Consider the following 68,669-nt stretch of genomic DNA (forward strand, 5'->3'; position numbering starts at 1 on the left):
GCCTCTACAATCTCAGGACCGGCCCTGAATTGTACGAGTAGCTTATTTTCTCTAGATGATAGGTTTCTTTGTCATATTAAGTCCGAGTTAATGAAGTGTTCTCATAATCTCGTTTATCCTATAAAAAAATTAAAATTTAGAGTATATATTTTCAAGACAATCGAAGTTTCTATTAATACTTTCTGCATTTCAGTGATTTCACCTCATAACTAATGGAACGATATCCAACTTATACGTATGGACGTTTTAGTGTTTTACCAATTTTAAGTAAGATTCGATATTTTCATAAATATGAATTACCTGTATACGGTACCTAGGGTCCTACGAGTGCTAATACATGAAACCTTTGCAGTTCAAGATTGAGTCCCTGAAGATATCCCATATCTGAATTTGTCCGAAGTGCCCTTATTTTGCAGGACAAGAAAAAGATAGGCTATCCTTGCATGGGGCCTTGGGGGGGTATATTGCAATTTAATAGCTGTCCAATTCACAGCCTCAGAGTCACCGACCCCCTTCCCAATCAGAAGAGTAATGTCATGTCATGTGCAATTGTAACCTTCCCTTTAAACAAAGCTCTCATCTGAGCTACAACCAACACGACCACCATACTTCGAGCACGAGGGGGCCATCATTATCATAATTCGAATTGAATTTTCAATTCTTCACGAAGTAAATGCAGAGGATGAAGAAGAAGATGCCGCAAACCCAAAATCTAGCATATTTTACACGGTAGATAGGAAACGTATAAGAGACTCTTGAGTCAACATCCAGCATGAACCTTGTGAGCCTTTTTGATCAAACGAGTCTTTCAGGTCATCTCATTGAATCCTTAAATGCGTAATACACTTTAAATCTTTAAATGTGTAAAACACTTTAAATTAATGAACTGATTACCAATTATTGTGGAGTTTCAATGCTCAAAAATACTATGTGACACTTTGCTGTCAAGTTACCTTAGCGGTAAAATTGTGATTCTTACCAGACTACATTTTCGACTGTGTCGTATGACTTCACCTTATAATGGATCCCACCGTCTTCGATATTTTTTGAGCAGGAAACCTGAGAAATTCAAGATTCCTCTGCAGAGACTGAGTCTTATATATCAAAGAGCATTGAAAACATTCAGACTCTTCACACTGTGTCCCTTAAATAATAGACACTCCACATTGTGCTCATTAATTCTCAAATCTCATCTTCTTCTTCTTCCACATTGTGCTCATCAGTCTCATTGTTCCATTTTCAAAGCCACTATATTAAACAAGCCATGAAAGCTTGCATTTTCTGCAACTCCAAACCAAACCCATGTCTAAAGTTCCAGTCTTTCCTCCTACTTCTCACTCTCACTCTCACTTCCACTCTCTGTTCCTCTCAGAGCCCCTCACTTATTTTGCCCCTCAAAACCCAGGAAATTCCCTCTGGGTCCTTCCCGAAGTCCCCAAACAAGCTCCCATTTCACCACAATGTGACCCTCACCGTCTCCGTCACCGTGGGCACGCCTCCCCAGAACGTCTCCATGGTCATCGACACCGGAAGCGAGCTCTCCTGGCTTAACTGCAACAGAACCCGAAACTTCACGTTCGACCCGACCCGGTCCAGTTCCTACAAGCCCATCCCGTGCTCCTCGCCCACCTGCACGACCCGGACCCGGGACCTATCCATACCCGCCTCCTGCGACTCCAACAAGCTCTGCCACGCCACGCTTACCTACGCCGACTTCTCGTCGTCGGAGGGATGCCTCGCCGCCGACGCGTTCTCCATCGGTAGCTCCGGAACTTCGGGTCTGGTCTTCGGGTGCATGGACTCGATCTTCGACCCGAACTCCGACGAAGACTCCAAGAACACCGGGTTAATGGGCATGAACCGCGGCTCGCTCTCTTTCGTTTCCCAAATGGCCTTTACCAAATTCTCGTACTGCATCTCGGGCTCCGATTTCTCGGGAGTCTTGCTTCTCGGGGACGCCAATTTCTCGTGGGTCGCGCCGTTGAACTACACCCCGTTGATCCAAATCTCGACGCCGTTGCCGTACTTCGACCGCGTAGCCTACACCGTCCAGCTCGAAGGCATTAAGGTCGCGAACAAGCTCCTCCCGATTCCGAAATCCGACTTCGAACCGGACCATACCGGGGCGGGTCAGACCATGGTCGACTCGGGCACCCAGTTCACTTTCCTTCTCGGGCCGGTTTACACCGCACTCCGAACCGAGTTCTTGAACCAAACCGCCCACATTCTTCGGGTTTATGAGGATCCGAACTTCGTTTTCCAAGGAGCTATGGATTTGTGTTACCGGGTCGGGTTGAACCAATCCAAACTGCCACAGTTACCTTCCGTGACGCTAATGTTTCGGGGCGCCGAGATGAAAGTGTCGGGTAATCAGTTACTGTATCGGGTACGGGGCGAGGTCAGAGGGAGTGATTCGCTGTGCTGCTTCACATTTGGAAACTCCGACCTTTTGGGTGTTGAGGCGTTTGTGATTGGTCACCATCACCAGCAGAACGTGTGGATGGAATTTGACCTCCATAACTCTCGGATCGGATTGGCTGAGGTGCAGTGTGATTTGGCGGGTCAGAAATTTGGGCTCAATGTATAGTTCCTCCCGGACCCGGTCCAGTGTGGTTATTGTGATTGTGTGTAGGTAAGGACCTTGGTAGTTACAGTGGTCCTCGACTGTATCATCGTCATCATTATGTGGGCCTATCATCTAGGGTTGGTATGATGTGTGGACGGTTTTGATTGCTGCATGGTAGACTACTAAGAGTCGATTAGATTAGATGAAGTAGAAGGAGAATAAGAGTTGCAAAAATTTATTTTGCCAATTTATGTGTAGTGAGAGTTGAGTTTCGTGAAGTATGTATACTAAAGAATTATTTAAATAAACAGTTAAGTGAATTAACGGTTTATTTACATAATTCTTCTGTATACTTAGGTGTGTGAATCTGTGATTATAGTTGCAAAGTAATAATTTGTAGATGGAGATTTTCTATTTTTCTTTATCAGAATGGAGATTTTCTATCATTACCCAAATATGCCAAAACGAAAAAAATACGTCATGAAGTTTTTGACTATGGTTGAATCGGTAGACGAGCGGAGACAATGCCCTTCTCTTGCTCTCATTTGTATATGCCAATATGCATTATATTTACTTTTGACCAAATATATTTGTCAATCAACGTTATTAATTTTCTTTACAATGATGCTTATGAATCAAGGTTTAGCATCTCGTTTCCAAACAACTTTAATGACATACACTCACTCTTGCATTATTTTTGATCTTAGAGTATAACTTAATCCACGATAAATGGATAAGACATTGACATTAGGAAGAATGACGAAATATGAGTTGCACGCGATAGTAGGGGCATTCAGCAAGCACATCGCTCGGTAGTATCATGCTAACCTTAATACCAAAGATTTGAAGTGCATTATCTGACTTGTGGTTGTGGTTGTTTATGACTTTGTTCTGTCAACTTATTTTGTTAAATCTTTTGGTATTGCTTAGAGAAGTTGAGATACTATTTTGAGGAACAATCAATTTCAGCAGAAATTTTGGTTGGCATTCAATAGGAAATGACTAGTGAGCAACCAACATGATCAATGGCTGGCATCGTAAAAGTGCTTCATTATTAGAAAAGGTACATGACCGGTTTCAACTTGCTATGTTTTTCCGACCACCGATGGTCCATCACCACCTAAATATGTAAGGTCTTGCAGCCACTGTCATTTTCAATGATGATCGTATCTTAAGGTGAAGAACAATACCAACCTCTAACAACATTATACCAGAAGCTAGTACAGTAGTAAGGAAGGACGAGTTGAATCCAATGTCATTTTCTATTTACCTTCTGATAAAAGATGTTAAACAACAATAGGTATTGAGTTTAACTCAAAAGACCTTGATACAATTAGGAATAAGTCACTCACTCAAAAGATATGTCTATCAAGAAGTAATTTACTAGTGAGTATAACAACTTAATTATTTCTGGTGACTTGGGTCAAACACCCAAAAAAAAAAAAAATTAGAGGAAAATAGTATGTGTCTAAGTCTAAACCTCAACCAAATTATCAAACAAAGGGTTTGGTCATTTTAAGTAAAAAAGTCCAGCAGGCTAAAACCAAAGTGGCAAGAGGTAAGACCGTCAGATGAAGCTATAGACTAATAATTCTGTTTGAATCGAAACTTTTTTCAATCACTAAAACCTTCACATCACAAAATTTAGAATATTTAATCACGTGATTAGTTATTGTGAGATGAACGTTGTATACGTCTGTTAAATTAAAAAATTTCTCACTGTATCTAATCCCTGCTATCAATAGTTGTATGGCATCCTTTTCAATTATCTTTAGTTTCATTGAAAAAAAAAATTTATCAAACTGGATATTGATTGATCTCCTACGTAGGGTTGTTGTTTTTCAAATAATATTGGCAAATAAGACAATGTCGATTTCCATTAACATCGAAGCTGTTAAAATTGAACAAATGACAGCTAACAAGATATGGTGTAACACCTTCCTTCATTTTCCTTGATTTACAAGTATAAACGGTAGGAGGTTGAAGGCTACCAGGCAATCATGGACTTAAGGAAAATAGTACATGTCAAAACCTTAACTAAATCATAAAACAAGATCCGCTCACCTTTTACTTAACCAAAGTGGCAAGAGGCCGGATGAAACTGTAGACAAGCCATTCTGCTTGTATGAAAAACCTTTTCAATCACTTAAACTTTCAAATTATGAAATTCAGAAGATTTAATCACGTGATTAGTTATTGTGAGACAAACGTTGGATGCGTCTATTGAATTAAAAATTTGTCATGATATCTAACACTTTTAATATAGTTGTACGGCATCCTTTTCAATCTTTAGTTTCATGGGAAAAAAAAAAATCCCAAACTGGATGTTGATTGATCTGCTATATAGAGTTGTTAATTGCATTTCAAATGATGTTGGTAAATCAAACATTGTCGATTTTTAGAAAGGGTAGAATTAGATCAATTTCCATTAACATCAAAGCTGTTATACTATAGAGTACAAATGACAGCTAAAAAGATGGTGTAACACCTTCATTTTCCTTATTTAGCAAGTATAAACGGTAGGAGGTTGATGCTTCATATTTCTTCATTTCTTATTCATCTAATTCTCACTTCATTTGACATAAATGCCCGTGTAAACTGCAAAAAGCTGTTGATGTTTCAAATTTCTGCAAGTGGCAGTTCAGGAATTTCAAGTCATACCTTTTGAGAAACAATTAATTAATTTAATCTGGCTTGATCAGCACTCTAAAGTAAAGCCTGACCAGCAGCTCTCGTCTGGTTTGAAACATGTAATTGGTTGCTGAAGGCATAGGTTTACCCATACCAATCACCTAATTAACACATGCATACTAAGCCTATAAAATGCTTCATCAATCTGCTCTTTGCTCATCCAACGCAACTCCAATTCAGCAGTCTAGCTAGCTAATTGAGATCAGAGAAAGAAAAAATGGGTTCTAGTCTTCCTGCATCACCAGCATTGTCAATGGCTATGATCGTCTTTGCGATTTGCACGTTCTTTTGTGTACTACCGGAGCTAGCAGTGGCAAAGCATGCACGGGTTACCAGGCACTACAAGTTTAATGTATGTGTTCCATTTCATTTACGATATGGTGAAATATAATTAAGGGCCGGTTAACGTTTTTAGCTTATTGTTTTGCGCAGATCAAGTCTCAAAGTGTGACGAGACTTTGTAAAACGAAGAGCATTATAACCGTGAATGGGCAGTTTCCGGGGCCTAGAATCATAGCAAGGGAAGGTGACAGGCTAGTGATCAAGGTGGTCAATCATGTTCAAAACAATGTCACCCTTCACTGGTACGTGTTCACTTGATATGCATTGTTCGCTCATTCCTCAAAGTTTAAGTTTTTATTGTATGGTTTGTTGTCTTTGATCAAATGCTCAGTATCAGTTGACATTTTAATGACAGGCATGGAATTAGGCAATTAAGGAGTGGATGGGCAGATGGACCTTCATATATAACGCAGTGCCCAATTCAGACAGGGCAGACTTATGTGTATAACTTCACCATCATTGGCCAGAGAGGCACATTGTGGTGGCATGCACACATCTCTTGGCTTAGGGCAACCCTCTATGGACCTATTGTCATTCTCCCTAAAAAGCATGTGCCTTACCCATTCCCCCAACCCTTCAAAGAAGTCCCCATCATATTTGGTAAGTAGTTCAAGATCACAATCTTAATTTGATCGAAAACCCAACTAACTAAGAGTGTAAGATTAGCAACTAATCGATAATGGAATTTGTTTTGAACTTACAGGAGAATGGTGGAAAGCAGACACAGAAACAGTGATCAACCAAGGTTTACAAACAGGGTCAGGACCAAATGTCTCTGATGCCTACACCATTAATGGTCTTCCAGGACCATTGTCTAACTGCTCAGCCAAAGGTATTGATCGATTTGTCATCACTTCACAAATCGAAACGTGTAATATATATGGGGATCATATTTTCTTCATCACATTATACCTCATCATATCACTTGTTTTAACATAGTTCAATTTGAAATTAGAGCAATTTGCAGATTATTCATGTACAATTTTTCATTTCACAGATACATACAAGCTCAAGGTGAAGCCGGGGAAGACCTATCTGCTTCGTTTGATCAACGCTGCACTAAACAATGAGCTGTTCTTCAGCATTGCTAATCACACTTTCACTGTGGTCGAAGCGGATGCAGTGTATGTGAAACCTTTTAATACCAAAGTTGTTCTCATCACACCAGGACAGACCACCAATGTCATTTTGAGGACCAAATCCAAGTCCCCAAATGCCACATTTGTCATGGCAGCTAGGCCTTATGTCTCCGGCCCAGCTGCCTTTGACAACTCTACCACCACAGGTCTACTCGAATACGAAACTTCTGTCTCAAGCAAACACAACAAGAACAAGAACAAGAACAAGAAAAAGCTGCCTCTTCTCACACCAGTGCTTCCAAAGTTCAATGACACATCGTTTTCAATGAACTACAACAAGAAAATCCGCAGCTTGGCCAATCCCAAATTCCCATCTGCAAATGTCCCGAAAACCGTGGACAAAAACTTCTTCTTCACAGTTGGTCTGGGACTAACTTCATGCTCAAAGAACCAAAACTGCCCAGGCCCAAACAACACCAAGGTCGCCGCGGCAATCAACAATGTGTCATTTGTGCAACCTAATACTGCCCTTCTCCAAGCCCATTTCTTCAACAAATCAAAGGGTGTGTACACCACAGATTTCCCAGCCAACCCATTAATCAAATTCAACTACACAGGTACTCCACCAAGCAACATTGCTTTGAGCAGTGGGACTAAGGTTGTGGTGCTGCCATTCAATACTAGAGTGGAGCTTGTTCTGCAAGACACTAGCATTATTGGGGCTGAGAGCCACCCACTTCACCTCCATGGATTCAATTTCTTTGTGGTGGGTTTCGGATTTGGAAATTTCGATCCTAAAAACGACCCTAAAAAGTACAACCTTGTTGATCCTGCTGAGAGGAACACAGTTGGTGTGCCCTCTGGTGGGTGGGTTGCCCTACGCTTCCTCGCCGATAATCCAGGTAATTACTTATATGCCAAGTAACTAATTATGTTCTATACGGCATATTATGTTGTTAGATGTTAGTCCAGATTTTCTCGAACATTATATATTAGCTTATACATGCAATCTGATTTTGTATCTTTCTTTCTCTTTGGTGATGCAATAGGCGTTTGGTTTATGCACTGCCACCTAGAAGTGCACACCAGCTGGGGATTGAAGATGGCGTGGGTTGTCACTGACGGAAAGCGGCGCAACCAAAAGCTGCCTCCCCCTCCATCAGATCTTCCCAAATGTTAAGATCAGAATTTGCTCATAGGTTTTGTTACCATTTCATATTGTTTTGTCTTGTTGCTCCTCAAAAAAGAGTTTGTGACTAGAAAGGTTTCCAAGGCTTTTTAGGCCAAGATAGGAAAATAGTTTTCCTATCCTGTGAAAGAACTGGATATGGGAGTTTTGACTTGTAATGCCAGTGATTCTTGTACTGAATGCAATATATAGAATATCTGTTTCCTTCCAAGTACTATTTGTCTCTATTACAATACTTTACAACTCCAACTTAAATGTCATTTATGCTCACATCCATAATATCTCTCTCATCTTTTTTCTCTCAAAGTCTTAAGATAAGAAGGAAAAAATGATTATATCAAAATAATTTTTTTTGTTTTTTATTTTATAAGTTTACTATACACTCATTGAAATTCATGAATTTTAGTTTTTTACAATGTACGTCTAAAACTGTAAGAATTTTTTTTTTTTTATACTATGCTAAGGAAAAAAAAAAAAAAACTACATGAATTTCAAAAGTACTTCTCAAACCTTTTTTGAACTATTTGCAACCATAATGATTCTCTAACAACCGGTAGGATTTGGCTTAGTTTTGTATGACAACAACAACAATCGAAGAATAAGCTTCATTTTTTTATTGGTCATAAGGCAATTAAGTCCACTCTTGATAATAGAATCAATCAATTTTCCCCCTATGAAAGACTGTCAACTTCCTTGTTATTTGTGTTCCTCTACTGTTGAAAGTCATTAGTACCTCTTATGTGAAGATTAAGGATATCGTGAGTGTTTGAAGTGCCCAATGTTTTTCTTTGTTTTGGTACATAACTTTTTAATATCAAAAAGTAAATCGTACACATTCCCTAAGGACACAAAAAAATCAAACACTACATGTTTTGGTGAAAACTAATCTATCAAAAAGAACATATCAAATACAAAAACAATCATATATATATAATCTATCGACAATCATATTCGACGAGAACATTCCTTGGATGAGACTCCATCAGTCATTTTCCATTGCTTGTGTAGCTGCCATTAGGCCAGCAATCAACCTCTTTCTGTTGCTTGGGTTAGTTCGTTGGTGTGTCCCTTTAGAGTTTGTTTCTTCCATGAACGTACATTTTACCCAAGAAAGAAAGAAAAACAATAACCTACTAAAAGGTCCTACTTGTAGTAACAGAACTTCTCAAGGGTAATCCCGTAAATTAAAACCTCAACAGGCACAGTCTAGACTCTAGATTAACAAACTTCGTCACCAACCTCCAGAACTCTCTCCGCATTTTTTTCCAGCTAAAAAAAACGACACCCCCCCCACCACCGGGAGACGCCGTCGTTTTGGCGCCGGTGCCTCCGCCTCCGACGAAATTTCCCTCCTTTCTCACAAAAATGGCGCGAAGCGTCGGGTTCTCTCTGCCGGTGACCGTCGTCGTTGTCGCCATCGGCTACATCTACTTCTCCACCGTCTTCATTTTCGTAGACCGGTGGTTCGGTCTGTGGTCGTCGCCGGGGTTAATGAACGCCGCCATTTTCACCGCCGTGGCCGCCATGTGCGTCTACAACTACTCCGTCTCCGTGTTCCGGGATCCGGGTCGGGTCCCCTCCACGTACATGCCCGATGTCGAGGATTCCGAAAACCCTATCCACGAGATCAAGCGCAAGGTATCGAAATTCACATTCTTGAATTCTATATAATTTGAGTTCATTTCTTTTTCTGTTGATTTTATGTGGTTGAATTTGCTGATGGCAATTTTTTGTGTATGAAATGCTGATCAAATAAAGCTATGTTATGTTTTGGTGAATCGTATTTGGCTCGAGAAAAAATCAGTGGTGTTTGGTTTTGGATTGAATTGTTAGATGTTGTAAATTGTGGTGACAATGAGTTATGAGTTGTTTATACTTTAGCTGAGCTGATTCGGAGTGAGGGGAATCAGCAGAACAACATTTTCGAGTGTGTGTTAGTAGCGGATTTGCTTGAAAGTTATACACTTGAGGTCTTGGTGACAAATCATGATTACATAGAAAAGAATCATAACCATTAATATGGATTTAAAAGGAAGAAAATAATTTTGATAGGCGGTGAAGTGAGCATTTGTTCTTCAAACCGTATAAATCTTTGAACTATTTTAAGTTATGGAAAAGCTGCCAAATATGCCAAGGAATATGTAGTCGATGAGGAAGTAGATAAGTGGGATGCTAAGCTCTGGGGGACATGTGATTCCTAGTTCCAAAGCTTGTCGTCGCCCGAGTCTTTAAATAGCATTGTCTTGTGTCAGCTTTTATGTTCGATGGAAAGATGATATACATGATTATGATTATTTTGTCGTGATCTTTGATCTCCCACATGAAATGTTAAATTGTGTTGGAATCAAAACCGGTCGAATAGGGTTTGCTCACCCTTCTTCTCTCTCTATCACTTCCTCATGGATATGCATGTTCAGTTGTTTTGACAACAGTGCAATGACGTTGTGTTAAATTAGCGGGGCCAATGCACGTGTGCGTCAGTATGCTTCAAAGCTGATATGCGCAGGCTAGATCATAACATTTGAGTGTGTGTAGATCAAAGATCACGACAATAATCTTAATCATGTATCTCATCTTTCCATCAAAAATAGAAGCTGATACAAGACAATGCTATTTAAAGACCCAGAAACGACAAGTTCTGGAACTAGGAATCACATGTCGTGCAGAGCTTAGCAGAGGTTTGATCCCACTTATCTACTTGCTCATCCACTACATACTCCTTGGCATATTTGGCAGCTTTTCCATAACATACAAAGGTTCAAAGATTTGTACTGTTTGACACACAAATGCTTACTTCGCTCTCAAGATATTAATGGTTATGATTCTTTTCTATGTAAGCATGATTTGTTACCAAGACCTAAAGTGTATAACTTTCAAGTGAATCCACTACTAACCCACCTGAAATGTGAAACTGTGTTGGATTCAAAACCAGTCGAATAGGGTTTTCTCTTCCTTCTTCTCTGTATCACTTCCTCTTGGATTTGCATGTTCAGTAGTTCTGAGTTCTGACAACAGTGCAATGCCATTGTGTTAATGAGTGGGGTTGCAGTGAAGTGAACATTTGTTCCTCAAACAGTAAAACTCTTTGAACTTTTGTAAGTTATGGCAAAGCTGGCAAATATGCCATGAAATGTGTAGTCGATGAGCAAGTAAATAAGTGGGATCAAACCTCTGCTTTAATGTTTGCTAAGCTATGGGGGACATGTGATTCCTAGTTCCAACACTCGTCATTTCCAGGTCTTTAAATAGCATTGTCTTGTGTCAGCTTCTATTTTCGATGAAAGGATGAGATACATGAGTAAGATTATTGTCGTGATCTTTGATCTCCCACATGAATGTGAAACTGCTATGTTGGAATCAAAACCAGTCGAATAGGGTTTGCTCACCCTTCTTCTCTCTATCACTTCCTCTTGGATATGCATGTTCAGTTGTTCTGACAACAGTGCAATGACGTTGTGTTAAATCAGTGGGGCCAATGCACGTGTGTGTCAGTATGTTTCAATGCTGATATGCGCAGGCTAGATCATATAGATGCACAAAACTAAACTGAAAAGTTATATATGGAAAACTAACCAAATCTATCCTATTATATTCACTTTTACTTTTCAGCTTTGATATTCGGTTATTCAGACTTGGCTGCATCTGTTCAGTCAGTTTTCTGCAGAAAATACCAACTTTTTATAGTACATATCTTTCAGTATGCTCCAAGTATGATATTCTCAGGGTATGATCTTCATAGAGAGGCACAGAAATCAATGGCAAATATACATCTGGAAACTAACCAACTTTATGTGTTGTGTCCATTGTTGGGATGGATTACAGTCATTACACTAACCGTAAAGATCACAACAACATAAAGAACACACTAAAATTGGATTTATTGGGCTACTACGTCTACTTAGAAGCTCTGAGGTATTTTTACTTTGTAAAAAGAGAAGATACAAGTTATAAGAGTCTGGCTCAGGAAGTTAGCCATCAACTGGAGGTAAGCGTGACCTCCTTCTATAGGAACCAAGGACCCCTTACATTTTGTACAATAGCCATGCTGGCTGGTAAATGAGCGTGGCACAACAATACATGATAGATGGGCTAGGGGTAACACACTTAATACAAAAATATGGGTGAGGGCTGATCATACACTGTAGCAATTATCAACTACTGACATTTAACCTCTCTGATTTTATCATTAGTTCATCTAGTCATTCTAATTTGCATAAAGTGCCAACTTCTCTTAGGGTAGCATTAATGAACTTTGAGATGTTTGATGCTGTCCACCATTTGGGTGTGGATACACAGAAACTTAAAATTTTATTCTTCTGGATAGTATGCAGTTATCAAGCTAGACTGCGCTTATGTTGCCACATGTACTTCTGCTTGACTGTTCTTTCATGATAACCAAGCTATCGCTCAATATGGTGCCTCATTATTTTTATTAACAATTTATTCTTGTGTCAGTCTTATTATTATTATTATTATTTTTTAATTATGTTCTGTAGGTACACGTGGAAATAAACAGATTATGTTTTTAAATCAAATTGCCTTCTTTCAATTGATAAGAGGTTTCACCTGAAGTGGCTGTCCAGCATGTTTGTTAATATTCACAAAAAAAAATAATAATAATAAAGAGAGAGTGATACAGTTTGGAACTATTCTTAGGAACATGTAATCTTGCGATGGGATAGGTTGTAGCAAATTGTGAATCTTTTCCTGTAGCAATCTTTCAATGCGATGGATTGTAGCAAAGTGTGAGTCTTTTCTAGTAGATGATTGTTGGGTGGAATGACTTTGCAGGGAGGGGATTTGAGATATTGCCAAAAGTGTTCTCACTATAAGCCAGCTCGTGCACATCATTGTCGTGTATGCAAGAGATGCATTTTACGAATGGTAGGCTTATCTGTGTAGTTAATTTTCTTGGATGTCCTGGATAATCTATTAAAGTATAAGTACTGCCTCTTGGTTGCCAGGACCATCATTGCATATGGATTAATAATTGCGTCGGCCATGCAAACTATAAGGTCTTCTTTGTGTTCGTTGTGTATGCTGTTATAGCATGCCTATATTCCCTGGTAAATTACTTATTTTCCTTGACTTGGTCATTTTACTCTTTTTTCTTACTATGCGGTAATTCAATTTTTTTTTTTTGGTGTGTGTGTGTGGGGTGGTGTTTGGTCAACATTAAAGACATGTACTGCCAGATAATTTCTTTTCCTATATTAAAAGTGGAAACTATGCGTTTTGAGCTTATATTAATGAGATGCGGCTTCCTTTTTAGTGAAAACATGATAAATTTAAGATGATTTTTGTATTTTATTGTCATTATTTTCAATATTGGTTCTGGGCTTACAATTTTTCAGGTGTTGCTATTGGGTAGTCTAGCTAATGATTTTGAAAAGGATGAGGAGCAAAGTGCAGACTCTTTTACAACTGTATATGTAAGGTTACCCTTTGGCATTATGTTTTAGCCATGCATTCACTACCGTTTGCTTATGTTTATTCTTTTTATATTTGTTTTCAGATCATTTCTGGGCTATTGCTATTTCCCTTGTGTGTAGCACTGAGTGTTCTATTAGGTTGGCATATCTACCTCATTTTGCAAAACAAGACCACAATTGAGGTTATTAGGAATTACTAAATTGTCTATCATTCTATTATGATCAATTGAAAATTTATTCCAAGATTAATTGCAATTTATCTTGGAATAAATTTTTTAATGGTTCAGCTGTTTGGTTGCAACCTGATTTAGAAATCTGCACCACTAATTCATTGGCACTTATATCTATTTTTCTAACAGTACCATGAAGGGGTAAGAGCTATGTGGCTTGCAGAGAAAGGAGGACAAATCTATTCACATCCATATGATCTTGGTACCTATCAAAATTTGTCAATGGTATTTCCCTTACTCTTTCCTTTTGCTCATCAAAGTATCTGTGCTCTGTTGTTAAATGGGTGAAGGGACTGCTTCTTTTGCTTACTTTACTTGATATAAGTTCTTATTTTTGTAATTTCTGCACTGTCGCCCCCCTCCTACACCCAAAAAAAAAAAAAAACACCACCACACACACACAAACAAACTTGCTGTGCATCTAAAATGCACGAAAGCTCCAGCAAATGTCTTTGCACATTCTTAAAGGCATTAGCTTTCAGTACATTCTATTCATTCTGTATTTATATATTTCTTGTGTCTCTTTGGGGTGGAATGTTATCTCTTATGAATCAGGGATTTATCTTTTGTGTTGGGCATCCATTACATTCTAGTCATGTCTAAACTGCTGTAGGTACTGGGTCCAAATATCTTTAGTTGGTTACTCCCCACATCAGGACATATTGGATCAGGACTTCGCTTTCGTACAGCCTACGATTACCCTTCCAGTGGTTCAACGTCAAAATGAAATTTTCTTGGTCCATCATCTTGGTGTGCATTGGTAGGACAAGGCTTACCTAGTGTGATGGATTATATAGGGTTTGATGTCGCGCGGTGATGTCTGGCAGTCCTTTTCAAATGTCCTCCTTGGAGTCACTCCAAAACAAGAAAAGGGCTTTTCTTTGTCTCCTACTAATGCAAATCACAGTCTTGGAGATCCTGAAACTGTTTCCTTTTCAAGTAACACGATTTTATGGAGGCAATGGAGTATAGGGTCCTTGACTCCTTGTCCATAGCCAAACCTAGTCAGTCTTTGAGAAACTAGACAAAAGATATTTCTCCTTTTGTTCGGGTAGTTACTCCAAAATTATAGTTTACACTTCACAAAATGGTCTCAGCTGATAGGTTTGTACAGAGAGGGTATCAGCATTCCAGCTTAACATTATGTAGAGGAGACAGGGGGCTGTTTGTGTAACTTAGAAGAGTTGTAATCCTTTGTAACATGAAACAATAATGGAAACGATGGTTCACTTATTGGTTTTCAGAATCGTCGTGTTCAATTGACGCTATAAAGTTTGAGGATCAAATCCAAATTGTCATCTCTCTGTTATATATTTTGGGTTTAAGTTCGTAAGTGATTTTGACACACACTTTCCAACATTTTCTACAAGTTGTACTATTGACAGGTCAGGTACAAGTATGAAACTGGACAACCAAAATCACTTTTGCGTAACTTTTAAGTTATAGTTGCTACAGAGTAATTTTGTGGTCTTCCATCCGGATTCGGCTTCTCTGCTAGAATTCATTTTGCTAGGATCTGCTTGGATAACACTCTCAGCTCGCCACGTGTTACTGGTTCAATCTAAGGGCTATAATGCTTACAACACAGAAAGCCTGGACTCCTCGCATCTCCCTCTCTCTCTTCGCCCAATTTCCTCCTTCCTCTCATCGGACCCCCTTCATCATCTAGTCGTGAACTGAAGCCGAGTCCGATCTCTCGACTCCTCACTTAACTCTCAAGATTTTCCAAATGATGGGGAAGACTCACACTGTGGTGATGAATGATTTGACCTCAGAGTTCAATTTCTTCTTCTTTTTGCCATCTGTGGTGAAGCATATCACAGAATCGTGTAGATATTAGGCTTTGTACAGCTTGCTGTCTTCTTCTGCAGTTTGGGAGTTTCATCAGTTTGTGGAACTGTTTTTTCTGTTCATCAGTTTGTGGAACAAAGATGCTTGTTTGTGGAACTGTTATTTAACTCTCCGCTTTTATAGTTTAAGCATTACCTATTTGATAATGAACTGTACAAGTTTTAGTTTTCTGCAGAAAGTTGCAGAACTTGAGTAATTTGACCATCAGTTTTTAGTTTTCTGCTCAATTTGTTGTGTATGTATGGGAGTTTTGGTTAGCCACTTTTGAGTTTCAAAGTGGAAGGAGGCAATCACTCTGTTGTGTAATTTGGTTAGCCACTTTTCTGCTCAATTTGTTGTGTAATTTGACCATCAGTGGCTTAACAAGGAGGCAATCACTTAAAACTGGAATTTTTGTTCTTCAAACCTGCTTCTTTGGTACACCAATTGACAAAGCTACTTACTTTACTTAAAGAAACTTGAGAACTTTGAATAACATGGATGGTCATTCACCAAGTTAAGATAAAAAATGAAATTCTCATATACTCTGCAGAATTTATTCATACATAGAAACTTTTCATATTAATTCACTCCAAATTGGAGTCCTCCACAACCTTTTCATAAATAGAAACTACAAGATGATGTTATTAATAGACTCCTCACTCCATAACTTACAACCTTTGCTTCATCTCATTAAGTAATGCATAAGCCTTGTTTACATTTTGCTCCCGACAGTACCCATCAATTAAATAGTTATATGTCTGGGTATTAGGTTCAATTCCCATAGCATTCATCTCATTCAAAAGAGATTCTGCCTTCTCCATCTTACCTATTTTACAGATCCCTGCAAAAATCACTTTATATGTGACACCGCACAACTTAACTCCTCGAGCGACCATCTCTTCTTTGATCCTGAGGGCCTTATCCACGTTATTTTCTTTCAAGAATCCATCAATCAAAGCAATGTACAAGGTGCGGTCACGATTCAAACCCATATCATACATCTCGTTCAATCTCATGTCTCACTAACAGCTCTCGGTATCACACCTCAAGTCCTGCCGATTGTTCCCAGGACCCAGGTACTGCCCTCTCGCGCTCCCTCTCTAACTGTGCAGTTTCTGGTTGGTTTTTTCAGTTGGTCTGCCACTCTGCATATGCTGAGATTCCCTCTGAACTGGTTTCGTCCATGTCTCCTCTTGCTCCCAGCATTTGGATTCTCCTCCTTGATAAGTAGTCTCAGAACCCTTGTTCACATCAAGCAATAAACTAATTAGTTTTATACTAATTAATCATCAGTAAATAAGTAATTGGTGGCCTCTGAAGATAACCTTCTTCTTCTTTTTTTTGAAAAGAGAAGATAACCAGTTTATTCAATATATTTGAGAATTTTACTCGTATATTTTCAGATAAAATCCTACTTGCTCCATCTCTTTCAGAAAGTTTTACTGCAGAATGAATAACAGTAAGCATATTATAGGCGACATGACATATCTACCTTGGGCCTATTTGCTTCAGCTGCTTTCTTGGCCTCATATTCTCTCTTCGCCTCTACCTTCTTCCGAGCAGTGAACTCCTCAACTTTCTCACCAGTCACCACAGCGGAGCATCTTTAGCAGCACTCAAAAGGCTTGGACACAATATCCACAGCCTCATGACCAGCATACCCTGCTGCTCTGGCAACTACTCTTGCAGCTGCTTTGGTTCCCTCCACTGGTGCCTCAGTTCCGTCGTGCGCTGCAGTCCAACCTGCCACAACGGCCTTGTCCTTCAAATCCACCGCAACATGACCAACATAATGCAGAGTGGTCTTACCTGCAAACACAGCCATTTCTTTAGTTTTCTCTGCTAATGGCACCGTGTACTCCACCGTTTTCTTCCCTACACTTGATAGAATATCTTTTGCTGCATATAGTACAGAAAAAATGAATGAAGATGTTGACGAACCTGAAAGAAAAGAAACAATTGAAACCAATTCATACTATAATTGTCCTATCCAAATTCGCATAGAAAATGATATCTTTGTTAAATTGCAGGCATAGAAACAATCTCGCATTTATTTTGTTACTTATTACACTAATAAAAATGAATTTTATACCACTCTTTTATATGATGTTTTCACAATCTCAATAGATGTTCCTCTCATTGATTGCCAGTATGATACCCTCAAACTATTTGGGAATTTAAAGCCTGCGTGATGCAGCTTTTACTTGCCCAAAAGTCCAAAACATAATATAAAATGTCAATAAACTCTTTAGGTGCAAAGAAAACACAACAGAAAATAAAAATGGCATTTCAGATTAACTGAACAAATTCTGCAGAACAGCCTCATCCTATTACCCTTCAACAACTCATTCAACAAAGAATTACAGCATTCCAATCTCGGCGAAATCCCAACACTCCTAACACCCAAAAACACATCAGCAGCCTCATAAAACCAACCCCTCCCCCCCCCCCCCCCCCCCCATCGTAAACACATTAATCAAAATCTCAAAAACCACCATATCAGACCCCTCAAACTCTCTAAAACACCTAACAACACAATCCAAAACTTCTAAAGCCGGCTTCCGGGTCCTAACCATTCTCCCCAACACACCATGGGCATGCCCAAAAAGCTTGGAATTACACAAAACAACAGCCATAATCGAAAAAGAATGCAAATTTGGGAGCACACCCAATTGGGCACTAGACCAATCAAAGAAACTTAAAAGTCTTTCTGGGTCACCAACCTGGTGGTGTTGTTGAAGAACGGATCGAACCACACAAGGGTTTAGCTTCTTGGGAAACCCTGATGAGCTCAACACGGACTCCCACTCTCTGCTTCGCTTCGGAATGGTACAGATTTCCCTCACTGTTTCATCATCCTCTTGCTTTTTACTCTCTGATTTATAACTGCAGTAGTAGTGGACCCGAATCAAAAGCCTTGATTTTGGATTACCAATCTGAAATGCAAGGTTTCTCCCATGTGAAGCTAAACCCATTTCTCTTCTCTAAGCCACGGTGTGAGTCTTCCCCATCATCTGGAAAATCTTGAGAGTTAAGTGAGGAGTCGAGAGATCGGACTCGGCTTCAGTTCACGACTAGATGATGAGGGGAAGAGAGAGAGAGGGAGATGCGAGGAGTCCAGGCTTTCTGTGTTGTAAGCATTATAGCCCTTAGATTGAACCAGTAACACGTGGCGAGCTGAGAGTGTTATCCAAGCAGATCCTAGCAAAATGAATTCTAGCAGAGAAGCCGAATCCCATCCGTCCACCCTCATTGTGGGGGGATGAACGCGAGGATTTTAAGAACGTGCTTAATGCGACTATATTAAGGTAAACAAATCGAGAGAATCACACATAAACTAAAAATTCAGTCACCCACGAATCATCTTAATGCTCTGCTTAATTATTTAATTAGAAGACCCGGCATCACTGTAACGGTAAATTACTTCAGTAAATTTCATATTTTTATTTTTCGGCTGAGGAGAAGCATACGTGCTTTACACGTGGTTGAGGACATAGCCTCTCTATCCCACTCAGCATTTTCTTTGGCTATTTTGGCATATTCTCCCATTCAGTCTTACCCACGCGACGTCGAGGGAAACAGAAAAACGCGCCATACTGCACCCATAACGTTCTCTTCGCGTGTCTCATACGCGCCACTCTGAGAGCTGTTGCAAAATCTTAAAAGAGAGCCGAACATCCATGTTTCTGGTCTCTCTTTCTATATATAGCAATCCTTGGAGCACTATTCATCTTCTGTGAGTTGAGCTGAGTTCTTGTCTCTCAGGTTCATGGAGATGGATGCAGAGTATAAACAAAGCCCAACTGAGATTGACAGGTTTTGCTATCTGGGTTTCTCTCTTTTGCTTCTTTTAATGCCTTTTTGACTCATTTCAAAGATCAATCTTTGAATTTTAGTACCAGCTTAATTTGATCCCAATGCGTTAAATTTTGTTTATTTATTCTGTTTCAGCAGCAGGTAACTTAATTTGGAGCTTATTATTCTCATATGGACTGAACTTAATGTGAAATGCTGTTTTGCCCCAAATACAAGTAATCAGTTTTTTGGGTTGGATCTCCAACCCAAAATTGGTCACTGATTTCAAGTACAGTATTGGTCATTGACTCCAGTAGAAACTATTTCTGGCCTCAGTTGGTCACTGATTTAGAAAACAAAATCAAATATTTTCAATTTGAGTGGTCTCATCAGACTCTGTCAATTTTACTGTACTCTTTTTTTTGGGTCAAGTGTCAATTTACTTCACTGCTTGGTGGGTTAGGGGATAAGTTTTTGGATGACCATGAAGTTTAAAGGTTCATGATTTTGTTTCAAGCGCTGAATGAAAGAGAAATGAATTGAGTTTGTTTCTGTTGCAGTCTATGACTTGGCCTTGAGTTTTTTGCTTTTATGCCTTCATGTTCTTGATCTTGATGGTTTCCTTATGCACTAAGTTTTGCTCCTTTCATCAGTTTCTTAAGCTTAATACTTGTCTTTCATATTCCACTTCATTTTGGCTAAATTAGGTTGGGAGAAATTAAGCATGTTGACCTTGGCCCTCTTTTTATTTTTGTTTTAACGCTAGTGAACCTGAACTAGTTGGTAATTCTTGTTTGCCTACATGATTGGTAATTGCTGCCTTTTCTCAACTCCATGTTGACTTCTTTATGCAGCTTCCCTGTCATTGAAGTTGGAAAGACAATCAAGAAAAGAAAATTGCAGGCCGAGCAATTGGGCTTGCCTGCACCCAAGCACAAATGCTGGGACCTGAACTTTCTGTCTGATGAACATGTCTCCATGTTTGATGAAAATCTTGACCAAGTACAGAACATGCAGACACACGTAGTCAAGAGAGAAATAGAGGGAGTATTCCTCAATGACGGGTCTGGTCCCGGATCGGGAAAAGGTAGCAATAGTTTGGCAGGACATTATTGTGATTCTGCAATGTCGGTTTATAGTGAAGCTGAACTAAACGCAGCATATGCAAAGAGCGTATATGATAGGCCTTCCACTTCATCTGTCAATTGCAATGTCAATATTTTTAAAGATACCGACAGCAGTTTGGACACTCTGTCAGCTATGGAAGCAAATTATAGCGAAGCAGAATTAGAACTCATGAATGTAGAAGTGCATCAACCTATTCAGAACCTTGAAGAGCAGCTCCAAGAATTTGGAGGCGAGGCAAATTACATCTGCTCAGAATATGGAGACCACTTCATTGAGGAATGTACAGATAAGGAAGTTGAAGATATTATCTACTCCAATTCTTTGAACCCGCATACATATGTACTTTCATCTGGAAGGTGGAGTGTAAATCAAGGTAATGGAGGTTTTGTATTGAAAGTTGCTGTCTGATTATTTGGTAAAGTTGGTCTATCATACTGAGTGGGTTTTGTATTGAAAGCTACCGTCTGATTATTTGTGTAAAGTTGATCCATCTTACTGAGTAAAGTTTTCTTTGTTGGCTGATTTGCAGAGGCTCAATCAGGCAGCAGCAGGAAGCCAACCATCGATCAAGAATTTGAGCAGTACTTTTCATCGCTTATGCTGTGAAAGTGCTTATTGCTGGGATGTGAGCAGAAAATGTGTACAGTTTTTAATCTCTGTTGTAACTTGTACTTGAATAATGTAACAAACCAATATGTACTAATCGGAAATGAGTTTTTCAAGAGAAAAATGAGGATACTTCACATAGCTCCTCCCTCTCGTCATCTTGGTATGTGTTGTGTGGGCGTGTTGTCAAGAAAAAGAGGCGAGTATTTAACAGTGAACACAGTACCATAATTCAAAGGGTCCTAATTCAAAATGCCAAAAAAAGAAAAAAAAACATTTATATTCAAAATTACCAGGAAATATCTACAAAGAGCAGTTCTTCTCTCTCTCTCTCTCTCTCTGGTAAAAAGAGAAGATCCGTAATTATTTCTCTCATGACTCGAACTAGTTAACAAAGAAAAAGAATATGATTGATCATATTTAGTTATTAAGTTAATATAGGGAAAACTCGGAACACAAGATCACTCAACAAGAAAAAAAGGCCGCCAATCCGGACGCCACGGTCAGTCAAAATCAACACTTTGGAAGATCTGCCGGTGGTGGAGGTAGCTTCTGATTTGGTTGTGGCCCATCCTGAACGATCCAAGCCATCTTCAGTCCCCAGCTTGTATGAATTTCCAAATGGCAGTGCATAAACCACACTCCTGAAAACACATCAACATGTAAATTAAGAGTTTGACCGCGGAACATATTAATATGTCATGTAATTAGCCATACCTGGATTGTCTGCCAAGAAACGAATGGCAACCCAACCACCGGCCGGAACACCTACAGTGTTCCTCTCAACAGGGTCCACCAGATTGAACTTTGCAGGATCTTTGTTCTGATCAAAGTTTCCAAAACCTTGTCCAACAACAAAGAAATTATACCCATGAAGATGAAGTGGGTGGCTCTCCGCACCAATAATGCTTGTGTCTTGCAACATCAGCTCCACAGTTGTGTTGAATGGTAACACCACTGCCCTTGTTGCATTGCTCACATTAGTGTTATTTGGTGCAGTTCCTGTGTAGTTAAATTGCACAACTGGCTTGCTAGGAAAATCAGTTCTGTAAGTCACATTGGACTGTCCAAAGAAATGTGACTGAAGCATGGCAACTGATGGAAGAGCAAATGATACATTGTTAATCGACGCAGCGAACTTTTGGCCATTCGGTCCTTGGCATGTCGTGTTTTTGGGGCATGGGCTTGTTCCAAGTCCTACGGTGAAGAAAAATTTCCTGTCCACTGTTTGGGGGACATTGGCTGGGAATTTCGTACTGGCCAAGCTACGATACTTGCTGGCCAAGTTTTGGACAAACTGGGTTACATTGACAAACTTGGTGGCATTGATGGGTGGAAGGCTTGGTTTGAGGAGGGGAAGAGTTTTGATGGGAGAGGGAGTACTAGTACTACTTAGTGGGTTCTCATATTCAAGGATTCCAGCAGCGGTGGTGTTGTCGAGGGTGCCAGCACCGGTGAAGTAAGGGCTCGTGAGGATGAGGAAAGTGGCATTGGGGAAATTGGGCTTGGTTGTGAGGAGGACATTTGTGGTTTGGCCAGGGGCGATGAGAAGTATGTCAGTGTTGAAAGGTTTGACATAAGAAGCATCGACATCCACCACGGTTAGGGAATGATTGGCTACACTGATGAATAGCTCGTCGTTGAGTGCAGCGTTGATCAATCGGAGGAGGTATGTCTTCCCAGGTTTCACCTTTAGCTTGAATACATCTGCAAAAGCCCACATTAAAACACATTAAAATATTTGTTACGGTTGATCATATGTTATGTTGTTAAATGATGAATTAGAATTACTACTTACTCAAACTCATACATGTCAGATAAAAATATATTACCTAATACTTCGATGGTTATAGGTACTTGTTCTCTTGACCAACTACTTTGGAATGTATTGTTGTTTTCAAAGTACTATAAATTAGGTGAAATCAGAAAGAACTTTCTATCTCTTTTCAACAATATAACATATTAAATATATGATTGTAAAACATTACATCTGTAAATATACTCGTACCTTTAGATGAACAGTTGTACGTGGGGCCTGGAAGCCCATTCAGAGTGTACGCATCCGAAACATTAGGTCCTGCTCCAGTCTGAAGAGCCTGGCTAATCACAGCCTCAGGGTCTGCTTTAAACCACTCTCCTGGAAACCCAAATCATGAAAAATGAAATCAAACAAGTTCAATATTAAAGTTCTCAGATGGGTCCAAATCATTGCTTGTTATAAAGAGCTGCTACTTACCAAGAATAATTGGGATTTGCTTGTAGGGTTTCACAAAAGGGTAAGACTCATTTCTTCTTGGGAGAATGATGATGGGTCCATAAAGGGTAGCTCTCAACCATGAAATGTGAGCATGATACAACAGAGTTCCTCTCTGGCCTGTGATGGTGAAGTTGTAAATGTATGACTGGCCAGATTGGATAGGACACTGCGTAATGTAAGCCGGACCATCTGCCCAACCACTTCTAAGTTGCCTAATTCCATGCCTGTTTTCCCATACAAAACAAACACAAATTTAAATCAGTACTAGTTCAAGTTCTGCTTCTGTTCCTTTAAACAATATGTGGCATCTGCTAATTATATAAATAGATTGGTTAATCATACCAGTGAATGGTAACATTCTCTTTGATCCGGTTCACCACTTTAATGAGAACCTGATCACCTTCCCTTGCCACTAGTCTTGGTCCTGGGAATTTTCCATTCACACTTATGATCCTCCTTGTGCTGCACAACCTTGTGACATTGTGGTACTTAATCTGTACTCCAGTAGCAACATTTCAAGTTAGAAAAGTTGACAAGCTGAGTTACGTCACATTATATATAAAGCAATATTGTTCACACTCTGAAGATCATAGTGAACTTAAAGCGCAGAGTGCGTGACTTTCCATGAGTGTAAACAAATCTACCCAGCTAGCTAATACATAAAAAATGAAATCGGTGAAGCACAAAGAGATCAAAAAAATGTACATTGAAAGTGTAGTGTCTTGTTCTGCCTTCAGCAAACTCTGGCATTAGAGCTACTGCAACACAAAAGCAAAAGAGCAATGCCGCCATTGATGGAAAACGAAGATAACCCATTTCTTTCCCTCTCTCTCTCTCTTAGTTGGAGCTAGATCTTTTTAGTTCGGCAGCTACGCTGTGAGCAATGAGAGAGTTGGAATATTATGCAGAGAGTGCTGGAAGGTGCGCTTAATATAGGCAGTTTTTCATGGAGTTCATTAATGGATATACAATTGGAGATGGTGATGGTCTCCTTGTGTGTTCCGCTTGGCTGTTGGTCGAGCTTAATTTTAGAGTGCCAATTAAGTAAGAGTCCATCTCTGTCTTCATCCTCATTGATTCTAATTACCACAACACAATGACCCATTTTTTACAAGTTCATCTACTGAAGAAATGCAAAATTGTCTTGGTTATGTAGTTAAAAAGTCTATTACTATTATAGTTGTACTAGCTAGCGTAAATCATCATAAAAAGTCTATTACTATTATACCAAACTAAATCATAATGAAAATACCTAGCAGAGCGCTAGGGTTGGGGAACGCCGCCCCGCTTGGGGCCGGCGGCGCCTGTACCTTCTCCTCTTGGGAGATTCTTTTAGGCTTCGGCCTACTCTTTCTTGGCCTTGCTAGGTTGACTGGTGGAGGTGAGGTTTCGGTTTTCGATGCAGTGGCGACTTCTCTTGACTTCTCGGTCTGCTGGCCGGGAGATCTAGAGGTTTCGCGGTGGTCTCAGGGCGAGAGGGATTGTGGTGATGGGCCAGGTCTTTCGGTGGTGGCGTTGAGGGATTATCCGGATGCGGATCGGATTTCTGAGTCGGCGGCTAGGTGGTGTGGCCTTGGAAACTTGGTAAGGCTGCGATTGATGGTTTGGTGGCTGGGTCTGCGGAATCTTCCTCCGGATACGATTTTGAGTGGCGGAGATCTAGGTGGTATTGACCGTGCAGGTGGCGGCGGTGCCCCGATACAATCAGAAGTTGGTTATCCGGCCTTGGTTGTTCTGGTTGATAAGGTCGGCGGCGGACAGGGCGGTGGCTCCGATGGGTGTATTGTCGTCGGTGCGCATCACTTCTGGGTGTGGTTTTGCTGGTACGGTGGCGGAGAGGCCTTCATCTCCGGTGACGGAATTTGGAGGACAGTGGTGAAGGTTTTCCCAATTGTTAGATTTGATGGGGCTGTTTGGGCCAGATTTGGGATCTCGATTCACGAGGCAGGTTGGGAAGCGTCGCTACAGGGATTCAACGAGGACGGCGGCGGCGGTGTGCTGATGGAGAAAGCATCTGTTTGGGGTGTCCTTAGCAACTGTGGTTGGGTTTGGGCCCTTTCATGGGTTTTGGCTTCCATCTTTGCTAGGGTTTGGGTTGCTTTTGTCTTTTTTGTTTTTTACTTTATTATGGTAGATGAGGAATTTGCACCCTCATCTACTAGCAATGTTTAAATTTTCATAGGTCGCAGAATCTAGTTAGCTCGGTTGTTACTTTTATATTTCCTTGCTTCTGAGCTACTAGATTTTGTAAGAATAAAGGTGCTTATTAGTCCTTAAAAGGTGGGTGTACCCGGGAGTGCGTAGGTTCTATGTTAGCATAGGTCCTTTGTATGTTCTATAGGACGGCTCTTTCTGTCGGCCCTTATGGGTGTGTCGTTTCTGGTACTGCTTGCTGAACATTAATATATCTGACCTCCTTGGATTCAAAAAAAAAAAGCTAGCGTAAATCATTAGGGTCCGTTTATTTTCACCCTATTAAATACTTTGTTCACCCTATAACAAAAAATTTTCTTTAAAATCTCAAAAGTGTCCTTAACAACAATTATTAACAGAAAACAATGAAAATGAGAAATCAATTTTATTTTAATTAAAAATTTACCCAAAAAGCTGAGAATTCCAATACGCGCCTGACGCACCTGAGAGAAAGAAGAGAGTTTCCTCCCTGTCCGGCGGCGAGCTTTTTCGCCATCGTCGGACAGGCCATTGTTGACCCCTTGTGGATCTGGTGAAACGCGGTGGTTGTCTGTGAGGCCCAGGAGGAGGAGATCGCGGCGGTAGGCAGGTTTTGGTTCGTCCCTTGCTAGCTCGATCGGCAGATTGGATTTCGGGTTCAGAGGCGGCCAGGTTGTAACACGAACGGGGCGGAGCGGCTGGGGTCTAATCGGATTGAGTCAGTCTGGTTTGGATCTCAAGGATCTGATCTGGTTTGGTATTTCTCTATGGCGATTCTTCTTCGATGGATTCGATCTGGGATATCTGGGATGTCGCATCTCCATGGTGTGACGGGGATGGCAGATCGATGTCGGAGGATGTCCGACGATGGTGGCGGAGCGGAGCGGTGGAGGATCCGCCGGCGGTGGGGTCGAGCCAGGCTTGGCTGGCATCTGATGTATCTCCTGCTTCCTGGATTGGGCCTTTTTCTGGGTCCAAGTCTGGGCTGGTTGTTTTATTTCTGGTTTTAGTATTATTAATTTTAGTTGGTTAGTATTGTCTCGCCTTTGGCGAGTAATAAGTCCCTGCAGGTATCTTGTAGGGCTAGTCAGGCTATGTGCATGTGTGTGCACTCAAGACTTTATCTGCTCTAGGTAGGCAGCGAGTTCCTTGCTTTGTCAAATGATCGCTACCGCCTAGTGGTAGGGTGAAGCTAAGTGTCGTCAGATTTATCCTCCGGCAGCAACATAGTAAGAAAGCTGTGCATATGGTATTTATGCTACGTTGTAATCGGGTTACATATCGAGTTATCTTTCCGTTATGTCACCGCTATGTCAAAGCAAATAGAGTCGTCAATAAAGCGCTCTTTGCTAGTTGGTGCCTAGTTGAATACAATTATTTGGTCTAGACTAGTGATAGTATTTCAGGACATTCTCTCGTTGGTTATTGTAATGAGGGGTTTAGGCTCAATGTCCCCCCCTTGTATTCGACAGTTTCATTAATCAAAGCTTGAGGGCAGCCAAACCAGCCCTTTATTTCAAAAAACTTTACCCAACAGATATCCTAATTATGAATTATCATAACAGCTTTCTATACCAAAAAAAAATAATTATCATCTTAGCTTCTTCATCGCTAGCCGACCAAACAAATAATTAGACGAAATGAAGAAGCTAGGGATCTGCTATAGCTTGAAAATTTCGGCTAAAGCAGATCCAGACACAACCCATAAAGTTATGTATAGTTTTTTCGTTAGATCGCTTTTTTGTCCATTTACCCCATTTCTAGGGATTTTTTTTCCCACTTACCCCATTAAGTTTTTTTTTATTTCCCCTTACTCAAAACACTCTAAGGAAGTCTTCCCTAATACCTCATTAAGTTTTTTTTTTAAGACTATTTTACCCTCATCCCTTTGTTACTTAGAGAGAGAGAGAGAGAAACCATAAGAGACTTCGTCGGAGCCCCATCACAGGCCGCTGGATTCCGATCACCTGTCGCCAGAATCTGGCCAACTTCGCTGGATTCCGATCACCGGCTGCGCGCCTACCAGAAAGGTTTATTACCCCCAATAGACGTCTATTGCCCTCCAATAAAGGGGTAATAGACGTCTACTGCCCCCCAATGAGGGGCAATAGAGGTCCACATAGATGTCTGTTGCCCCCCAATTAATAGAATATTCGGTCACCGGAATAGGAACTAATCTTCTTAAGATTAGACAAATAAAACTTTGATTAAAGAAAAAAAAAAAAGAAGATTACATCAATTCAAAATGTCTATTGCCCCCTAATAGATATTCAGAACTTTTTTTTTTCTTTCCTTCTGTCCCATTACTTAAAAAAAAAAAAATTAAAAATAAACTTTCATCATCTCCGTTTCTGCAGCATTCAAATTTCAAACATAAGCTGATGATCAGGAGCATAGAGAGAATGACACCGTTTCTGCATCCCCGGCTGCCTGGGACTCGATGACTATTCTGCTGCTCAAATGTGTGTGAGAAATACAAGACAATGACGATGACACTCAAGAAGACGTTGCCAGAGCAAACAACAACAATCTGAGACGATGATGCTTTGAAGTCTCAGATCAGCAAGGCCCGACTGAACCGGCGATTAGCCAATTTGAGCTCGAAGAAGGCAAACACCCTCAGATCAGCGATTGCCGGAGTCGAAATCGGACCGGCCATTGCAGCGGTGTTGTCGTAGCTGCTGGAAGCCACGCTGAGGGATCGCGCACACGAGACCTTGGACGGCGCTCCAGAAACAACGACGGGCTCGATCTCCTAGTCGTTGTGCCTCTCACCGGGACCGGTGATCTGTACGTACGAGGAGGGGGGAAGAGAGAGAGAGAGAGAGAGAGAGAGAGAGAGAGAGAGAGAGAGAGAGAGAGAGAGAGAGAGAGAGAGAGAGAGCATATAGGAGGCTGATGTAATTGTTTATTTTGGTTGAGGATAAAATTGTCTTTTTACATTATATTGGGTTAGTGGGAATAAAAATCTGTTGTTGGGATAAGTGGGATAATTTTGGCTCATTTTTGTGCTTTGGGTCAAGGACCCTAAGTTATATTATCATGCTATTAAATATAAGAATTTCTATAGAGGATAGTTCATATTGAAAGTGCAATAGAAAAATAACTCATCCTCAAAATATATATGAGTTGCCAGAATTTGATATTATTTGATAGTTTGATATACAGTGTTGGCACGTTTTTTAACTTAAGCATTTAATAATGTGAAGGTTTGTCAAACAAAATTTTGCATGAGTTCATGGACTTGAATCCTCTAATCCCCCATACTGTCCGCCTTTGTTCGCCCATCTTTGTCTCTAGAGCAAGCTAGTCAGTCAGGTTGCGCACGAATGAGGTTGTTAGCATACTTGGTGCATAATGTTGCAAAATTATATGACATGTATAACTTAAAACGTTTGGTATTAGTGATTGTCAAACAGGTTGTAACCTACATATATTTTACACTTTTTGGATACCTAAACTCTTACTCGATCTCTACATCTAAAAACGAAAGACCCTACACCAAGCCCTCATCAGCATCATCGATCCTTGAAATTCCTTCCTTGAAGCTAGCTAGTAATGATTTAATTAATCAATTAATCTGTTAGTGACTTGTGATTGCATCCATAATCACTAATTCTAGCTAACACTCATTTAAGTCTACTTAAAAACCATTTTTTTTAGGAGTCTACTTAAAAACCATTGAATAAAAGAAACTTAACTTTGCTTATCATTGGAGCTAGCTAAGGTGGTAGTTGCAGAAAACCAAGTAGTAGTCCTCTTTTACGTATGCTCAAGTTGAAGCTCAGTTCGTTTCCTACTTCCTTTATTTGCAATCTTTATTCGGGTCTCGATCCCCACAATTATTTTATCTTTGAAACTAAGAAATTTAATTTCACCATATCTTTTCCATCACCAACTCATTGCTTGCAGAGGTGCACGTCGACCTTCACTGTTTTAAGTTCTTCATGAACAACGTTCTCGATCATCTGAAAGACATTCGTTGGAGATTTTGGTGTAGAATCTACATGTCCTATTTTCCAGGTCTTTGGAAAGTGATGGACCATCAATCTATGAGAGTGACTAATATCTGTTTAATTTGATGTGATCATGTGAATCTCAAGTTTAATCAAAGGCTTTAGAAATGATGTGGACGATGTGACTGTGTGGTCAATACTACTCACTTTTTGGTCAAAACAAGATCTAGGGAAGGGATTGCATCAAATCAGATTCTTTAGGTAATGCTCAGCTCAGCTAGCTAGGACCCAGAATTTATATAACATGCAAAATTATCATAGCATGTTTAATTATTGAAATGTAATCAATACGAGTTTTTAAGATGAATAAATTGTTGTGGATGCCCTCATTAATTATTTATTGAAGACCAAACGAGGCCAAACAAGTTTGTGGGTCTTAATTTTTTATTTAATTGGTTCAATGTTTTAGTATATTGTTTTTTGTTGTTTCTTCTAAGGACTTTTGACTTCATGTCCCTCTTTAACTGTTATAATTTTTATTCAATAAGAAAAATTTGATCTGCCAAAAAAAAAAAAAAAAAAAAAAACTTATTTGGTCTATCCTGGAATGATATTTGCCTTATAATTGTATTTGTTCTCTTTGTCTTAGAGGTAACTTTGGGTTCCGATACCTCAAATGTCATTTAAACCAATAAAAGAATATAGATAAATATATAACAGTGAAAAATTGAAATTGTATAAATAGATATTTAGGGCTAGTTTGGGATTGCTGTGACTTTTAAAAAAAAAACTGCTACTGTTGTGTTGTGAGAATAATCAGCTGTGAATTAAAACAGTTTCGTGTTTGGTAAATAATATTTTTAAAAGTGCTGTCAGTACATAAAACAACTGCAGAGTGTGTTTTGATCCACAGCAGCTTCTAAAAGTAACCTTTAGGCTGCTTTTAAAATCTGCTGCCAGTGACCTATAACTTTCAATTAAAACTGCTTTTTATTTATTTACCAAACACAATAAAATCTAAAATTAAAGCTGATTTTTTTAAAAGCGAAGCAATCCCAAACGGTGCCTTAGAGTGTGTTAATAACAACGCAGTCAATGACACTTTATTGATATGTACATTGCAAAACAAAATAAAATTTTTGATGAGTAGACCTCGTTATTAGTCATTAGTGGGGTTGTTAGTTGATCAACATGATATCTGGTCAATCCATGGGGTCGTTAGTTAGATGTTGGTCATAAGAGCAACTCCAACAAGTTCCCCATATATATTTTAATTTTTCTCTATTTTAGAGAAGAATGAGCCTTTTTTGCTCTTAGAGCAACTCCAACAGCTTCCCTATAATTTCTGTATAAAAAGGAAGCAAAAGTTAAAGCTTTAGCATCTTTTTATTCTCCAACTCCAACAGATTCCCTATTTTACAATAATCTCTAAAATCTCCATATTCTTCCTTAAAATTTTAGAGATTGTTGTAAATATAGGGAATTTGGTTTTCTCTTTCCTCACTTTCCTTAAAATAGGGAAAGTTATAGGGAATCTATTGGAGCAAAAGAGGCTTTTTTTTTCCTAAAGTGGAGAAAAATCAAAATATGGGGAAGCTGTTGGAGTTGCTCTTAACATATTCCCTATAACTATCCCCATTTTAGGGATAGTGAGGAAAGAGAAAACAAAATTCCCTAAATTTACAGCAATCTCTAAAACTTAAAAAAAGAATTATGAAGATTTTAGAAATTGGTATAAAATAAAGAATATGTTGGAGTTAGTAAAGAAAAAGAGGAATCTGGTTTGAATGGAGTCACCGGTCGATATATGTAGTCAATTATATATTCATAGGTGGAATCACTTGAGAGGAAGGTAGCTGGAGCCTGGAGGAGTCTCTGGTTTGGGTTGGGTGATGATAATGTAGTCATTGATGTAGTCTTTAATAGGTCTCAATTTGTTTTCAACACCAAACTTACCATCTATGAAACTATATTTAATGCATTCTTTTATTTTCTCAAATATATAAAGGATAAAGTCTTATGATCTCCATTTTAATGTAAATAAATGAACCAACTAGTTGTTGAACTTTGCCAAATTTCATAATGTCACGTAAAGAGTTGCATCATATTTTCCTTTACTACTACTTATTTTCACGTTCACAACTTCACATAATAGAGCAAAGAAAAGGAAAGGGCCAATCTTATATTATTAAAATCATATTCCCCCATACAAGCTTACGTTTCCTTTCGGTTCTCTACCAGATAACAATCACCAAAGTGACCAAACACAGACACAATTATTATTTCCATGTACTTTCAAAGCCTGCATGTTTTGGTTTCCTTTTAGGGTAATCGATTCAAACCACCAACCTCTTTTATTCATCAGAAATGACCCACCTGAGGTCTACACATCTCCCTCCCACACCCACTCCGATTTATCCCAGCAACGTTCCCCATCCTTCTCCATTACCGCAAAAAAAAATATATAAAAAAAGAAGAATTTCGGGCATGCCAACCCGAAATTGAAGAAAACAGTCATGGAAAACAAAACAAGCATAGTAATATATACCGTGAAAACCAAACCATCGTGTAATGATTATCAAACTGCCTGAAACCTAAGCGCAAACTTGAGTTCTGGGCAGCATATTGAACAGAGAATCGAGATCAGGCGGCTGGAAGTAGCCGTTCTTCGGCGGGTCCCTCTTGTTTTGATCCCCGGCCACTTTCTTCCTCGGCGCCGGCGGACACATGGACGACTCAGGTATCCGACACTCGCGGCGCTTCGGCGTCGTGCAGTCCTCGTCGCATCGCTCCATTCTCAGCCGTCGATCGCAGTCGCAAAGAGACTGTAGTGATTGGAGTAGGGGATGAGCGCGGTTTATATAAACGAGTTGGAGGAATTTGAAAAATTGGAATGTGTGGAATTGTGTGGTGGGGGTGCATGACAGCTAAGGGTGAGCCGGGCGGGGGGCGACGTGGCGGGAGGTTAGTGGTGGATTATGTCCACGTGGTGTTTCTGGTCCAGAATGGTTTACTGTTTTTCTATTTTTTTATTGGTTTTGAAATTGGAGAGGCGCGAACTTTGGGTGGGTATTGCGCGGGAAAATTAGATTGTTTTGAACGTTAGGCGCATAGTCGTTCTCTTGAATTATGTCATGAAACGAAAAACCACTTGGTCGAGCTGTCTAGTCTGGAACCCCAAAATCTAGAGTTCGAATCCCAGCTCCATCCCGTGGCCAACAGATTTGAGGGACCTGGGTTAGTTAAAACACTCAATGGTTCGTGCGTCTGCGGTGCAGTGATTAGTCTGGCTATGCTGGGATACACTACATGGGTGTGTGTGTTGGTTCTATTGACGTCTTCCACTCAAAAAAAAAAAAAAAAATGTCATGAAACGAAAGTTTCCTCTGCTAAAATGGGCCAGTTTCAATTTGATTCGGTACGAAGATGGGCTTCATCTGACAGTTATGGACAATGAAGCCGAATTTGAATTGGGCTCTAGTTTGTGGATTGTAATTGATCAAAATATATAATAAAGCTAGCCAGATCTTCTTCCAGTTTCAACTTCTCTCAAAAAAAAAAAAACTTCGGTCAAAATATATAATTGGCTCTATGATTGCATGGCACGCTCGATGGCCATTTTTGATGGATGACCTACGTGCTTTATATTATGCTGCCTTGTAGTTAGAGCATGTTTTAATAGAAGTAAATAAGAAGTAAAGCGCGCGTCCTACGTAAAGCACCACGCCCACAACAGGTGGAGAATCTATGCCAATCTTTGTCGGTCGGATATCTATCCCTCCATCCACATTCGTCATTGATAGATAGTCCAACGCCTTATAAAATTCATAGAGGTGTGATTTTTTTTCATCCATCTTCTTCTAGTTTCTTCAACTAATCAAAGCTGTCTGTTCTTTTTCTTGACTCTTGATCGACTCTCTTGAGTAGAAATCCATGGCTGAGTTTCTTACTTTTGCTGCCCAGGAACTACTGAAGAAAGTGGCTTCACTTGCCACTCAAGAGTTCACTCTTTTATGGGGATTCAAGGGAGAATTAGCAAATCTGCGTGAGTCGCTGCTCTTTCTTGAGGTTGTGCTACGGGATGCTGATCGAACGGAAGCGACAAGATCTGGCCGAGGCTATGAAGCTCTGGTTGGAGAAGCTTGAAGAGATAGCTCATCTGGCCGATGATGTATTGGATGACTACGGATATGAGCTTCTTCGGCGTAAGGTGGAACTACGGAACCAGATGAAGAAAAAGGTGCTAAACTTTTTTTCCCTCTCCAATCCCATCTTTTTTCGTGTTAAAATGGCACATAAAATTAAGAAAATCAACACATCTTTGGAGGATTAATTTGGGTAAAAAAGCAAGTGGTTTGGGGTTTGTTGCTAGGCCTTTCTTAGAGCCAAGAAGCTCCCATGATAGAAGAATTGATAGGGAAACCTACTCTGACTTCAAAAAAGATGAAACCAATATTATTGGGAGGAAAGATGTTGTGGAAGATATAGTGAAAACCTTGACAAAATCAAACAACAATCAGATAAATGATCTTTCAGTTCTGGCCATCGTGGGACTGGGAGGACTTGGGAAGACCACTTTAGCTAAATCTATATATCATCATGATAAGATACAACAACACTTTCAAGAATAGATGTGGGTTTGTGTGTCTACCCCTTTTGAAGTCAACTCGATTTTAAAGGGGATCTTCGAGAATCTTAATCCTAAACACGCTGTAATACAAGCTATAGATGCAATATTGGGAATCCTCAAAAAAGATTTGAAAGAGAAAAGATATCTTCTTGTGCTTGATCATGTTCGGAATGAAGATGCTCAAAAATGGGAAGAACTGATCAGTTGTTTGTTATACATCAATGATACCCAAGGAAGCAGCATCCTTGTCACTACCCGCAACGACAAAGTTGCAAAAATGGTGGAGACCCTTCCTAGACGTGAATTGAAAAAACTATCAGATGATGAATGTTGGCTCATATTGAAGGACAGAGCAATTCCAGTTGGGAATGCTCTTGTAGTTGGAGATCAGGAGAAAATTGGAAGGGAGATTGCTAAAAAGTGTGGAGGTGTACCATTAGTAGCACATGTATGTAAATTATATCATTGAACAATTCAAAGTTTTAGTTTTCATGCTTTCTACTTATTCTTATTAATTGATAATAAAATTTCTAAAAATAAAAGAGCAAGAGGAAGAATCATGCAAACCACCCTATGCAAAATTTCAGCCAAATTGATAATCGTTAAGGCATTGATAACTGTCTTAAAGCTAGTACGGTTCAAGTTGGACATATTCAGTTCGTCCATTGGTTTAAACGAGTTAGATACCTTAAAGATCATCAATTTGGCTGAAATTTTGCAGAGATGATCTATACATTAGTACCTAAAAACTGAACGGTCGACATGTGGATATGCGACCGAAAAGTGACCCTAAACCCTAACCTCGCTCTGAAATTTCAAAGCGAGGCATCGCTCTGGATAGGATCTGTATATATATATATAACCGGTGCGGATATCTACACCTAAGTAAAAAGGTACAAATTTTCATATTTGACCCACTTTTTGTTCATATTTTCACATCTTAACCGTTCAGTTTTTAGGTCCTAATGTATAGATCATCTCTACAAAATTTCAGCCAAATTGATGATCGTTAAGGCATTCAAAACTGCAATTTACGCGAACGAACCGAATTTGTCGAACCGGAACCGTTCGTGTATATAATGGTTAATTGCAGTTTTGAATGCCTTAACGATCATCAATTTGGCTGAAAATTTGTAGAGACGATCTATACATTAGGACCTAAAAATTGAACGGTTAAGATGTGAAAATATGATCGAAAAGTGGGTAAAAACTGAAAATCCGTACCTAAGAAAAACTGCGAACGTCCGCAGTGGAGAAGCTCTGTGTGTGTGTGTGTGTATATATATATATATAGAATTATTCTCAGGTGCGGACGTCCGTACCGAATTTTCAGTACGGATTTCCTGTTTTCGACCAATTTCGGGCCACATTTTTACATCTTAACCGTTCAGTTTTTAGGTCTTAGTGTATAGATCACCTCTACAAAATTTCAGCCAATTTGGTGATCGTTAAGGCATCCAAAACTACATTTTACACAAACGGACCGAATCTGTAGAACCGGAACTGTTCGTATTTATAATGGTAAATTGCAGTTTTGGATGCCTTAACGATCACCAAATTGGCTGAAATTTTGCAGAGGTGATCTATACACTAGGACCTAAAAACTGAACGGTTAAAATGTAAAAATGTGGCCGGAAAGTGGTCGAAAACAGGAAATCTGTACCGTCCGCTCGATACGGACGTCCGCACCTGAGACGGACTATATATATATATATATATATATCTATATATATATATATATATATATACAGCCCTTTTTGGCTGCGGACGTCCGTTCCTAAGATAAGGAACGGATTTCCAGTTTTGACCCACTTTTCGATCACATTTTCACATCTTAACCGTTCAGTTTTTAGGTAATTTTATTGGTGCGAATCAGAAGAAAAACAATAAAATAGAAGAATACAAAAATTAAAAAAATTAAAGAAACCAAAAATAAAAGAGAAGAATAAAAAAAAATTAAAAAAATTAGTAATTTTATTGGTGCAAATCAGAAGAAAAAAATAAGAGAGAAGAATAAAAACAATTAAAAAAATTAAAGAAAGACAAAGTCAGAGCTATAATAGTAATTTTATCCTTAAAATAGGGAGTTAACGGCACAATTTAACGGAGTCTAACAAAATTGACTTATTGGGTGTAAAACTGAAAGAACAGGGAGTAAACATGTCAAATTAAAAAGTGAGGGACTGAAGTGTTTTTTTAGCAAAAGTTCAGGGACTAAACAATATTTAGCCAATGACATATATATATATGACATATATATATATATATACAGATCCTATCCAGAGCGGAGCTCCGCTTTGAAAATTAACGTGTGAAGTTCGAGTTTTTCGTCACTTTTCTGTCGCATATCCACATCTCGACCGTTCAGTTTTTAGGTACTAGTGTATAGATCGTCTCTGCAAATTTTCAGCCAAAATGATGATCGCTAAAGCATTGATAATTGCCTTAAAGCTAGTACGGTTCAGGTTGATAGATTCAGTCCGTCCATTGGTTTAAGCGAGTAAGATATCTTAACGATAATCAATTTGGCTGAAAATTTGCAGAGACGATCTATACACTAGTACCTAAAAACTGAACGGTCGAGATGTGGATATGCGACAGAAAAGTGACCCAAAACTCGAACTTCACACGTTAATTTTCAAAGTGGAGCTCCGCTCTGGATTATATATATATATATATATATATATCAGATCCTATCCATAGCGGAGCTCCGCTTTGAAATTAACGTGTGAAATTCGAGTTTTGGGTCACTTTTCGGTCGCATATCCACATCTCGACCGTTCAGTTTTTAGGTACTAGTGTATAGATCATCTCTGTAAATTTTCAGCCAAATTGATGATCGTTAAGGTATCTAACTCGCTTAAACCAATGGACGGCGGACTGAATCTGTCAACCTGAACCGTACTAGCTTTAAGGAATATATCAATGCCTTAACGATCATGTTTTTTGCTGAAAATTTGCAGAGATGATCTATACACTAGTACCTAAAAACTGAACGGTCGAGATGTGGATGTGTGACTGAAAGTGACCCAAAACTTGAACTTCACACCGTTAATTTCAAAGCGGAGCTCCGCTCTAGATAGGATATATATATATATATATATATATATATATATATATATATATATATATATATATACAGTCCGGCTACACTAAGGACGTCCTTAGTTTTTCTTAGGTACGGATTTCCGGTTTTCACCCACTTTCCGATCAAATTTTCACATCTTAACCGTTCAGTTTTTAGGTCCTAATGTATAGATCAACTCTGCAAAATTTCAGCTAAATTGGTGATCATTAAGGCATCCAAAACTGCAAATTACAACAATGTAAACGAACGGTTCCGGTTCGACAGATTCGGTTCGTTCATGTAACTTTCAGTTTTGGACGCCTTAACGATCACCAAATTGGCTGAAATTTTGCAGAGGTGATGCATACATTAGAACCTAAAAACTGAACGGTTAAGATGTGAAAATGTGATCGGAAAGTGGGTGAAAACAGTAAATCCATTCCATAAGAAAAACTAAGGACATCCTTACCTGAGAAAAATTATATATATATATATATTGGCCATGATAGATTCAGTTATGGCCTTAATGGCAGTTTGGGGGATTTTGATGACCACAATTTATTTGGATATTCTGATTTTCAAAGGTAAAATATGATCTTCTTACATCTATTTTAGTGCAGATAGAATTCAGGTTGAGATAAAAAGGGATGCTAGTACTATATGACATTCCTCACTGCAACTTATTATATAAAATAAATGCAGTTTGTGGGGAAATCCAGGACCTGATGACTCTTCCTTAATAGTAGAATACGTTATGGTGGTTTCAGTGTGTTGATGGGCATGATTTCTTTGGATATCCTAATTTCTAAAGGTACGTAAAACTATGTACATTTAACTATCATACTGCTGATGAGATTCATGTTAAGATATCGTGTTGAAAAGAGATGCTTTCTTTTATGGCAGGCACACTCCAATTTGCTAAATATATTATCTGCAATTTGGGTCTGATTCTTCCTTACTGCCCAGCCAAGCTGAACATCATGTTCCCTTTCAGCAAAAGAAGATCTTAATCTGCCTCCAAACTGTTGAATGTGGCATATTCAGCTGTCAAGTCTACTATCTGCTGTTCAAATTCTTGATGGATGTGATGCGTATGCTCTTAATGAATTCTTATCTGAAGAGAGAAAACTGGGGTTTGAGGACGCATCGGAAAAGAGCAATGGAGTAATAATTTAACAAAGCTGCAGTTGAACAGAGGCTTCAGGACTCAAGAAGGTATACAAAAGTCTCGAGTCCATTGCTGCTGATTCTGTAGTCACGTGTAGCTATTCCATTCTTGCAGTGAGTTTTCCATTTGTTGTACCAATACACATAGAAGTGTCAAGTGTCTTCTTAAGCTTGGTATTAAACATGTCTCCTCTTAATTTCTCCCCTTATGTATATGATCTTAATCTTCATGCTGTCCTCTGGCTAAAGACTCATTTTTTATCTTTTACTTTTTGTTTTTGTTACATAGGTATATAAAGGAAGCCACTACTATATTAAGACCCATGAGATCGGGGGCCTTAGAGGACGGCCTGCTTGGCCTATAGTTAGGGTCGGCCCTATAGTGAAGACATAGGCTAGGTGGTTTCAGTCATCACTAACAGTGTCTAAAGGCCAGACCGATCACCTATTCTCTATTCTTAAGTTTGCTCATAGTAGCCTTATCATGGGATTTACAATGAGTTAAGATCATAAGGTGAAGCTGGAGTCTTGGCAGCTCGATTGGAGAAATTATTTAACAGAGAGGTCAATCTTCTTTCTCGCCTCCACCATATAAATGTCATAAAGGTAATTGAATTTTCTTGCCCCAACTTTCTTCTTTCATTAGTTTGTTTAGTTTTCCTTTAAAATTATGCTTCTGGCTCACAAAATTTTGTATAATGGTCAGTGAATTATAGGCATTAGTTATTTAGCTTTCTTGAGAAAGTTAATCTCTTTTCTATTTCTGTACAGGATTCTAGGCCAAAGTAGAGTTATTTTGCTTATGAATCTGACTTCTCTTTTTGTCAACTCCATGTTATAATGAATCTGAACATGTGTTCTAAGTTATCTTTACTGGTTGTTAATGTGTCAATAACTATATGAGCGCTCCTAGCTTTCCGTCACTTTTATGTTGCTCGGGTATGTACTGGATGGAACAATGACATTCTATGATTCAGTTTTTTAATCTTCTGTCCATCTGCAGGTAGAATAACAGCTTACATACCCTCCGGAGGTCCATTTGTTAGAATGGATGGTCATGTTTATCCTGATTATGTGGTTCCCCCAAACTATGATTCCTTCTTGGAAAGGTTTGTGCCCCGAAAAAGCCATGTATAGCCATCATTGACTATATAAATAATTAAATATACAGTATCAAAATGTAGCTTTCAGGTTCTTCTAAGAGTTACTTTGTCAACACTTTTTTTACATAGTTTATTGTATAGCCATCATTGACAGGTAATGTTGAAGTTCATTGTAGAAATAATTCATTTTTATATACTTTTATGTTGGTATGTACACTTTTTATGAAAAAAACCTTGTGTGAGCCAATTGAATTTACTGAAGAGACAAGGTTTGCTGTTGGTTTTTATTATTATGATTATTATTTTAATTAGCACTTCTGTTTCGCAGGGGTTCCCACAACTATTGAATATCATAAGCTCATATATATATATATATAGAGCCATTCTTAGGTGCGGACATCCGTACCTAAGCAAAAGGTACGGATTTCCATTTTCCCCCCCTTTCCGATCACACATTTAGATCTTAACCGTTCAGATTTTAGGTCTTAATGTATAGATCATCTCTGCAAAATTTAAACCAAATTGGTGATCGTCAAGGCATTCAAAACTGCAATTTACAACAATGAATACGAACGGTTCCGAATCTGTCGAACCGGAACCGTTCGTATTCATTGTTGTAAATTGCAGTTTTGAATGCCTTAACGATCACCAATTTGGCTGAAATTTTGCAGAGATGATCTATACATTAGGACCTAAAAACTGAACGGTTAAGATCTAAATGTGTGATCGGAAAGGGGAGAAAAAATGGAAATCCGTACCTAATCCTTAGGTACGGACGTCCGCAACCAAGAACCCCTGTATATATATATATATATATATACATATCCTATCCAGAGCGGAGCTCCGCTTTGAAATTAACGTGTGAAGTTCGAGTTTTTGGTCACTTTTCGGTCACATATCCACATCTTGACCATTCAGTTTTTAGGTACTAGTGTATAGATCATCTCTGCAAATTTTCAGCCAAATTGATAATCGTTAAGGCATTGATAACTGCTTTAAAGCTAGTACGGTTCAGGTTGACAGATTTAGTCCGTCAATTGGTTTAAGCGAGTTAGATACCTTAACGATCATCAATTTGGCTGAAAATTTGCAGAGATGATCTATACACTAGTACCTAAAAACTGAACGGTCGAGATGTGGATATGCGACCGAAAAGTGACTGAAAACTCGAACTTCACATGTTAATTTCAAAGCGGAGCTCCGCTCTGGTTAAAATCTGTATATATATATATATAGGGACTTGCTATAATGAGGTTTTATGGACAGTTTATGAAGACTCTAATCGTTTAAATTTATTTTCTGTTTAAATTTCAATGCGTAGATACAGACTCTAATCGTTTATTACTGCTTTACCAGAAGCTATGTCTTTTATTGTCAAGCATTTTCTTTGAAGGTACTGATAGAATTCAACAATAATCAGAATCTCAGAGAAATTGAAGAAGAGAAGCATGACTGTATTGTAAAACTGAGTTCTCTAATACAATGAAAAACGACAGCTAAAGTTCCTTTATAACTCTACTTCTAAATCTTGCTATAACTCTACTTCTAAATCTTGCTTTTGTAATTACATTTTTACCCTTAACACCCCCCCCCCCCCCCCCCAAGCTGATGGGAGGGAACGCATCAGATTTCACGAAGTAATAAAATGTTGGGATTATGATAGGAGTGAAATTGTTTGCTTCAGCCAGGAGGAATGAGCGGCAGTAACTGATTGAGAACCATTGTCATGTGGCCAAGATAGACACATACTTGGTTGAGAAGAGACAGAAGTAGTCTTAGCTTGAAATTATGCAGAAGATGGTGATTGGAAACCATAGTGATGCCGACGAAAACACTCTGCTGCACTATGACCCCTCTTGAAGCAAATCAGACACTGCATATAAGATCCAGAGGTAATAATTTTCCTAGGAGATGATCTCTGGGAGCACACTAGAGCAGTGTGACACTTGTTATTGCAGATTTGACAGGCTTCAGAAGTATTACTGATCCCATTTGAGAAACCATAACCATTGAGACCTCCAAAGTTCTTATTCCCCAAACTACATGAATTATCATATAAGCTAGAAGTCCTATCATGAGTATAATCATAGTTGTTGTGATTTCTGTAATAATTCCACCCACTATTCTGATAACAAACTCTAGCTCTTCTTCTTTGGTCAAAACACTTGTAAGCACCAACAATGGAGTTAAAATACCTAGCTTGCTGAGCAACTTGAGGAGAAGGATGTGTACCATTTTGCTGAATAAGACCAGTTTTTGGCTGAGAAATTCCACCGTTGTAAAGAACTTCACTTGTTGGAACAACATTTGAACCAAGAGGATAAACAATGGAGCCAACAGATTCATGTGAACCAAGAGGATAAAAAATGGAACCAACAGATGCATTGGGAGTGGATGTCACCATATGATCATTACTTGACATAAAGGGTAGCCCAGAAACAAATGCAGTAACATAGTTGGTACTATTAGGCATGACAGTCTGTTGAGGTACACAAGTAAACTGAGTAATTGGAGAAACTTGAGTAGCAAGATGTGTACCAGGAGAATATTCGAAACACTGCCCTGCATCAGATCTTGTATGGTTCTCAGGATTGACAACAACTGCAGTCATGGGAGCAGGAGGAAATGATCTTGATTCTTGAACAATATCAGACTCAACATCCAACAATAATGTGCGAAGCTCGCTTAGAGAAATTGGCGTCTCTCGAGCTCTGATGATAGTCTTTATGGTTGCAAAGTCAACAGGCAATCCATTTAGGATCAGAAACACTATATCTTCATCAGGGATGAGAACTCCAGCAATAGACAGTTGGTCCCGAACAGTTTTAAAACTTTGATTTCATGTGCTTACTAGGTTCTTTGAATTTCTGCTGCTTTCTATATTTGGATAAGTTTGCAATAATGGGTTTTTGATTATGGTGTTTCTTCTTTCTAAAAAAAAATTCCCTGCCCTATGTGGTATTGTCGATTGAATTCAAAAAAGTGATGTGTTTGATTGCAGAGATACTTAGGATGTCAATACAAACTCTGAGCTGACAAAGTTTGATAATGAAAATATAAACTTTGAGCTTTTATGGGAGCGTTGGCTACGTGTCTTAGTGTTTGTGATATATGTACAAACTTTGCTATTCTGTATCCTTTTGATCATTGAGGAATTATGACATTTGTATCTGTTTGCAATCTGCAGTACATCAATCCTATTATCAAGAATTCACAACATCCTTTGAAGGTGAACCTTTTATATGCAATAGAGAGGGTTTTGAAACTTTCTTCCATGTTTATATGTGTGGCTATGCATGTTCTATTACTTTTTCCACCTTGGGTATGTATACGGCGCACTGCTTCCCTCTCCCATGTTGGTTCATTTTTCGAAAAATCTTTTGCTTACGTACAGTATTGCTAATTAATATAGGTTCAATATTCTTGCTAGCTGCTATGCTTTGGGGATCGAGAGTTCTATAAAGATTGCTGGAATGCAAAAACAGTTGAGGAGGTAGGTTTATGTCCTGAGAAATGTATTAGTAGTTCGTCCTCTTACAGTTCTTTGCTGACATGAAAGTTCTGACCATTGACTTTTGTTGTATGGCTCTTCTGGCTTTTTTGCTGCATCAGTATTGGAGAATGTGGAATATGGTATGCATGTTAACTCTAAATCAGTTCTTTGGGTACCTTTTTCCATTTATGTAAGGGATAAATTATGGTTTTGGATCATCTACTTTTTTGATCAGTAATGGTGATAGATTCCAAGTTTGGTTTCTGTTTGATATTCATAAGTCCCATTTACAGCTCGCACTGTCATCAACATGACTTGTTCTGACTTCTGAGAGAGTTGAATGTATTATAGATTTCTGTAAATATGTGTGCACTGAATTTTCAAGAGGCTCTTTTGTAAAGATGAAAAATAGAGAGAATAGAATTGTCATCTTTCATTGATAGTGAAAACAAGCTTTTGTACAGGGAGATTCTTACAAGTAGGGAAAGAACTACAATCTAGGACATCTAGCTACAAGTCAGAAATGACAAATGATAAAGCTGATGTTAAGCTAATATACAGCTATATACAGATCTAGTCTTAATAAGGTAGATATGAAAGATTGATTTCTTAACACTCCCCCTCAAGTTGGAGAGTGAATGTCCTGCACTCCCAACTTGCGAATCATGGGAACAAAGATTTCCTTCCCCAAAGGCTTGGTTAACACATCTGCTAGCTGATGTGCAGAACTAACGAATCTGGTGGAAACAGAACCGTCTTGAACCTTGTCTCTAATGTAATGGCAATCCATCTCGATGTGCCTGGTTCGTTCATGAAAAACTGGGTTGGCTGCAATATGTAACGCAGCCTTGTTGTCACAGTACAGCAAAGCAGATTCATGATGTAGAAGTCCCAAGTCTTTTAATAGATAACGGAGCCATGTCAACTCACAGCAAGCCCCTGCACTACAAGAAAACTGCTTATTGATAGCACTTCATAATAGCGTTTTTTCACTGAATGCTATAATAGGCCATTTTAGTGCGAGAAAGAAAAAAAAAAAAAAAAACAAACAAACAAAGCGCTATCTATTCAGGCTGAAACGTGGACGCCTATTGAAAATGAGGGCGCCTGTTGAAAATGAGGGCGCGAGGTTTAATTTTTCATTTCGCGGCTCCCCAAGAATGACTTTTCTTGTGCTCACCAAAATAAAAAGTAAAAACGCTCCCTCTCTGCGTCGCACAATAAAAAGATAAAGAACGCCACAACACTACTCCTTCTCCAGTTCCCTTGTATGCTCTTGCAGGTAAGCTCAACTTCTATAACCTCTCTCAATATCTTGCTGGTCTTTCTTTGCCGCTATGCTTTTATGTGGATGGGTAATCACTAATCAGATTTGGTTTAGTAAAGATCATTATGAGTTGTAGCTATTAAAATATTGAGGCTTTAGAGACGATTGGGGATTTTTTGTTTGGTTGTCCACTTTTCAATTGTTGCCCCCTGGAATCAGTTTATGTAAAATTTCGATTCCTGTTTTTGTTTGATTTGAGTTGTTTCCCAATTGAAACAACAAACCCTTAAAACTGCTAAATAATTTGTTGTTTTCTGTACTCTTTTCAAATTTCAGAAAAACCTAATGAGCTTGATTTTAGATTCTATCATATTATTTGGTAAATGGCCAAATAGAAAATCCTTATGAGTTTGTTTGTTTGTTTTTTCCCCCCATTCTTTGTTACAGGGTAGCAGTGCATGCGCGTCCATGCGGTCTGGGGTTGAACCCCTTCATACCTACGAATTTCTCTGGAGCTTCCCGTCTTCTAAAGGTACTAAGGTTATGCAGGAGGTCCTAGTTTCGGGCTGGGTCTGCCAAGCGGGTTTGGGGCATTTATGGTATCATGATAAGGGAAAACACTTTTAACTCTCTCTACTCGACAAAGAAAAATATTCTCTCACTCTCCCCACCCGCCTCTGTTGGTTGCTCACATCGTTTGTCTTCATTGTTATGCTTGTCCCTGAATTCATATTTTTAAATCATCATTATCATATGCATGGAAGATATGCCAAAAAGAAAAGATATGTCGCATGTGAAACGAAGAGGCCCTTAATTGTCTGCATATTGATTCTTTCCTGGTTGTGTTTAACTTGCTATGCATGGATCATATGCATCTAGATGGATTACATACTAAAGAACTATGCATATTAATATAGGCTTCATGTTCATGTACATGGTTTACATTTATGTGTGTGCATAACTTTGGGCTCTCGGTATCGGGTTTGGGACAAATACAACTGAAGATGGGAGATCTTAAAAGTTCATTATCAAAAAGGTCTTAACGATTTACCCTGATAATTGGGAGACACTGAAAGTGAGCTGGAGTCAAAGTATGCAGGTCTCAGTGATCTTTTTTTCTTCTCATTTCACAGCTAATAGATTCTTTTCTATAGGCTCTTGGTCACATATATGTTCAGGTTGGGCAGAAAAGGGAAGGCATTGGGATTTATGAGGAAGGCTACAAAAATTGACCCAAATGGTGCCCAGGTAATCAACCCATTTATAACAGGAGATGTCCAGTATGGTGCTCCATTGAATCCTTGTGTAACCTCATGTCCTTATTTTGCCCCCTTTTATCTGACATAATGCAGGCATTTCTTGATTTGGGAGAATTATTGATTTCATCTGATGCTGGAGCAGCTTAAGACTGCCTAAAACCTGTAAAAATTTCTCTGCTTATTCTGGAGCAAGCAACTTGTCAAATTTCTTTGACTTGACTAGGATTCATATTGTTTGAGAACTAAATTCTCCAGTTATAACAAGTATACTTATGGGAGTACCTACCTAGCTTGCCCAGCAATGATTTGATTTTGTGGTAATTTGTTACTTAGATTAGTGCAACAAATATAACAACTAATTATTGTCTCACTTGTTTTCATATATGCATGCATGATAATTTTGTGGGATGGTTCTTAGTCCTTCATGCTTCTGTACCTTATATTGTGATATTTTACTTTAATGATACTAAGTTGATATAGTAAAATTCATGTCGTTTAGTTATCTGTATTTCATTGCTTGCATATTAGCATCAGGTTGTGATGATGGATACAAGTGGAGGAAAAAGATAAGGAAACATGCATGAGCTGTGTGGGGTGTATTGCAGATACTGAGGAAGTTGACAATGCATCCTCATCTTTGGTAAGAAAATTTCTTTTTTACTTATCTATTATTATAAGTTTTTTTATTATTTTTTTTTTTTTATAATTGTTTTACCATTACAATCTTATGTGTGAATCTATTACTGTAATACTTAGGAGAATTCTTTCCTAGACAACTTGTTGACATTTGGGAATTGATCTTACTCAAATGACTTGGAAGACTACTGATGTGGCTCAAGAAAATAATATCCAAAGAACATTACATATATTTAAACTGTGTGCCAAATTCTGTAAAGTTATTGACAATTCCATGTGCTTATTTGAATGAACTATTATGATTGCTCTATTTTATTTCTTTATTGACAGTTCACAGAGATGCTAAGAGAGCTGAAATGCTACATTGTAGAATGATGGATTAATGTGGTATTGCTTGGAGTTGTGCAGAGATGGATTAATGTGGTATTGCTTGGAGTTGTGCAGATATATATAAATTAAACAAAAGTGGTTTCAGACAATGTAGTACTTGTTGATGCTTTCCTTCAGATTATGCAGTTTGACTGTTTTTAAGACAATTTGATCACATTTGTATTTGGAACTACTATATATAATTCAAATATTCTTCAGACAATTGTCATTCATGTTTTTGTAGATGCTTTTATTTGCAGTCTTGTACTACTAAAAAGCTAGTGATAAACAACCATGCCATAATCTACAAACTGCTATAATGTACAATTATCAATACAAAATGCTATGGTAGAGGAATGGCGGCGTTTCCTAAATGCTATCTAATAAAATATGATAGCGTTTATGATCTCTTGCAGCACTTCATAAGTGCTATGAAATATCATTTGTCAGCAATTAATAAACGTTATTGAAAACTAACAAATAGCATTTGTTAAGCGCTATTGAAGGGGAGACTATAGCGTTTCTGTAACGCTATTAATACAATGCTTATTATAGCGTTTTCCTAAACGCTATAACAGGTCTCGTACCTATTATAGCTCCGGCAGTCATAGCGTTTACTAAAACGCTATTACATCCTACTATAGCGTTTTTCGAATGCTATGGATGAGGATTTATGGTGTAGTGCTGTCATTGCACGATACTCGGCCTCAGCAGATGAAAGTGAAACCGTTTTCTGCCGCTTTGATCTCCAAGATATCAATGAAGGTCCAAGGAAGATACAGTAACCCGTAGTAGACCTCCTAGTGAGTGGGCAACCTGCCCAATCTGAATCACAATAAGCTCTCAATCTGAAGTCACTGTTTGATGAGAAGAACAGACCTTGACCTGGTGCACCCTTCAAATAGCGAACAACCGAAGAGCTGCTTCCATATGAAGTTTTCGGGGTTGGTGCATAAACCTACTCAAAATATGCACAGGATATGTGATGTCGGGTCTCGAAACAGTCAAGTATATTAACCTCCCAACTAATCTTCTATAACGGCCTGGATTTTTAAGCAAATCGCTCTCGTCTGACAACTTTAAACCTTTCTCCATAGGAGTATCAATAGGAGCTGCCCCCAACAGCCCTGCATCTTTAATAATCTCTAGAGCATACTTACGCTGAGAAATAAAAATCCTATTTCTAGAAGAAGAAATTTCAATTCCCATAAAATATTTTAATTCACCGAGATCTTTAAGACGGAAACTGCTATGTAAAAACTTCTTGATCGCAGCAATACTAGTGGGGTCATTGCCAGTGATCAGTATATCATCCACATATATTAAAAGAGCAGTAAATGACTTGCCTTGTTTCTTAGTGAAAAGAGAGTAGTCAGCTCGCGATTGCACAAAACCAGCTGAACGAATAGCATCTGAGAATTTAGAGAACCACTGCCAGGAAGCCTGCTTCAAGCCATACAACAATTTATGCAATCGACAAACCAAGTGCTCCTCCCCCTGTCTCCGAAGCCCTGGCGGTGGAGACATATAAATCTCTTCTACAAGGTCGCCATGGAGGAAAGCATTGTTGACATCTAACTGATGAAGCGACCAACCACGAGTAGCAGCCAAGGCAATCAGGCAACGGACCGAAATTATCTTAGCGGTAGGAGAAAAGGTGTCTTGATAATCAACGCCCTCCAATTGGGTGAGCCCCTTGGCCACTAACCGTGCTTTGTGCCTCTCGATGGAACCATCAGACTTGTGTTTAATCTTGTAAACCCAACGGCAGCCAATGGGTGTCTTGCCAGGGGGAAGAGATGTGAGAGACCAGGTACCATTAGCCTGCAGTGCCTCTAACTCTGATTGCATCGCATCCCGCCATTCGGGAAGAGCAGCAGCCTCCGAATACGAGCTGGGTTCGGTGGCAGCACTGATGTGGGCAACAAAGGAGTGATATGCAGGCTGATAGCGGTGATAGGAAACATAATTAGAGAGCGGATATCGTGTACCTTTTGTTGGACCTGGCAGGAATGAAGGCGATTGGTAGGAGCAAACATTGGAACAGACATAGTCGTTAAGCCTGGGCGGCGGACCGGTCTGGCGACTTGAGCGACGAAGGGGAACCGGGTCTGGAGCGGGCGCGGGTTCTAGAGCAAGGTTGGGTTCGGGCTCAGTGAATAAGAGTGGTGGCGAGGGAGGCGGGTCTGAGGAGGATGGCGGCGCCGGTGATGGAGGAAGAGGCGGAGATGGAGGCTGATCAGGAAATTCTTGTGCCGGTGATGGTGCTAGAGGATCGGCCGAAAGGACAGGAACAGTGGAGGAAGAGGGCGGTGGTGGAGAAGAGGGCGGTGCTGGCGTTTTAGAGCGACGGGAATAGGTGCGAAGAATGGGTGGAGGAGAAGGTGTCGGCGTAGAGGAGGATGCAGTGGGTTTAGGTGCATCGAAACTGAAGTCAAGGAGGGAGGCGTGATGGTTGGGTAAGGGAAGTGGGCCTGAGGTGTGGGCCAACGGTGACGGAAGAAAACTTGGCTGAGAAGAAGCATAAGGAAAAATGTCTTCATGAAATTTGACATCCCTGCTTGTAAAAATCTTTTTGGCCGATAAATTGAATAACTTGAAGGTTTTTTGACCGACAGGATAACCAATGAAGATGGAAGGTATGGCACGAGGATCAAATTTGTGAGAAGGGTGAACATTGGTGGCATAGGCTAAGCACCCAAAAACACGGAGATGAGACAAGGAAGGCGATTTCGAATAAAGGAGTTCGAACGGAGTTTTGAAAGAAAGAATGGGTGAAGGTAAACGATTGATGATGTGGACAGCAGTAAGGACACACTCCCCCCAAAATTGGGTAGGAAGATGAGCTTGAAATTTTAAAGCCTGAGCCACTTGGAGAATATGACGATGCTTGCGTTCCACAACCCCATTTTGTTGAGGCGTGTAAACACAAGAATGTTGAAAAACAACGCCATTATCGTGGAAGAAAGAACGAAGCGAGATAAATTCACTACCATTGTCACTGCGAAAAGTCTTAATGCGAGATTCAAATTGAGTGAGAGTGTAGCTAAAAAAGCGTTTTAGAAGTGGTTGTGCTTCATCTTTGTGTCGCATTAAAAAAATCCAAGTGAAGCGTGTAAAGTCATCAACAATAGTGAGGAAATAAAAAGCACCAGAAAGAGACGGGTGTCGATAATGACCCCAAATATCACAATGAATGATCTCAAAAGGTCTTGTAGAAGAAATAAAACTAGTATGGAATGGGAAACGACTCTGCTTAGCCAAAGGACAAATGTGGCAAGCATTATTATGTTGAATGGATAAATTTAAAAGGTTCTTGGCAATGAAACTTAAACATGAAGGTGATACATGGCCTAAGCGATTATGCCAAAGATCGGTGGATGAGATGGTAAGGTTGCAGGCTGGTCGGTTGGTGGAAGGTTTGGTCATAGACTTCTCTGCCGCTAGTGCCACCAAATAGTATAGCCCATCACGTTGTTTACCCAAACCAATCGTCCTCTTCGTAGCCAGATCCTGCAAAATACACCAATAAGGGAAGAACGTCACTGAACAATTCAGACCTCTTGTCAGACGGCTTACTGACAGTAAATCAACTTTGAATTTGGGCACAGATAACACATCATGTAGATAATATACGGTATTCAAAGGCAAAGACCCTTTTGCAACAATGTTAACTTTGGCTCCGCTAGGTAACAAAACAGGCGGTAAAGAGCAATTTTTATTCTTATGCAATAATTGAGATGATGAAGTGAAATGATCCGTTGCCCCGCTATCGATAATCCAGTTACGAGAAGCAACTGTAGGCAAACCTGGCTTTGCAACCGCATTTGCTTTGGAGCGAGAGCGAGAGCCCTCATTTTGTGTGTTAAGGACCGACAGAAACTGCTTGAATTGGGCTTCAAATAATGAAACCACTGGGCCTCCTTCATCCTTTTCTAACGCCTCAGATACCTGATTAGCTGAAGGAACAGCTCTTGAATTTGAACCGTTCTGCGTGGCCTTAGGATGACCCGGTGGATATCCAATTAATTGATAGCATGTTTGCACCCAATGACCTGCATCTCCACAATAAGAACAATGAGGTCGGCCTCTACCTGAACCACGTCATCGATCACCATCAAAACGACGCCCTTCTTGGGAGCGATCTGGGCGGAAATCCGGGCGGTCTTGTGCGCGATCTGGACGAAAATTGGGGCGGAAATCCGGCTGCTGATAGGGGCGATCGGATCTCTCGAATCTCTCGAATCGTCCTCCTCTAGCTGAGGTCGGTTTGGGCTTGCTGTTCCTCACTGCCATAGCGGCGCTAGAACTGGAGTCAGTTGAGGGATGAGAGTCGCTGATGAGCCGCTGCTTCTCTTCTTGAGTGACAGCGGCGTATGCTTGGCGGACAGATGGAAGAGGATTCATAAGGAGGATTTGCCCGCGAGTTGCACTGTAAGTCTCATTCAAACCCATCAAGAATTGCATCAATTTTTGTTCATCTGCCTGTGCTCCATATGTTGTGTCTGAATATGTGGCCAATTCATCCCAGAAGCCTTTCAATCTTGTGTAGTATGTAGAAACAGAGAGTTGTTCTTGTCATAGGCTAGCAATTTCTCACTGTATCTCAAAGATGCGAGGCGCATTGCATTGAGAAAATCGCTCACGGAGGTCTTCCCAAACCTCATGAGCAGTAGGATAATAGATAATACTGTCTGCAATTTCTGGGTTGACAATATTAACAATCCAGGAGTGAACCATGTCATTACACCGCGACCATGTCGCATAGCCTTCTAGATTCGCTTCTTCAGAGGGAGCCTTGATTGAACCGTTCACAAATCCGAGTTTGTTCTTGGAGTTTAAGGCCAAAGTCATAGCCCTTTTCCAACCAGAATAATTATCTCCATTCAAAGGTTTGGAGACTAGGACTAGCCCTGGATGATCTGAATGATGGGTGTAATAAGGATTAGAAAGGTCTGATTTAGACATTTCGGATGAAGGAGGATTGGAGGAATCAGCATGTGATTTGCCGTCGTCTTTACCCATGTTGGTTGGGTTGGTGAGAGACTAGAGAAGCTACACGAGAAGATAGAGTGCAGCAGGGAAGAAAAAGAGTCAGGATCTAGTCCTGCTTTGATACCATGTAAAGATGAAAAATAGAGAGAATAGAATTGTTATCTTTCATTGATAGTGAAAACAAGCTTTTGTACAGGGAGATTCTTACAAGTAGGGAAAGAACTACAATCTAGGACATCTAGCTACAAGTCAGCAATGACAAATGATAAAGCTGATGTTAAGCTAATATACAGCTATATACAGATCTAGTCTTAATAAGGTAGATATGAAAGATTGATTTCTTAACATCTTTCTGTCTCAGAACAATATTCCAATGCATGTACAGACTTTTGATGCATACACAGAATTTTCAATTCTTAAATTCACAATGTAAATAGAGCTTATCAAATCTACCAAATTCATTCTTATATGTCGATCTGAGATTCCAGTGTCTCTGCAACATTTGATTATTCATTAGAATCTAGGATTCGAAATCAGTTCTCTGCATATGCATTTGATCCTTGGCTTCATATTCTACTCATCGTTCCATGGCAAAATGTAGAAAACTAGCTAAACGTATGGTCTTTTTTTTTTTCCTATTTTTTATTGTAGTTATGAACTTTCAGCTTTTATAAAAGTGTTAGATAGGTGTCTTCTGTGAAAGGAGTTTCTTCTTCATGTAATTGCAATCCCAAAGTTATTCGCTCTTGAATGCGTGTACTCAGGGTGTGTTCTGGTAATTGGTGCAAAAACCTGGTGATGCTTTAGTTTAATTTTTAGCCTGAAGCATGAGTTAATGCCTAATGCAGGTTTGTTTTCATTTGCTTGGTATGTGTATGAGAGATTTCACCTGTTTAATGCAAATGCAGATGCAAATGTTCTTGGTGTGTGTGTGTGTGTATCCCATATATACATATGCTTGATTCCTGTAATATATATGTATCAGGTTCCATTGAATGACAAATTTTAAAATGAAAAAACTAGCTTAGAATTAGCTAATTGGCTTCAGTGCTTCACCATTAACGGGTGCCATACTGCCATTAGTTTTAAATCCCTAGGTAATTAGGATATTTCTAAGTGTTTGTTAACTGAATGCTCTTGGTGCAACAGTAATAAAGGAAGGAGGGGAAATAGCGTTGTTGATATCTAATCAAAGGCATGCTAGTACGTGAAAAAATTATAATGTTAGAGAGTGTATGACTTCATGTTAAAAAAAGAAATGTGTGTGATTTAATATTTTAATATGTCACATGTAAGTCTTTAACATTTTTAATATACGATATACTCTTAACACGTCAGTTAATATGTGAATTCACTGAATTGTAAATGTGATTTATACCAAACACATAAAAGAAGTGAGATGCGGGGTGGCTTGAGCCAAAGTACATTTCTTTTTTATTCCGAAATACAAGTAAACAATTGAATGAGAATAACTCTAATAATCCAACAAGATCTTTGACAATGAATGAATGAAAGATTTAAATCATGAATCTTGAGTACAACTGTGAATGAATAGAGAGGTCTAAAGCATTAGTCAAGAATGCAAAGAAGAATCACATGTTTCTTGATAATTTGTGTCTGGTTCTCACAGAAAGACCACCACCGCAGGTAGAGGAATTGTTTTTGACTACTTCGTAGGGAAGCTGCCCTACTCCATCACGACGATTAGGACATGTCCCCAGTTTCTTTAGGACCCCAGTGACCCCCCTCTAGCTCCTTCTCTTCCTTGTCTCTACCCTAAACCGGTTTAGTTACAGCGTCGCTTCTCCGATCTAACGTGGACAGCTCTAACCGCCCCTTCACTCGTGAACCCCGATACCGATGGGGTCCCTCACGCTCACACGTGTCCGGGGTTGACTTTTGAGGGCACGTCCGACCAAAGATTTGGTGCATGGTCTTAACCTGCGCCCACTTCGTCGTCTCCTTCTCGCTAAACGACGCCGCTGCATCTCTTTCCGATTGTCTGACAGTCAACGGCTCCGTTTGTTTGGACGCGGAGGTGGGTAGGGTCGGATAGACCGCCGTGCCCGCTAGAGGTTAGTGGTTTTTCTAGGACTCGCAAAGTCAAAGCCGCATGCTTCCAAACTAACCTGCCCTCGTTCTGAAGCAACCACTCGGCCCTGGCTGTGCTTCAAGATAAACTTGTAAAATACTAAGCCTCCATGGCCGTGGTGATGGTAGTTGAATAATGTTGTCTCTAGGGTTTTAAATTCCTGTTGTCTTTTTCCGGCACGACTTGTCGAGCTTCCATGACATGGACTTGTGGTGCATTGTCAACGTACGTGGTTGTATGGCTTGCTTTGTTGTCAAGCTTCCTTCCGTGACATCCTTCATGTTCGAAGAATTGTCTAGGAGAATTGGAAGTCTAGTAAAACCGACTGTGGAAAGTAGCAAGCTGGTCGGCGTGCGATGTTACTGATGGTAAATTGATATTCCCGTGACATAACATGTAATTATTGGATTGAGTGCATATATGAAATTGTCTTGCATTTTAATAATTAATTTCTTAATCTTTTTAGGAATAAATTTATGAGTTATATCTTTTTTTTTTTTTTTTTTTTAAACCCCACCCCATTCCCACCCTTGATGGGGCTCGAACTCCTGACCTCTTATATATGAGACCAAAGTCTTACCACCCCACCAAACACACACATCCTTATGAGTTATATCAAAATAGAAGCACTAGCGAGGATGATTGGATAAGCAAATCAATCTGACTTGCGACGTACTTCATCGTATTTATGCTACATTGTCATTGCAAAATGATGGTGAGTTTTGGTGACTTCATTTATTAGAATGTGTAATTGAAATCGATAGTTTCGTAACTTTATCATCCGCACTTCATTAATTTTCATAATTGTAATGCTAATATAGCTTTCATATGGTGGCAAGAATAAATGTCCTTTCCTCTTCTAAGAAAGATCAAGGCATGCAATCTTGTATCTCTCTGGACCACTATAGTATAGTTGTTATGCAATATATATAGGCACTGAGTGTGTACACCGCCAGCCTATGAGCTGCAAAAAATGTCACTAAAACTCTTAGTAATGTTGACGTAGTGATATGGAAATCATGCCATTTAGAGGGGAAAAGAAAAGGCTTTACTTCTGGAATTAAATTTGGTCGGTATCTGTGCTTCTTTTTAATAATGAACATGCTTTAGTTTGTTCTATGAGTATAAATCTTAGACAATGTAGGCTTTAATCTTTGCAATATTCTCTAAACCTGCTGTTATCATACATTAAGTTTCAGACTATAGTATCTAATCTCATCAGCAATCATTCATAATCCCTTTATTGCATTGTACTAATGGAGTAAGAGGATAGCCTTAGTTTTTATCAGCTGCAAAGGAATCTTTACACAACTTTTATTTAATACCATCTGTGTAAGAAAAAATTCTACCAAGGAAAGAGATATAGTGTTCGATGAGTTATTCTCTACTCTTTGGATAAACAAATTAAGAAGTTGATATTCAATATCATTCCTTTCTATATTCTTTGGTTTGGAGAACAATGTCTAGCTGGACAGTTATAAAAAAGGACAATATCAACTATAGGATTAAGATGTTTAGGGTGCGGTTCTTATCATTCAGTATTTTAATCATCAATTTCATGTCGTAGAATTGAAGTGACGAATTGTCTTAAAAAAGTGATTAATTTGGATGAGCAAAACAAACCAGCGTCCAATATTATTTGTCACATCTGTGCTACACTGTCATTACTCATCACAAACAGTGATAATTAAGTTGGTGACTTTATCCGTTTATTCAAATATGTAGCTAAGATTGATATTTTCGTAAATTTTACCTAACATTATCTGAAATTTCTCAATATCTATTTAGAGCCATGATATGATATTTGGAGATTTGTTGAGCGATCGAGTAGTAATAACCAGACCCTCAAGATGTAAATTCTATAGTTCATATATATATATGATCATTTTTTTTTTCATATAGAACTGGCCAGCTAGACATTATGCTCCCCTATTCCCTAATTAAACAATTGAGAAAGGAACGATATTAATGAAGATCAACTCTTTGATTGTTTATCCAAAGAGTGAGAGAACAACTCTTTTAAACTAATTAAAAGGGTATAATTTTATTGATTCTTTAGTAGTTGACTCTTGCTACTCTGGTTGAAATGGGTCAGGTATAGCTTTGGTCCACTTAGCACCCTCTACCTCTTGAAAACACAATATAACAAGACAAAGACACCCTTAAATGAAATCACAGAGAATACAGCAAAGCACGTAAAACATTTCGAGCTGTTCTTGAATTTGAATGAAATTTTTACCTTGGCATAAATGCAGACAAGAAGAAAGTATAGTACCCCAGCTAAAATAATGAGGTGCTGGTGGTGGCCATAGTGTTCAGTTTACCAAATATGTTACTGTTTGACGGGAATAGAATTCTTAGTATTAAGTCAAAGTAGGGTTAGAAATCCATACAAAACCAACACAGCTCTCCCTTTCCTCCTCTTACTTTAAAAGTCAAGAGGCAAACACGTAGAGGTGACAACTTCCTCTTCATCTGCTCCACTTTTTCCCTTTCTTTTCTCCATTAAGAGTCGTCTTTCTCTTCCTGTCAAACTCATTTCTTCAAAGCCTTTTCTTCTTCTTCTTCTTCTACGAGCATTAATGGAGGAAGCAATGAGTACTAATTGGCCGGATGGGTTGGAAGAGGAGCTTGTGAGGGAGCTTTTGGACAATGAGTCTCCGTTCTTTGTGCTACCAGAGGAGGCTGTAGAGTATCAGCAAATGAGTGTTTCGAACAAAGAGGGACTTAACCGGTTCGTGCAGAACGTCTATTCTGGACCAACAATCCATGATATTGAGACTGCTTTGTCTGTCACAACTGGGATAACAGTCCAACCCCAAGAACTCTCACAAGCCAGGTCAGTAATTTGCATTTCTTTTAAATCACTGTTTCTGGACAAGTATTGAAGAATTTTAATTGGGTTTTGTATATAAAGTTGATGATTGTGCATTATATGATATGTATCTTGTTTTTTAAGTGCAGACTTTCAATATTGGAGAGGGGTTTGAGTAAGGTTGAGCACAAGTATACTCTGAAGATTAAAAGTTGTGACAGTGGAATGGCTGATGATGGATATAAATGGAGGAAGTATGGACAGAAATCCATCAAGAATAGCCCAAATCCTAGGTAAACAACTTTTACTAGCTAGCTCATCCTTCTTCCCTTATTGATTGAACTTAATTGTGAGATTTTATGTTATTAATTTCTAATATGTTCATGGAGCAAAATCTTTCAGTTGAAAATGTAATACTCTTCCTTCCCAATCGAATAAAAGAAAGATGTATATGCTCTACGTTTTGCATAATTTGAATTTTGTGACTAGCAAAAGAAACTTCAAAATAAGTGAGGATAATGTGTTATATTTTATGTATATATGAAAGAAAGAATTATATAAAATTGTTTTTCTTGTAAATCAGAGTTCTTATGATTTCAAGACCAGATGGAATTGCATCAGTTGTTTATTTTAGAGTAGGGACCTAAACCATTGAACTTTGCATCTAAAGCCTAGCATCCTTAACTAACCACTTCAATATCCTATGCTTCTACTCCGATTATAATACCAATTAAGCAGAGCCCAAATCCTAACTCCCAAGTGTAAATACTAATTAGTGCTACACGAAGCCAACCACTCTATTGATCTTTCCTCAACCCCAAAGAACATTATCCTAGTACATTTAGCCTAAATAAGGTCAAGCTTAGGTCCTAGGCTATACTATAAACCCTTACAAGCCATTAAACAAAGGTTTACATTTGACAAATTGCTGCAATAGTACAGGCATTTTCCTCCAATTGATTTTTTTTTTTTCTGTGCACTTCCTTACCAAGCTTTTGTTTCTGGATTGTGTGTTGGTCAAACAAACAGGAGCTACTACAGGTGCACAAACCCAAGATGCAGTGCAAAGAAGCAAGTGGAGAGGTCTAGTGAGGATCCGGACACACTCATCATCACCTATGAAGGCCTCCACTTACACTTTGCATATCCATTTTTCCACCTTACCCAGGCCCAGAATCCGAATCCACCAACGAAAAAGCCCAAGAAGAGAACCTTGGCGGCACAACCCGAGGACCATGAGCAAGATGCTCAAGAAAGCCCGCGGAGCGTTACTCCAGACCCGGAACATGATCTGCAGCCCGGCGCATTTACGGACCAACCTCAAGAGTTTGTGGAAGAAGAGAGGGGGTCACAAGGGTTGCTTGAAGATGTGGTGCCATTTATGATTAGGAAGCCTTCAAGTGCTTCTTCAAATTCTTCATGTTGCTCTTACCGTTCACCTCCAACCTCTCCTCCTTCTCTGTCATGGCCTAGTTACTTTGATGTTGGGATCAATCACAGCATTGGATGAATCCATAAGTTTAGTTGTTTAAGCTAAATAATCCTAATGTTTTTATATATATATATACATATATACAATATTAATGATCTTCAATGTATGTTAAAATCCAATGTAGAATTTGTCGTCAACATAGCAAGAAGGATATTAGTAATTAAGATTATGATAGTTCTTGTTATATCATTATTTATTTTGATATTGAGGAGGCAAGAGTTCCATCTATATTTTTCTATATTCTCCTTGAATTTATCAAATGAGTTTCATTTTGTCTTGATCAGCCTTGAGATTCTAAATGAGGTGTAGTAACTAAATTTGGCATCGAAAATCAGGTGAAAGCCGGTTATGACATGGTTTGTATGATCCGATGAACAAGTACATTGCTATATTATTCATGAAAAGTAGGACCCCATAAGTTATGAAGACACCAAACACCAACCAAACCTATCGTCTAAATATATTTTACTTTATGTTGTAAGCAGAATATATTCTTAAAAGACAAATAAGAAGTATGAAAACTATAATTTTGTTTTATTTTGCTCCAAATGGTTTCCATGATCCAACAATAAGTTTCATTTCTATAACACGTATCATTCATCTAAAGTCATATTTCAAAATTTATCGAGACTCCAAAGATAATACATAGCCGCAAGCTTTTTTTGTCCATTTCATATATGAAAAATTAAAGGAGATAAAAATAAATAAGAAATGGTGCATTACTTATTTAATTGTCAGGAGTCTCGATATTGTATTATTTTGCGGAAAATAATTTCTCCAAAAGGTCAATCTTCTCTACCTTCTCGCTCCACTCTTGCAATCTTGCTCTTCCGTTTGCGGTTGGATCTCAACGGGGTTTTGAAGGTTTTTGACAAATGGTGTTGCGATACTCGAGGATACACGTTGAAGTGTTGGATTGTTTATGCTGGGTGCTATTGATGGTGGCTATATCATTATCACGATCAGTGGGGAAGGACTTTTTCTTACAACTTCTCCCTTGGTTGGTAGTTTGCTCAGTGACTGATCTAGGAAAATTGTGACGGCGGCGATGGTTGCCAGCAAGGGATGGGAATGTGTCGCAAGTATTGGTGATGGCGGCAACGATTGGTTTGCTAGGGTGCTAGGGTTTTCTAGTGGGCTACAACCTTCTAGATTTTCTACATTAGTTTGGGCTAGGGTTTGGGTCTCTTTAGGCCATAGCTTTTGCCTAGTTTAGGGTTTGTTTTTTGCAGCCTGTAAGATTGAATTTCAACTTTCTAGATATTAGGTTGTTTTTATTACTTGTAGGCCCGTTCGAATAAACAAGCTTAGTGGAACTAACAAGTGGTGTTAATCATGTCTTCTGTTTTCTTGGTCTAGAGACATGTACCAAACCTTGGAGTTGATATAATCGCCGTTTCCGTCAGCTACTAATGATAGTTTTTTTTTTTTTTGATTGAAATGATAGTTATCTCTTATCTTAAAAAAAATAAAACTATCTATCCTATATTATATTCAAAAGAACCCACTTTGTTTGCCAAAATGAGCATGAAAAAAAATTACCCAAATACACGCACATTATAGATTATCATTAAATTAAAGTTTAATAAAGGGTGATGCTTTTCTCACCCCTATTTTCTCTATTCACTCACCCCCTCTATTTATCTATTACTTTAATTTATTTATTTTTATGTATTACCCTAACTACACTCCATTGCAATTTTGTTTCTTTTTCTTTTTTTTGTTAGGGTCTGGTGGTGGTGGGACGAAAGCGGAGGCGGTAGGAGTGGTGGAGGGTGCGGAAGTCTGCACGGTCCGTGAAGGAGCCATACTCTAATACCAGATGATAGGAGCAACAATTAAAGGAAGATAAAACAAAGGAAATTTGATTCAATTCATAATTCATCGATCATTTTCTGGTTACAGCTATAGTTTTAAAGGAGATGAATCCGGTTACAAACAAAAGGAGAAATTGAAGCAAAAATTGACACGTGGTCTAGGACCACTGTTGATTCATCTGTTCTTGTCTCTTCTGCCATGATTCTGGGTTTGTTGAGTTTGGACTGCATTAGGAGGTATTAAGTGGGCTTGCTTTATCACTATGTCCCCTCTATGTATTCATCCGTTTCATTAATCAAGGCTTGAAGGCAGCCGCATAACCCTTTTTTTTTTTTTTTTTAGAGAACATAACCCTTATTTCAAAAATTAAAAAAAAATTAAAGGAAAACTTGACACTCTATTGACAAAACTAACCCTCTCGGAAGCCCCTCCCGTCTATCCTATGCCTGGGCACGGTCCCAGCCCGAGGGTCATATTGCCAAGCTCGGGACCGAGCCCGAAGTTTTCGGGTCGGTCTCAGATCAAGCTTTCCGAAAGTCGAGATCGGAGAGAGACTGGACCTTGTTTTCCGGATCGGGTTTCTCGGGTTTTCGGGCCTGTTGCACCATCTTGAGATTTGGAACATCATGTTGCACCATCTTGATCTAAGATATGGAAACTGAAACTTCCCGATCTGCAACTCTGTTTACATCAACTCATGAACTGAAATTTGAGGTATGGATAAATAGAAATGAAAACTTGAGTATCTAAGATGACGAAAGTCATAGCTAGAAGAAGAAAAAGAAGGTATGAACAAAGAATAAGAAAGGAGATGAGTCGATGAGAGAAGAAGAAGAAGAAGAAGAAGAAGAAGAGGAGAAAAGAAGAGATGAACAAAGAATAAGAGAGGAGATGAGTCGATGAGAGAAGAAGAAGAAGAAGAGGAAGAGGAGAGTGTGCGGCAGTGAAAAGAGGAAGAGAGACAGTAGGGTAATAGCTTTAATTATATAATAATTAATAGAAAATGTTAGTAAACGGGCCTTCGGGCTTTTTTTTTTTTCTGATTTCTTAGGCCCGGGCTCGGACCGTTTATATTGCTTTCGGGCCGGGCCTTGCAAAACTATGAAATTATTTTTTAAAGCCCGGACCGTTTGGGCCGGTTTCGGGCCAATTTTCGGGTTTTCGGGCTAAATGCCCAGCCCTGAGTCTATCGGTCTATCCCATAATCAAGGGTATCACGTAATTTCCTCACCAAAAGGACGAGGCGGTTTCTGGTTTTATGAAACGAAATTCTCTTTTCTCCGGCTCTGTCCTCATTCCGGTGACCCCGTTTCTCTCTCTCTTCCCGTTCTCAGAACCTTCTAGCTGAAATTAACGAAACGGCGCCGTAAGCTCTATCTAGGGTTTCAAAACCACCGCCGTCTCTCTCTCTCTCTACGATTCTCAGCACGATGATTTTCTCCAGCGGCGGACGCCTGCTCTCTCGCTCGGCTCGTTCCGCGTTCCAAAAGGTGAGAAACACCTTATCAAACAAAGAAATCATCTCTCTTTTTACAAAATTTGCAATAAATTTCTTCCTTTTTTTGTTTGATGAAGTCGATTTTTTTGCTGTGTAGAACGTAATTTGGGTTAATTATAATGGAAGAGCTGCGCTTAGGCACGAACCGCCGACGCCGCTTGGCGGCAATGCGGGCATTTCCGGCGGGTTAGGGCTTCTGAGGGGGTATTTAACTTATAGTGGAGCTGGAAAGCAGCTCGTTTCGAATACCTACATGTCTAATTTGAAATCGGCTCTTGCAAACCCTAGGATTCGTCGCCTGTTCTCCAGCGAAAGGCCTGGGAAGAAAAGTAAGACGTTTTTTTTGCAGGAAAAGGTTCTCTTTGTTTATGTATTTTGATGCTTTGCGTAGTGTATTTATGTTTGTATATTGTTTAATGGCTGTTGTTTAGATTACGAGAATTATTATCCGAAAGATAAGAAAGGGAATGATCAGAAATCCGGGTCGAAAGGTGAAAGAAATTTTCTGTTTTCAGTTATGTGTGTTTTGAGCAAGTGCTAAACATTATGTTACTCTGCCTCATTAGTTTCAAATTTTCTTTTTCAGAAGGTGCTGGTGATCAAGGGAATACCCAGGGAAATTTTTCAAAGCAGATTCAAGATTTAATCACTCCTTTATTGTTCATGGGATTTATTTTCATATCGTTATTCCTTACTCCTCAGAAGCAGAAGCAGGCAATCACTACTCTTAGAGCAATTGCTTTACTAGTGTTGAATAGGTGGATAGGTTGCTTAAGGTCACTGTGTTTGTGCATAACGGTTTATTCTCTTAACTAGATAGTAGTTGATTTCCGGCGCGTTATTACGTTCTTGTTGTTGGGACTAGGGAAATGTTGTTGCATTACTCACCATGACTCTTGAGGATTTCTGTGTTGGGGGCTTAGAATGATTTAATGGTGTGCATACATTCTAGACTAATGTCATTCTATTGCATTTGTGCTGAAAGAGCGGAACTAAATCACAAGGCACAAATGTTATTTAGACACTAGTGCTTCTTAAAGTCAGTGAGTGGGAACTAACTTCATGCCGGTCATGTGCTGAACAAGTAATCATAACCTAGCCATTCACTGCTATTAAGTCCCCTGACAAACTGATTTGAGCATCATTTGATGCTGTAGTTAGTTTGTGATAAAGTATTTTTGACATTAATACTTTGAGTTTCTCTCTGCAATCATGGAACCATCATACCTTCTCTTTTTTTATTTTCATTCTCTATGGCTTATTTTTCTCCATTTTATTTGCCTTATTTGTTCTGTTAAGCATCATGCTATTTTTCTCAGATAAGTTTCCAAGAATTTAAAAACAAGCTACTTGAACCTGGGTTGGTGGATCACATTGAAGTGGCAAATAAATCAGTTGCAAAAGTGTTTGTGAGAAGCTCCCCACGCACTCAAGATGTGAGTAGTGATGATTTTGTCAAGGGACCTGAAAACAGTTCTCCTTCCGGAGGAAATTTGAGCCAGTACAAGTACTATTTTAACATTGGGAGTGTTGACTCTTTTGAGGAAAAATTGGAGGAAGCCCAAGAAGCTTTAGGGATTGACCGTCATGATTTTGTTCCTGTAATTTATGTAGCGCAAATCAATTGGTTCCAAGAGCTGATGAAGTATGCGCCAACAATGTTGCTTTTGGGAGCTCTTTGGTTCATGGGGCGAAAAATGCCTGGTATTGGTGGCACAGGTGGAAAAGGTGGGAGAGGAATATTCAATATAGGAAAAGCACAGATAACAAAAGTGGATAAGAATGCCAAAAACAAGGTTAAGTATGCATTTCTTTTACTTCTGTTTGTCTTCACTAGATCTCTTGTCATAGTAAGGAGGTGAAACTTAAACTCAGTTATGTACAATAATGATATTATGTTCCTTTTCCGCTTCAGGTTTTCTTTAAAGATGTAGCTGGCTGTGATGAGGCTAAGCAAGAAATTATGGAATTTGTGCACTTTCTCAAGAACCCTAAGAAATATGAGGAATTGGGAGCAAAAATTCCAAAAGGTGCCCTTCTTGTTGGCCCTCCCGGAACTGGAAAAACTCTTATTGCAAAGGCAACTGCAGGTGAATCTGGGGTGCCATTTCTATCTATATCTGGTTCGGATTTTATGGAAATGTTTGTTGGTGTTGGGCCATCAAGGGTTCGGAGTTTATTTCAAGAGGCAAGACAATGTGCACCTAGTATAATATTTATTGATGAGATTGATGCGATTGGCCGGGCAAGAGGGCGTGGAGGCTTTTCAGGTGGCAATGATGAGCGAGAAAGTACTCTCAATCAATTGCTTGTAGAAATGGATGGATTTGGAACAACTGCTGGAGTTGTTGTACTTGCTGGGACCAATAGGCCTGATATTCTCGATAAAGCACTCTTGAGGCCTGGTCGGTTTGACCGTCAAATTACTATTGATAAACCAGACATTAAAGGTCGTAACCAGATTTTTCAGATATATCTGAAAAAGCTCAAATTAGATCGCGAACCATCCCATTACTCAGAGAGACTTGCTGCTCTGACTCCTGGATTCGCTGGAGCAGATATAGCAAATGTCTGCAATGAAGCTGCCTTGATTGCTGCAAGGAATGAGAGTGCGAAGATCACAATGAAACATTTTGAGGCAGCTATCGATCGGGTAATTGGCGGTCTTGAAAAGAAGAACAAGGTATATGTTGCCACTGCATGTTAACCTTTGTTGTTGTTAGCTTAGCTCCTTTATGATTCAAACAGTAATAGCCAAGTATTAGAAGAGTTGGTATGGACCTGAAAGTGAGATACTTTATGTGGTATCAGCAATTCTAAGGTTGTACTGAACTACCTAATAATTGTAGACAACTATTCGAACACCAGAGGGTGTCTATATTCTTTATCAAGATATTGAAACATTTACTGGGTTCTTTATGTAGGTAATAAGCAAGCTGGAAAGACGGACTGTTGCTTACCATGAAGCTGGCCATGCTGTTGCTGGTTGGTTCTTAGAACATGCAGAACCTTTACTTAAAGTAACTATTGTTCCACGTGGCACTGCAGCACTGGGGTTTGCTCAGTATGTTCCCAATGAAAATCTTCTTATGACCAAAGAGCAGCTTTTTGATATGACATGCATGACCCTTGGTGGTCGAGCTTCTGAAGAGGTGAAGTTACTGTCTCTACTTATCCAGAACGTTTTTAATCAGCAAGTAGAGAAATAATCAAATTAAAGGTAGAAAGTTCTTGATTCAAGAATGGTGCTTATTGGATGCTCCTTTCCCAATACTCGTATGGAGACTGAACTTATTGGGGTTTAGTTTTAACTCTTAAAGGTTATGCAAGGTTTAGCCTGGTTTATCTCTCATCGAAGTATGATGAATGGGATTGAAGTAGGTTGTATAAAATTCTTAAAATGTCACCTTGGTACTAACAAACCATAGACTTCTAATAGTGAATGCCAAATTGGTGTGTTTTTTTTCATGAAACCATTTCCCTATATGCCTAACTAATGGCCCCAGTTTCATGCAATATCCGAGTAGTTTGTAACTAAAATTTGTTTGTTCTAGTCTGTTCTCAATTATTTTACTTGTTATAAAATGATCAAGCATATGCCCTGTAGACTCAAAAGTTGAAGTTTACAAAACTATATTGAGGTGTTCTTAGTAGTTCTCAGAACTGAGCGGGGAAAGCTCTCTCTTATTGAACTTTGTGCACATGTCTATAATCTGTTCATCATAATTTGAATAGAAAAATGCTTAAAATCTGTGATGTACATGTTATTTTGCTGTTTAGAACAGACAAACATTGTGGCTGGTTTTGCATAATCAGCCCCTATATCTAGTAGTTGTGGTATGCCCTCATTTTAGTTTGAACACAAAAGGCATCGTTACATCTTTTTAGATTATGTCAACTGACTTCCGATTTGAATCATTAACTTACATAATGTGGTTTTAACTTTTACTGTTGGAGTAGGTTTTGTTGGGGAAGATTTCAACTGGAGCACAGAACGACTTGGAGAAAGTGACCAAAATGACATATGCCCAAGTTGCAGTATATGGCTTCAGTGACAAAGTGGGCCTTCTTTCTTTTCCTCAAAGGGATGAATTTGAGATGACGAAGCCTTACAGTAGTAAGACTGGTGCAATAATTGACAGTGAAGTTAGAGAATGGGTTGCCAAAGCATATACCCGCACTATTGAGCTGATAGAGGAGCACAAGGAGCACGTAGGACAGATTGCAGAGCTGTTGCTGGAAAAGGAGGTCCTACACCAAGAAGACTTGATTCGAGTCTTGGGAGAGCGCCCATGGAAGTCGGAGGAGCCCACAAATTATGATATATTCAAGCAAGGGTTCCAAGAAGAAGAAGATAAGGAGGCTAAAGAGACAACCACTGAGGGTAAGGATGTGAAGGATGGTCGGTCACCACCTCTTCAACCAGATGCTGTGCCTGCATAGTGATTAGAGCCTTACAAGAGATGATCATGTTTATATAAAATGAAGTTCTGTACCTTCTGTTTAGAGGCTGCCTCTTTATTCTAACCGATTGTAAAAGCTTTGTATATATACAAAAGTGTCATTTATTCCGAGATCCATCTATACTTTCTTGTTTTTAAAAATAGAAGGTATTGTATAACACAGTTTTAGTTCCTAGAAAATTAGAAATATCTTTCAGACTGTCTTGAAAACACTTTAGTCATGTTTCTTTGTTTGAATGCTTATGAAATCTTTCACTAATCAAGGTCCTTCCTGAATCCGTCTTTTGTGGACGAATTATTAGGGGTAATAATGTTCCCCTAATTTATTAATTGTTAATCCAATATGAGACTTGCATATAATTAATTTTTTGAACTTAAAATTTCGCAGAATAAACATTTAGCAGCGAATTTTTGTTGGTAAATCATACAAAATATAAGATTCTGAACACCAAGTCTCAGGCTCCTTCAAGGTTTAGAATTTGGGCCTTGAGCGACAATCCAGAGCTTCAACTTGGAATCGTTGACTCTACCAATGAATCCAAGATCTAAGAGCAAGTCCACCGGAGGTCATAGTCATAGTCATAGTCAAGAAAAATCTGATGTGGTGACCTTGAGAGCAATTTTCATACTTGCACCGGTGGTTTTTTGGCCGGGCAAAACTGACTCCTTCTTGACTACAGCCAAGAAATTAGTCATTCCCATGACTAATTTCATGACCAGGCAACAAACAGGCTTTGAGTTTGGAGAAGGAAGTCTGCAAGGGAACGTGGGCGACGTCAGCTCTTCAGGGGAGAAGGAGACGCGCCAGCTTGGGAAGTGAGGGACAACCCGTTGACGTGTGGCGCCGCAATTGTTGAAAGACTGAAGAAACGCGCTTGTCGCGTAGCGACATGCATGGGCCGGCAGCTGCAGACCACGTGGAAGAGACCCGTTGGAGGCTTTGAATTCTGATCCCAACGGTCATGAAATCTCAGCCCTCCATTTCAATTAAAGATGCAATCCTACGGCTTACAATTAACATGTATATATATGCTTTGAATTCTGATCCAACGGTCATGAAATCTCAGTCCTTCATTTCAATTAAATGGGCAATCCTACGGCTTACAATTAAACAGTGAAAAGGTGAACAGTGTTGACCGGGCAAGAAAAACAACGGGTGCAAACCCATGTCCAGTGGCAGTGAATAGTAGCTTGACTGGTCGAATTCTTGACTTCTCGACTTTGACATTTCTTGACTACGGGTGCACTTGCTCTAAGAGGTCGATTTTGATGCTGGGTTTTGCACTTGGAGAAATGTGACCTAATAAATAAGATGATGAAATTGAACCTTTCTCTTGGGTTTTACGTAATGCCTCGTGTAGGCATTTCTTTAAACACATCACTTTTTTTTTTTTTTTTTTGTCACTAAAGAAGCGATCCAAAATCTAGGTAAAAACGTAAAATTGCGTATTCACTCAAGATCATGAAAGAAAAGGAAGTTGAAATTCGATTGATCCCATTGTGACTCCACCAGAACTTAATTAATGTCTAGGGTTACGTTCTAGATCCATGACTCGATGCCTCAAGCTTACAATTCATGACGTACGGGATATCTCCTCAGTCCCAGCGAACCTCGAGCACGATCCATTGTTCACATTTAGCTAGCTAGGGCGGCTAAATAAGCCCTAGGGCTCGAATGATCTTGGGACACAAGGCATATAGTATACCGAGGAAATGACTGATAAGAAAAGCACCGGTATCATTCGATGGAGGAGGAGTGATGGACGGTGGTACCATATTTTGTCTCTCTCTTTTGAATCTAGGGAAGGAAGCTGGGGGCAGTCATTTTCAAGCATCTTTGGGGAAGTGAACTGGTGATTGATTCTGACTATAGGGCTTTGTTGCTTTCTCCTTCTCTTTATTTTAGTGGGTTTTCCGACAAATGCTACCTACACGCTCCTTTATAAATTAAAAATCACTTGCGAGAGAGACTCAGACTCCTTCTTTACAAGTAGGTCGATTGTGATCGATGAGTTGAGCTCACAGCCTCACAGGAAATGCAAACAGCTGGTTTAACTGTTTACCATCTTTTTTACTTTGGCCCTTTCAGCTAAAGTAAAAGCAAGTTTCGAGCTTGGTGGTAAACTGGTAATCAATATATGCGGCGACCGTGCTGTAATATACTCAAACATGTCGCAGGATTTTACTCTATAAGATTAACGACGACCCTTCACTCACTAAATCCTAAACGTAACTAGTACACTAGGGTTTCTGACTGGTCTCTCAACTCATCAATGAAACTCATTATTTCTATTCTGAATTTGATTCCGTTTTTGATCGATCCTGTAACTACTAACACACTGGGCTTTAGTTTCTCAGCAGCAAGCAGCAGGCGGATTGATCTACCTTCTCAGGAAATAAACAAACCCAGTGATTGAAGAATATCTTCTTCGATCTATAGTGAGCTAAACAAAGAGAGGGTGACAATGAACTTGAGGAGTTGAGGGTCAATAGTAGTACTGGCATTTGGCTTTTTGTTAGTACTTACGAGTTGGATACATGGAACTCCATCTATGTATGCATGCATGATAGCTGTAGTGTAATAGAGGATATTTTGGAATGATTGGAGCCAGTTGATTGAGTACCTAGAGAATCATAAATGGACAAACGCCTTTCACTTTTGGCCTAAAAATTAAAGAGGTATTGTCAAAATCCCAACACTAAATGGCCTCCTTGTTGGAAAGCAAACAAGTCTAGTAGTACCGATCATCCCAACTCATTACCAATAATTCGTAGGGGGGGTGGACTTGGCTTCTCTGCTATAATATGACATGCTATAATTTGCTTGGATTCTATCACAACCGTCAGATATAGTTTTAAGGGTCAGCTGATGTCACATCAAGAAACATCAAGAAGTTTTAAGGGCCAGATGATGCACTTTTTTTTCTAGCAAATTATAGTTATAGCAGAGAAGCCAATTTCGTGATGGAATCTTCTCAGTAGGTTTTAGAAATTAGAACTGAGATAGCCGAAATTCATCTTTCAAGTACCGGCGAACACTTCTAGTCATCCCTCAGTACCAATAATTTGTGGGGACCAACTAGCTAGCTAGTACTTATTCAAAGTTTTACTGGGGTTATGATTGTTCTTTCGAATAAGTTTTAGAGAGAATCAAAACTTATCTACTTTTAACAAAATTCTCTATCTTCTATCACCACAACTTAACTAGCTAGTTGTTCTCCTCCAAACA

General features: G+C 39.2%; 8 protein-coding genes, 2 long non-coding RNA genes and 1 pseudogene across 14 annotated transcripts; 8 read left to right on the forward strand and 3 right to left on the reverse strand.

The window, feature by feature from the left end:
* Window positions 1-1,056: 1,056 nt before the first annotated feature.
* Window positions 1,057-3,012, forward strand: LOC133721646 (aspartic proteinase PCS1). Its single transcript, XM_062148323.1, has one exon. It carries the CDS (start codon window positions 1,265-1,267, stop codon window positions 2,585-2,587), a length of 1,323 nt encoding a protein of 440 aa, XP_062004307.1. The 5' UTR covers window positions 1,057-1,264; the 3' UTR covers window positions 2,588-3,012.
* A 2,390-nt stretch (window positions 3,013-5,402) lies between these two features.
* Window positions 5,403-8,078, forward strand: LOC133721043 (laccase-17-like). The gene is made up of 6 exons (XM_062147559.1): window positions 5,403-5,609; window positions 5,690-5,841; window positions 5,955-6,199; window positions 6,303-6,431; window positions 6,597-7,580; window positions 7,728-8,078. Exons 1-6 carry the CDS (start codon window positions 5,475-5,477, stop codon window positions 7,856-7,858), a joined length of 1,776 nt encoding a protein of 591 aa, XP_062003543.1. The 5' UTR covers window positions 5,403-5,474; the 3' UTR covers window positions 7,859-8,078.
* Window positions 8,079-9,094: 1,016 nt separating this feature from the next.
* On the forward strand, window positions 9,095-15,599 carry LOC133722157 (probable protein S-acyltransferase 16). Of its 2 annotated transcripts, none has more exons than XM_062148980.1 (7): window positions 9,095-9,505; window positions 12,659-12,751; window positions 12,832-12,933; window positions 13,222-13,299; window positions 13,383-13,481; window positions 13,659-13,754; window positions 14,900-15,599. In XM_062148980.1, exons 1-7 carry the CDS (start codon window positions 9,233-9,235, stop codon window positions 14,909-14,911), a joined length of 753 nt encoding a protein of 250 aa, XP_062004964.1. In that variant the 5' UTR covers window positions 9,095-9,232; the 3' UTR covers window positions 14,912-15,599. The 2 variants fall into 2 exon arrangements, with proteins under 2 accessions (XP_062004964.1, XP_062004963.1); XM_062148979.1 differs by lacking the exon at window positions 14,900-15,599 and adding an exon at window positions 14,143-14,838 and having other exon boundaries at window positions 9,096-9,505.
* A 277-nt stretch (window positions 15,600-15,876) lies between these two features.
* Window positions 15,877-18,604, reverse strand: LOC133722159 (uncharacterized). Of its 3 annotated transcripts, none has more exons than XR_009852509.1 (3): window positions 18,086-18,604; window positions 16,855-17,303; window positions 15,877-16,603 (listed from the first exon to the last, which is right to left on the reverse strand). It is a non-coding gene; the product is annotated as an uncharacterized LOC133722159 (long non-coding RNA). The 3 variants fall into 3 exon arrangements; XR_009852508.1 differs by having other exon boundaries at window positions 16,855-17,261; window positions 18,086-18,599; XR_009852507.1 differs by having other exon boundaries at window positions 16,855-17,171; window positions 18,086-18,589.
* A 421-nt stretch (window positions 18,605-19,025) lies between these two features.
* On the forward strand, window positions 19,026-21,049 carry LOC133722158 (protein FAR-RED-ELONGATED HYPOCOTYL 1-LIKE). The gene is made up of 3 exons (XM_062148981.1): window positions 19,026-19,178; window positions 20,012-20,658; window positions 20,815-21,049. Exons 1-3 carry the CDS (start codon window positions 19,132-19,134, stop codon window positions 20,889-20,891), a joined length of 771 nt encoding a protein of 256 aa, XP_062004965.1. The 5' UTR covers window positions 19,026-19,131; the 3' UTR covers window positions 20,892-21,049.
* A 105-nt stretch (window positions 21,050-21,154) lies between these two features.
* Window positions 21,155-24,061, reverse strand: LOC133722156 (laccase-17-like). Its single transcript, XM_062148978.1, has 6 exons — window positions 23,854-24,061; window positions 23,491-23,642; window positions 23,128-23,372; window positions 22,900-23,028; window positions 21,609-22,598; window positions 21,155-21,535 (listed from the first exon to the last, which is right to left on the reverse strand). Exons 1-6 carry the CDS (start codon window positions 23,962-23,964, stop codon window positions 21,405-21,407), a joined length of 1,758 nt encoding a protein of 585 aa, XP_062004962.1. The 5' UTR covers window positions 23,965-24,061; the 3' UTR covers window positions 21,155-21,404.
* A 7,367-nt stretch (window positions 24,062-31,428) lies between these two features.
* Window positions 31,429-32,092, reverse strand: LOC133723865 (cyclin-dependent protein kinase inhibitor SMR4). The gene has a single exon (XM_062150738.1). It carries the CDS (start codon window positions 32,069-32,071, stop codon window positions 31,871-31,873), a length of 201 nt encoding a protein of 66 aa, XP_062006722.1. The 5' UTR covers window positions 32,072-32,092; the 3' UTR covers window positions 31,429-31,870.
* A 1,117-nt stretch (window positions 32,093-33,209) lies between these two features.
* LOC133722820 (disease resistance protein RGA2-like) lies at window positions 33,210-34,375 on the forward strand (annotated as a pseudogene).
* Window positions 34,376-43,876: 9,501 nt separating this feature from the next.
* On the forward strand, window positions 43,877-46,498 carry LOC133721269 (uncharacterized). 2 transcript variants are annotated; one of them, XR_009852147.1, is made up of 5 exons: window positions 43,877-44,018; window positions 44,451-44,535; window positions 45,158-45,251; window positions 45,356-45,902; window positions 46,229-46,498. It is a non-coding gene; the product is annotated as an uncharacterized LOC133721269 (long non-coding RNA). The 2 variants fall into 2 exon arrangements; XR_009852146.1 differs by having other exon boundaries at window positions 44,451-45,251.
* A 9,198-nt stretch (window positions 46,499-55,696) lies between these two features.
* On the forward strand, window positions 55,697-57,868 carry LOC133723601 (probable WRKY transcription factor 49). The gene is made up of 3 exons (XM_062150487.1): window positions 55,697-56,193; window positions 56,319-56,462; window positions 57,199-57,868. The coding sequence occupies exons 1-3, from the start codon at window positions 55,937-55,939 to the stop codon at window positions 57,677-57,679; spliced, it is 882 nt and encodes a 293-aa protein (XP_062006471.1). The 5' UTR covers window positions 55,697-55,936; the 3' UTR covers window positions 57,680-57,868.
* A 2,832-nt stretch (window positions 57,869-60,700) lies between these two features.
* On the forward strand, window positions 60,701-65,650 carry LOC133720397 (ATP-dependent zinc metalloprotease FTSH 10, mitochondrial-like). The gene is made up of 8 exons (XM_062146651.1): window positions 60,701-60,969; window positions 61,075-61,306; window positions 61,409-61,468; window positions 61,564-61,691; window positions 62,297-62,773; window positions 62,893-63,660; window positions 63,902-64,129; window positions 64,938-65,650. Exons 1-8 carry the CDS (start codon window positions 60,910-60,912, stop codon window positions 65,418-65,420), a joined length of 2,436 nt encoding a protein of 811 aa, XP_062002635.1. The 5' UTR covers window positions 60,701-60,909; the 3' UTR covers window positions 65,421-65,650.
* The last annotated feature ends 3,019 nt before the right edge of the window (window positions 65,651-68,669 follow it).

Source organism: Rosa rugosa, chromosome 7 (assembly GCF_958449725.1).
Source record: "Rosa rugosa chromosome 7, drRosRugo1.1, whole genome shotgun sequence".
Lineage (NCBI taxonomy): Eukaryota > Viridiplantae > Streptophyta > Magnoliopsida > Rosales > Rosaceae > Rosa > Rosa rugosa.

What these genes read in the sequence shown, in the direction of transcription:
- LOC133721646 (XM_062148323.1), top strand. Translation starts at nt 1,265, where the DNA reads ATGAAAGCTTGCATTTTCTGCAACTCCAAACCAAACCCATGTCTAAAG.
- LOC133721043 (XM_062147559.1), top strand. Translation starts at nt 5,475, where the DNA reads ATGGGTTCTAGTCTTCCTGCATCACCAGCATTGTCAATGGCTATGATC. An exon ending in CCAGGCACTACAAGTTTAAT is followed by an intron (nt 5,610 to 5,689) that starts GTATGTGTTCCA and finishes TGTTTTGCGCAG; the next exon opens with ATCAAGTCTCAAAGTGTGAC. An exon ending in CTTCCTCGCCGATAATCCAG is followed by an intron (nt 7,581 to 7,727) that starts GTAATTACTTAT and finishes GTGATGCAATAG; the next exon opens with GCGTTTGGTTTATGCACTGC.
- LOC133722157 (XM_062148979.1), top strand. Translation starts at nt 9,233, where the DNA reads ATGGCGCGAAGCGTCGGGTTCTCTCTGCCGGTGACCGTCGTCGTTGTC. An exon ending in TAGCATGCCTATATTCCCTG is followed by an intron (nt 12,934 to 13,221) that starts GTAAATTACTTA and finishes ACAATTTTTCAG; the next exon opens with GTGTTGCTATTGGGTAGTCT. An exon ending in ACTCTTTTACAACTGTATAT is followed by an intron (nt 13,300 to 13,382) that starts GTAAGGTTACCC and finishes ATTTGTTTTCAG; the next exon opens with ATCATTTCTGGGCTATTGCT.
- LOC133722158 (XM_062148981.1), top strand. Translation starts at nt 19,132, where the DNA reads ATGGAGATGGATGCAGAGTATAAACAAAGCCCAACTGAGATTGACAG. An exon ending in AGCCCAACTGAGATTGACAG is followed by an intron (nt 19,179 to 20,011) that starts GTTTTGCTATCT and finishes TTCTTTATGCAG; the next exon opens with CTTCCCTGTCATTGAAGTTG. An exon ending in AAGGTGGAGTGTAAATCAAG is followed by an intron (nt 20,659 to 20,814) that starts GTAATGGAGGTT and finishes GCTGATTTGCAG; the next exon opens with AGGCTCAATCAGGCAGCAGC.
- LOC133722156 (XM_062148978.1), bottom strand. Translation starts at nt 23,964, where the DNA reads ATGGGTTATCTTCGTTTTCCATCAATGGCGGCATTGCTCTTTTGCTTT. An exon ending in GAGAATGTTACCATTCACTG is followed by an intron (nt 23,373 to 23,490) that starts GTATGATTAACC and finishes ATGGGAAAACAG; the next exon opens with GCATGGAATTAGGCAACTTA. An exon ending in GCAAATCCCAATTATTCTTG is followed by an intron (nt 23,029 to 23,127) that starts GTAAGTAGCAGC and finishes TTGGGTTTCCAG; the next exon opens with GAGAGTGGTTTAAAGCAGAC.
- LOC133723865 (XM_062150738.1), bottom strand. Translation starts at nt 32,071, where the DNA reads ATGGAGCGATGCGACGAGGACTGCACGACGCCGAAGCGCCGCGAGTGT.
- LOC133723601 (XM_062150487.1), top strand. Translation starts at nt 55,937, where the DNA reads ATGGAGGAAGCAATGAGTACTAATTGGCCGGATGGGTTGGAAGAGGAG. An exon ending in CAAGAACTCTCACAAGCCAG is followed by an intron (nt 56,194 to 56,318) that starts GTCAGTAATTTG and finishes TTTTAAGTGCAG; the next exon opens with ACTTTCAATATTGGAGAGGG. An exon ending in AAGAATAGCCCAAATCCTAG is followed by an intron (nt 56,463 to 57,198) that starts GTAAACAACTTT and finishes TCAAACAAACAG; the next exon opens with GAGCTACTACAGGTGCACAA.
- LOC133720397 (XM_062146651.1), top strand. Translation starts at nt 60,910, where the DNA reads ATGATTTTCTCCAGCGGCGGACGCCTGCTCTCTCGCTCGGCTCGTTCC. An exon ending in CTCGTTCCGCGTTCCAAAAG is followed by an intron (nt 60,970 to 61,074) that starts GTGAGAAACACC and finishes TTTGCTGTGTAG; the next exon opens with AACGTAATTTGGGTTAATTA. An exon ending in ATAAGAATGCCAAAAACAAG is followed by an intron (nt 62,774 to 62,892) that starts GTTAAGTATGCA and finishes TTTCCGCTTCAG; the next exon opens with GTTTTCTTTAAAGATGTAGC.